We start from the raw sequence: 72,089 nt of genomic DNA on the forward strand, positions 1-72,089 counted from the left end.
CATAGAAAGGTACCGCCCGATTTTTGGTATTTTGATGATTTTGGCCAAATTTACCAACCGATTTGGATGTTATTTTGCATTTTGAGTTCTGAGTGAATAAACTACCTCCTTGCAAAAAATATTCAATATAGGTCTACGTTAAGGTATAGCCCCCATATAAATGTACCCTCAGATTTTCGGTATTTTGACAATTTTAGCTAAATTACTCAACTGATTTGGCTGTAATTCGGCATTTTGAGTTCTGAGTGTACCAAATACCTCCGTGCACAAAATGGTCAATATCGGTCTACGTTTAGGTATAGCCCCCATATAAACGTACCTCCCGATTTTCAAAATTTTGACGATTTTACCCACATTTTCCAACCGATTCGGCTGTATTTTTGCATTTTGAGTTCTGCGTGAGCAATATACCTCCTTGTAAAAAATGTTCAGTATAGGTCCAAGTTTAGGTATAGCTAACATATAAACGTACCTCCCGATTTTCGGAATTTTGACGATTTTACAGGCGAGGTATAAGAGGAATAACTTAGCGGGTGGCAGATGGGGGCAGCTGGACTTTTTTTAATCGTAAACTAGAGACTTTCCTCTGCATTTTAAAAAAAATTTCGAGACTCACAAATGCTCACAACATTAGTAAAACTCAACATAAATTAACAGTAATTATATTAAAAATAGCAGAAAAAGTCATTTATAAAGAATTTATTTTTAATGAAGTTAGAAAACGAATGATGAATTTGTTTTTTCACAAAAACATTGTCAATGCCATCACCTATAAATTTCATTTTGAAAATTACACATTTAACTCTCCAATTTTTTATAATTTTACTCATAACCTACGAATGCTTTGCGGATGTATTTTTCATTTTTAATGCCTCACATACAAATCACAGTTTCTTCGACTTAACTTGGCGTATAACCGATGTAAATTTACAAAAATAATGCTGGATGTTAAAAATTTGATATGTTTAGAGAATATTTATGTCAATCGCAATCAGATTTGTCGCCATCAATTTTTCGATTTTTGTCCAAGGGCGGAACCACTGTGCATTGGTTTAAATATTAAAGAACACAATTCATAAAACTTCAGTGTTGATGCTAAATTCCTTATCAGAAAAAAATACTTTCAAGATGAATGAATCTGTGTCACTGTCTTTATTTTTATTTTTTATTTTCTTTTCTTTTATTTTGTCTTTGTAAATAAATTACTTAATAAATTACAACACAATTAACAGACATTTACAAATAAATACACATATAGAGAAAAAACATTTATACATAAAAACTAAATGAAAATTAAAATACATGTAAAGGGGGAGGGGAACAAACATTTTTCGCTTTAGCTTATAAAATACTTTTCCTTTGAAATAACCAACAATTAGATTTTAAATAAATTGCACTTCTTTCATCTTTTACAATTACAACAATAATTAACCTTTATAAAGTTGTAAACTTTTAAATATAAAAAATACGATTCGGTGGTGGTAGTATTATCATCGGTGTTGGTGGCCGTCGTCTTCTCAAGTTTAATTTGAAATACATTTAAAATTCTAAATTATAATTAAATTTAAAAGAATTGAGAATGAGATGCCAAATTTATTATAAATTTGTACTTCTTAAATTTAGTAGATATATGTGGGAGGGTATAAAAGTCTAATGGAATTCTTAGAACTGCATGCGCCTTTGAGTATTGCGGAAACTGATGGCTAAGAACAGTGCCAGCAGGAAACCAATAATCTGTAAAGACATGGAAATTGAATCATTTGAAACAGTAATCCAACGGGATAACTCTTACCACAAACGCCACCAGAGACCAAGAAATAACAGTAAATATATAAACTTCCTCTTCATAATGTTGTTGTAATTTATCCTTACAACCTTCGTAGAATAGATTTGATGGCTTGGAGGTATCACCGTCAATATAACAACTGGTGGGAATCGCTTTGTGTAGGGTAACATAATCATTTGGACTGACCTTGCCGCAACATTCATGTTCACTTTGTATTACATCCATAGCATCAGATTCCCAGGCTTTGTCAACAGTCTCAACAGCACTACGTACTCCTGTATCGGACATACCCACAGTAGTTAAAGCAATTTGTACGGCTGCCAGCACCAATAGGAAAACTGCGCACTAAAAATAATATAAAATGGCACATATTAAAAAGTAATTCACTAGGAATCTTTTAGGATTTACTTACAGTTGCTGTCAGGCACACAGACTCACGTATGGCTGCAAAACATCCCAAAAACGCAAAGAACACAATGAGCGAACAGGCAATATAGGCACCAATTGCGATATCTTCACGCATAGAATCGGGATTAAATGAAATGACAATTATTGATGCAATGGCAAAGATCTGGAAAAGCGAAAAAAACACATAATTTAGAAAATAAATAATAAATAATACTTAAAACTTTTTTTTTCATAAGAAAATATATTAGTTGTCGATTATATTTTTACATTTCCGCTGATTTATCATATTAATTTTTGACACTTTCAATTTTGGACTTTTAATGGTTAAAAAACTAACACAGCAAAAAAGGAAAAGTGTAGTCCCCTCGTATACAATCATAACCCTCTTTTTAACACAGTCTCCGGGATATACAATTATTTTTCAAAATATTTTCAGCTGAGGCCAAGCAATGTTTAGAATTTCCATATATATTCCAAATTCCAAATAATGTTTTTTAAATACTCAAAGCAAACTTTCCAATTAAAATTGCTGGAAATGTCCCTTTTGCCTCATTAGGGATTACAAATACGGTTGCCGAAGATAAACAAGTGAGCAAAGCTATAGCCGGGACGGGATGCCTGTGTGATACCCTACAGCGCTACCCCTGTACATCAGCTTTTCACTGGTAAACTTTTCTTTTAGGGAGATGCTAAAGTTTTCATCCACTCTGGCATATATAACAGTGCTAACTGAACCAAAGCCATCACCAAAATCAATATCACCCTCTCTGGGACCCCCATCAACCCCCCAACATTTCATTACGATCCTGATGGTATACTAATTCAAATTTCAAAGCTATGTCTCAAATCTTGCGAAACTGGTATGGTCTGAAAACCAAAAACCCTTTTACGTTTTTATCATCGCAATATAGAAATATTTTTCCTATTAAATCGGTAGCTATCTAAAGTTGGTTTATTTATTTAAAAATTTTGCCTATTTGGGCGAATTTAACTTTAATATTAATTTTAATTAATTTCTCGTTGATTTTCAAGTGAAAAAGGAATGCCGAAGAGTCGAACCCACACAACCACCATTATGTGTCCGGTTTCGCTGTTGGTGTTTGGCAGGAAATGGTGATAGTATCATCGAGCAAAACGTCCAGTAGATCGGTCCACGGATTGAGTTTTGTTGTGGCTTTTAGCTCAGCCGGACAAGAAACGTAGCACACAACGCATTGTCGCTTTATATGTTGAGGTACCAATTATATAAAATGTAGCATATTTTTAGGCTATAAATGATATTTTTGAAATTTTTTAACAATAGTTACTGCCTAGGTGCGTAAATCGGAATTCTACATAATTTGCAAGATATAATCCTGGGCCCACGAAAAGTGCATGGCTTTAAGCAGTAGTGTCTGTATGTGGCTATATTTTTTGTGTTCTACTGTGTAATTCGAGGTTTTTGCTTGGATTCCCGAAAAGCACATCATAATACCCTTGTAACTTACAATTAGACCCGTTGGCCAATTTTTGTAGTTTATTAAAGTTTAGTTTTAACGAAGATCTTCGGACTTTTAGACCCCACATACCATAGGTCTTTGCGATAACTCAGAAGTTTGTACAAATTTGTATAAATTTTAACAAAATGATGTTCGATAACAAACTTGTTCTGTTAAAGAGAACAGAGAAGTAGTTGCAAGAACTTGCAAATACTTTTTACTTGCGAAGTTATCGAGCAGGGCTATGGTTTATACCAAATCCCTTTCAGACAATTTGATAACCATTGAGCGCGATAATTCTCGAAAGGAGACTTTCTCAAAATATTGTTTTTGGGTCAACCTAATGAACATCATATAGGTAATTTGATATTTTGAAATCTGTATGAACCAGTCAATGTTTTGGTATATACCGATTTCGCAAATTTTGTAGGTTTTTAGCTACGCTTTCCAAACGAATCAGATGTAATTTGAGAATGTAATTTCGCTGTGGAACAGGAAATAGCTCTATTAAATTATTAGGTTTAGGTCCACATTTATTCAGAACATCTACAATTGCCAAGAAAAATGGCCAAAAATGCCTTTAAGTCTTGTATTTTTTGTTGGCAAGGTGATACATTCCGAAAAAAGTTCACAAAAATTTTTAAACCCCCATCAATAAAAATATAATTTTTGGAAAAAGTTGTGTAGTCGCTATTCGATTGGTCTGTGCCTCATACTAAAACTGTGATGCTATGGTCAAATTTCAACGAAATTTAATGGTGACTAACTCATAAATGTCCGTCCTCGGACAATTTCTATAAAACTCATGGAATGCAAATGTGGAAATCTTTTGAAAAGTAATAATGCAGTGTAAAATGTGGCGTGCTTCATACATAGTAGAATTCCCTTGTTTTAAAATTAATATATCTATTTTATATTTTTATTTTCAGTTAACAAGGTCGAATGATACTTTTATAATTGTTGTTCTTAAAGTTTCCTTGATAGTCTCCATTTGTTTCATTCCATTAATTAAAGGTAATTTCAAAACTTTTGTTTTTATGAACAACACACACAAAATAATACAATTTTTATAGTTCTTAGAAATTGGCCATAAATTATATTCAGAAATTGACCATAAACTATATTCAGCATCCCAAAAACATTTATTTTTTAGCTAAGTTGATGATTAATCCCATCCCATGATAAGTACTTCATTTTTGTGATTTTTGGACAGTCGGATGATTAGTCAAATCAACACAAATACCTCATCTGATTGATAATGGCTATAGGTTAGTCGAGTATTTTTTTGTTTGCTGTCTTAATTTTTATTTGCGATACGCTTAAGTGACATACCTTTGAAGTTCAAAAATACTAATGACTAAATTAGAATGTGGCACTATTTTGTTGCTATTGTTTTGGGGCTCGTGTGTGTTTGAATTATGGGGGATCAAAGTGAATCATCGCCGTGATCCATTGAAGTGAAATGGAATGAACTCAATAAGAACAGAATAGATTAAAAACAACATGAATGGTTCCATTAAAATACAAAAATCAATTACATCATTGGAATTGTTAATAACAGTAACTTAATGACGGGGTTTTTGTTTTGTCCACATAAAAAGAAAAGAAAATCTAATTAGTTTTTTTGTTTATTTGTTTTGTTTTTGTGTCATCGTATTTAAGTTTAGGGAAATATTTCAATTTGTTTGCTAAGCTTGAAATTTGTTTATTTAACCTTTGCTAATCTATAGCTATCCCCAATTCACTTAGATTTAAATTTTTTTTAATAGCAATTTCTATAAAAAGTTTATTTAGAGGCGCCAAAATTTCAGCACATGTGATTTATAGGAATCTAGTTATTAAGTGCAAAATAATAATATAGTACCTAACGAAGAACTTTCCCACGGGAGTTGCCAATCTTCTACTGGGCGCGTCTTCCCGGGTGGCGGATGGGAAGGGGGTTTCTGAGATATGCGGGGCCAGCAACGCCCGAGGGAAACTGAAGGTGTTTCTCTCTCCGCATATCTCAGAGACCCTGGGGGTTTGTTTTTCTTTCAAACCCCCCGTGGACCAAAATTGGATCGGGGTAGTTTCCTTAAATAAATCAACTAAGATGGTTAAAAGGAAAAAAAGGAGTAAAGTTACGGTGCAGGGAGTTAATAACCCAGTACCGGCGGTAAGCGTTGGTGAGATCACAAGCCACGTGCCGTCGAGATCAAGCGATTGTGATCCGGCTGTCTCAGGTGTGGATGCCTTGGCACCTACAGCCGTAACTGCTACAAGTGCAGAAAATACAACCCGAACTATTGTTGACGAACCGGATTTTCAAAAGGATAATGCTTTAGCCAAAACTGGTACTAATCAGTCCACGGCTGACAGGACTGGAGTTTTGGGCGGGGACGACCTACACCTCAAAGTGATTGGAGACAGTCTTGAGAGACAGAGTAGGGAACTACTTGACCAACTGGAGAGACTTGTTCCGACCATACCACCAGAGGACATGCTCAACAATCTCACCCTCACTGACGATGAACTGGCAGGTGCTACGCATTTTGCAGATTAATCTGCATCATTGTAAAGCAGCTGCCGCCGAACTACTCCTGTCCCTCACGAACTCAGAGGTGGACATTGTTCTAGTCCAGGAACCTTATATATACAAAAATAAGGTCTCTAAACTGAACAATGCCAACTTCGAGGTCTTCGCATCGTCCGAAGGGGACAAGGTGAGGACCTGTGTAGTAGGTAGGAAGAACCTCAATCTAATCTTTCTATCTAATTATAGTAATGGAGACATGTGCACGGTGCGACTGGAGAACGGTAAAGAGAAGGCCACTCTCCTGTCCTCAATCTACATGCCATATGAGGACCCTGATCCACCCAATCAGGGGGTACACAGGCTGCTAAAGGAGAACCTGAGCGTTTGTAACGTAATCCTTGGATGTGACGCCAACGCCCACCATTTTCACTGGGGCAGCAAAGATACAAACACTAGAGGTGAGTCGATTTTCAACTTTATATTATCTTACAATCTAAGAATATGTAATAAAGGAAACGACCCTACCTTTAAAATTAGAGACAGGGAGGAGGTCATTGATCTAACCCTGTCAAATTTAGATGATTCTGTCGTCAAGAACTGGAGGGTATCCAACAAATGTTCCTTTTCGGATCATATGAGGATATACTTTGAAATCTCTTTCGACGGAGTCCGCCAAAATCCTTATAGGAACCCGAGAAGGACGGACTGGGGCAGGTTCACTGATCTGACGAACCATCAACTGTCACTCTCCGGAAGGATAGAAACAGTTGCTGAGCTTAACAGTAAGGTGTCCAACCTAACAGAAGTCCTTCTCCGCTGCCATAAGGATGCCTGTCCATTAACTTATCCCGGGAAGAAATCCCAACCGGTGTGGTGGAACAAGGATCTTGGCGAACTGCGAAAAAACACCAAAAAGCTGTACAACAGGGCGCACTCGACGAAACTTGACAGTGACTGGGAATCGTATAAAGCGAGTTTCACCAAATACAAGAGTGAAATCAAGCGCGCCAAAAAGAAGTCATGGGTTTGTTTCTGTGAGTCTGTAGAAGGGGTAAATGACGCTGCCAGATTCCGTAAGATAATCTCGAAGGACCCCAAATCCATTGGTAGTGTCAAAAAACCGGACGGCACGTGGACAGACTCAGGTCTTGAGACTCTAAACCTTCTAGCTGAGACCCACTTCCCTGACTGCACGGACGCCAGTAACCTTCACTATGAATGTGATAACTTCCAAGTCCAAGCGTCAGTGGACGAGAGCCTCATTGATAAGGTTGTAAGCAGAAACAAAATAAAGTGGGCAGTAAGTACATTCAAACCCTATAAGTCACCTGGTCCAGATGGAGTAATTCCTGCGATGCTTCATTTTGCCGCACCGCAGATATACCAAATTCTGGAGGAGATCTTTAGGGCCTGTTTGTTTCTTTCCTGTGTACCTGATCTGTGAAAAGAGGTAAAGGTGACTTATATCCCCAAGGCGGGGAAAGCCAGTCACTCTGCACCGAAAGACTACAGACCTATCAGCCTATCCTCCTTTCTCCTCAAGACACTCGAACGACTGATCGATCTGGAGATTAGGAGCTTTGTCTGCCTCGCTGAGCAACTCGCAGCATGCCTACATGAAAGGTAAATCTGTAAATCTGCTCTTCATGAGGTCGTGGGTTTCATTGAGAGAAACATGGAGAATTCAAACTTTACCTTGGCGGCTTTCCTGGATATAGAAGGAGCCTTCAACAACGTAAAACTTGAATCCATTCATCTCTCGCTTAGAGCGGTCAACACCCCGGAAACCCTGATCTGCTGGATAAAGAGAATGCTGGAGAGCAGGATCATAAATTCCAGCATTGGGGAGTTGACAACAAGGAAGACAGTAACTAGAGGTACTCCCCAGGGAGGTATACTCTCACCGCTGCTGTGGCTACTTGTGATAAACAATATTTTGGCGGAACTCGACAATCAGGGCATTAAGGTTGTCGCATACGCGGATGATGTAGTTATACTAATAACTGGCAAATTCTTGTCCACACTTTCGGAGCTTATGCAAAGAGCCTTATCAAAGCTGTCCCGTTGGGCCACCACAAATGGCCTTGGTGTAAATCCAACGAAAACAGAACTGGTATTGTTCACCAGAAAGCGTAAGCTCGGCGATTTCATACCACCAACATTGGATGGAGTGTAGTTACATCTATCTCCTGAGGCCAAATACCTAGGTACAATCCTGGATTCTCAATTGAGATGGAAAAGGAACGTCGAGGAACGGACGAAGAGAGGTATGATCGCACTCTATTCATGTAAGAATTCGATTGGGAAAAGTTGGGGGTTAAATCCAGCTATTATACACTGGTTGTATAATACTGTTGTGAGACCCATCCTATCCTATGGATGTCTTGTCTGGTGGCATGCGCTTCGACATAAGTCGAATTCTGGCAACATGGACAAGGTGCAAAGGGCAGCCTCGATCCTGATAACTGGAGCTTTTAGAAGTACACCACAAGCAGCTCTGAATGCGATGCTAAACCTCTTGCCCACGAGACTTAGCATCAAAGGTCAAGCAGCACGTAGTGCCCTAAGGCTACATGAATTGAATCGTTGGCGTGACAGCACCTATGGTCATGCATGCATTCTTCGGGAGCTAGGGCCAAACCTTAGCTTGAATCAGCAGGAGAAATTCAGCGACTACTTATCACCAATCCATAGATTTGATGATTTTGAGGTCGTTATCTTTAGTAGAGATGACTGGATCCGTAGTAACCCTCCTCTGGACGGTCTGGCTTTCTATACAGACGGTTCCAAGATGGAAGAAGGTACCGGAGCTGGCGTCTACTGCGAGAAGCTTTGCCTCGAATACTCATATAGGTTGAACAGCGACTGTAGTGTTTTCCAAGCAGAAATCTTCGCGATCAAAATGGCCGCAGAGTTGATAAAAAGTCTGGATGCTGAAATCTTTGAACCGGTGACTATCTTCGTTGATAGTCAGCCGGCTCTTAAAGCCATCAAATCCCCCAATATCAAGTCTGAGGCCGTTCTTGAGTGTAGAACTGCTTTGGCGAACCTCACTAACGCTGTCCGACTCTGCTGGGTACCGGCACACTGTGACATTGTGGGAAACGAGAAGGCAGATGAACTGGCAAGACAAGGATCTCAATCAACAAGTCAAGCTATCACTGATTCTATCAAACCACCCATATGTCACGTTTTTCGGAAGGTGGAGACGTTCTTTGAAGAACAAGCCAAGGAACTATGGCATAATGAACCAAGGTGCAACGTGTCAAGGGCCATTTGGCCGAATCTTTCAACAAAGAGAACAACTTCACTTTTAAGTTTGAGTAAATCAGAAATCAGGGTATTGACGGGAGTCATTACCGGCCATTGCAACATCCGAGCTTTTATCGGCAAATGGGAGGATGATGGCGTGGACTATTGCAGGCTCTGTGAAGATGAGGAGGAAACGGAGACGATCGAGCATATTTTATGTCGTTGCCCGATGTTAACTCGAAAGCGATATAGATTAACAGGAATACGCTTTCCTCCAAGCTTAACCTTCTACTCAAACATGGAACCAACAATCATAAACAACATCATTAAAAATCTGAATTGGCTGGGACGGCGCGACCCATAAGCGTAACTACTTCTCTAAAAGTTTTTTCCACCATCGCCAAATAAACCACCCTCTCTTTATTTATTACTAGCAAAATGCCCGCTACTTTGTATGCGGAAAAGGAATAATATTCAAATAAACAATATTTAATACAGTTTTAGCTCTACTTGTTCACCCAATGCCAATGGTATTACATGTAGAAACCTTTCATACATTTAAAGATGGATTTTAATAAATATTTTGATCCAATCTCAGCAGTGATCCTCACAACAAATTTCATTTATCGATTCACTCAATACCAGCTTCAATATTAAGTATTACTTAATACTTCTAGTACATTTATTGCACGACCACTTCTAAAAATGAACCTGACAAATAAATAATATACCAGAATTCCACTTCTATTCCTTAGCCCAATACCAAATTTATTGCAATTTCGTACTTTGCACACACTAATTATATAATCCCTGCTTCATTGCTACACCAACGTCAAATTTAATACCATTTAGTACATTTCGTATTTCTCAATAAGTCAGCCAGCCGTCAGCCTAATTTCAGGATTTGTATGCATTTCAAAATATCCAAACACCAACACCATCCCTCATACAACAATTCGAAATTCCACCTTTATCCCTTCAAGCAACGCCAAACTGGTACCAAATTCAGTACTTTTATCCAAAATTAAATCTCAACCGCAATTTAGTATTTTTCGTACACATAAGTACGTATACAAAATACCGAATTTCACATTTCCAGCTCTACTATTTTACACAATAAAAATTTGAACCAAATTCTGTGCCATTTTGTAATTTTCGTACACTTATTGTACGTTTATCTACAACCACATTCATATCTCAACCCTACACATCAAGAGGGTCCATAATACCAAATTTCCGAATTGCATCTCTATTCATAATACCATTAATACTTTTCGTATAAAAATACGAATTTCAATAACTATCTCCAACAGTAATTCCAAATTTTTAGGATTCTACCCTATCCGTCCATCCAAAACTAAATTGTACTAAATTTAGTACCATTTAGTACATTACGTACCCATAAGTACGAATTTCCAAAACTACCTCAATCCTACACTCCATAAGTAATCTTAATTATAAATTTCAGGATTCCAGCTCTATCGGTCCACCTAAATTTAAATTGTACCAAATTTAGTACCATTTAGTACTTTCCGTACCCATAAGTACGAATTTCCAAGACTAACTCAATCCTACAGCCCAACAGTAATCTTACTTCCAAATGTCGGGATTCCAGCTATATTCGTTCACTCAAATCTAAATTATACCAACGTTAGTACCATTTAGTATTTTCCGTACCCATAAGTACGAATTTCCAAAACTACTTCAATCTTACACCCCATAAGTAATTTTAATTATAAATTTCAGGATTCCATCTCTATCTGTTCACCCAAATCCAAATTGTACCAAATTTAGTACATTTAATACTTTCCGTACCCATAAGTATGAATTTCCAAAACTACCTCAATCCCTTACACCATCAGTAACCTTAATTGCAGATTTCAGGATTCCAGCTCTTTCCGTGCATCCAAATCCAAATTGAGTACCAATAGAAATCTTAATTCAAAATTTCAGGATTCCAGCTCTGTCCGTTCACCTAAATTTATATTGTACCAAATGTAGTACCAAATTTAGTACTTTTCGTACCAATAGGTACGAATTTCCAAGACTAACTCAATCCTACAGTCCAACAGTAATCTTATTTCCAAATTTCAGAATTCCTGCTCTATCCGTTCACCCAAATCTAAGTTATACCAAAGTTAGTACCATTTAGTACTTTCCGTACCCATAAGTACGAATTTCCAAGACTAACCCAATCCTACAGTCCAACAGTAATCTCAATTTCAAATTTCAGTATTCCAGCTCTATCCGTTCACCCAAATCTAAATTGTACCAAATTTAGTACCATGTAACACTTTCCGTACCCATAAGTATGAATTTCCAAATCTACCTCAGTTCTTCACTCTTAATTCCAAATTTCAGGTTTCCAGGTCTATCCAAATCCAAATTTTACCAAATTTAGTACCATTTAGTACTTTCCGTACCCATCAATACGAATTTCCAAAACAGTAATCTTAATTCCAAATTTCAGCATTCCAGATCTATCCGTTCACCCAAATCCAAATTGTACCAAATTTAGTACCGTATACAACTTTTCGTACACATAAGTACGAATTTCCAAAACTACCTCAATCCTACAATCCAAAAGTAAATAAATTCAAAATTTCAGGATTCCAGCTCTATCCGTTCACCCAAATCCAATTTGCACCAAATTTAGTACCGTTTAGTACTTTTCGTACCCATAAGTACGAATTTCCAAAACTACCTCAGTCTTTCACTCCATCAGTAATCTTAATTCCAAATTTCAGTTTTCCAGGTCTATCCAAATCCAAACTTAGTACCATTAAGAACTTTTCGTACACATAAGTATGACTTTCCAAAATCATTTCCTTATATCAACACCACTTCCCGACCTTGATTCACATACCAAATTTGAAGATTGTAGCTATATCCGTTAAAAATATACAATTGGTACCAAACTTGGTAACATTCAGTACTTTGCGCACACTTATAGGTGGAATTTCCAAAAACCATACCAAATCCAAATTGTACCAAATTTAGTACCATTTAGTACTAAAACTACCCCATATGTCCATCGTACACTTCAACAGTTTTCTTAATTCGAAATTTCAAGTTTCCAGTTCTATTCATTCACCCAAATCAAAGTTGTACAAAATTTAGTACCACTTAGAACTTGTCGTACATTTAAGTACATATTTCGAAAACTACCCCCATATCGCAATCCTATACTCCGTCAGTATCCTTAATTCCAAATTTCAGGTTTTTAGCTCTATCCGTTCATCCAAAACCAAGTTGTACTAAATTTAGTACTTTTCGTACACATAAGTACGAATTTCCAAAACTACCCCTATATCTCAATCCTATACTCCGTCAGTAATCTTAAATCCAAATTTCAGATTTCCAGCTCTATCCTTTCACCCAAATCCAAATTGTACTAAATTTAGTACCATTTAGTACTTTTCGTACACATGAATACGAATTTCACAAACCATTTCCTTTTATAGACACCACTTCCCAACCTTCATTTCCATTCCAAATTCCAAGTTTCCAGCTAAATCCGTTTAAAATATACAATTGGTACTAAATTTAGTACTTTTCGTACACTTACAGGTCGAATTTCCCAAAACCCTCTGGTACATCCTTCTAACTCTCCATCAGTTACCCTCATTCCAAATTTCAGAATTCTAGCTCTTCCCGTTTGCCTAATACAAAGGGTACCATATTTAGTACCTTTTAGTACTTTTCGTACCCTTATAGGTCGAATTTCCAAAAACCCAGCCTTATCTCGCCCCTACACACCGACAACAACCCACAGTCAAAATTTCAGCCTTTTAGCTTCAGCGGTTTCGTCTGGGCGATGATATGTCAGTCACTCACTCAGTCACTCAGTCACTCACTCACTCACTAAGCTCTTTTATATATATAGATATATTGACTACGCCACTCGGAGACCTTTCGGTCCATAAGGAAAAAAGAGGTTCAGAATTACCTGAAAAGACAAGAGAAGAGAAAAGAGAGAAAAATAAAGAAAAAAGGGGTGTGGTTTGGAAAGTAGTAATAAATGAAATAATTATAAAAGAGAATGAAGATATCTATATATATAAAAGAGCTTAGTGAGTGAGTGAGTGACTGAGTGACTGAGTGAGTGACTGACATATCATCGCCCAGACGAAACCGCTGAAGCTAAAAGGCTGAAATTTTGACTGTGGGTTGTTGTCGGTGTGTAGGGGCGAGATAAGGCTGGGTTTTTGGAAATTCGACCTATAAGGGTACGAAAAGTACTAAAAGGTACTAAATATGGTACCCTTTGTATTAGGCAAACGGGAAGAGCTAGAATTCTGAAATTTGGAATGAGGGTAACTGATGGAGAGTTAGAAAGATGTACCAGAGGGTTTTGGGAAATTCGACCTGTAAGTGTACGAAAAGTACTAAATTTAGTACCAATTGTATATTTTAAACGGATTTAGCTGGAAACTTGGAATTTGGAATGGAAATGAAGGTTGGGAAGTGGTGTCTATAAAAGGAAATGGTTTGTGAAATTCGTATTCATGTGTACGAAAAGTACTAAATGGTACTAAATTTAGTACAATTTGGATTTGGGTGAAAGGATAGAGCTGGAAATCTGAAATTTGGATTTAAGATTACTGACGGAGTATAGGATTGAGATATAGGGGTAGTTTTGGAAATTCGTACTTATGTGTACGAAAAGTACTAAATTTAGTACAACTTGGTTTTGGATGAACGGATAGAGCTAAAAACCTGAAATTTGGAATTAAGGATACTGACGGAGTATAGGATTGCGATATGGGGGTAGTTTTCGAAATATGTACTTAAATGTACGACAAGTTCTAAGTGGTACTAAATTTTGTACAACTTTGATTTGGGTGAATGAATAGAACTGGAAACTTGAAATTTCGAATTAAGAAAACTGTTGAAGTGTACGATGGACATATGGGGTAGTTTTAGTACTAAATGGTACTAAATTTGGTACAATTTGGATTTGGTATGGTTTTTGGAAATTCCACCTATAAGTGTGCGCAAAGTACTGAATGTTACCAAGTTTGGTACCAATTGTATATTTTTAACGGATATAGCTACAATCTTCAAATTTGGTATGTGAATCAAGGTCGGGAAGTGGTGTTGATATAAGGAAATGATTTTGGAAAGTCATACTTATGTGTACGAAAAGTTCTTAATGGTACTAAGTTTGGATTTGGATAGACCTGGAAAACTGAAATTTGGAATTAAGATTACTGATGGAGTGAAAGACTGAGGTAGTTTTGGAAATTCGTACTTATGGGTACGAAAAGTACTAAACGGTACTAAATTTGGTGCAAATTGGATTTGGGTGAACGGATAGAGCTGGAATCCTGAAATTTTGAATTTATTTACTTTTGGATTGTAGGATTGAGGTAGTTTTGGAAATTCGTACTTATGTGTACGAAAAGTTGTATACGGTACTAAATTTGGTACAATTTGGATTTGGGTGAACGGATAGATCTGGAATGCTGAAATTTGGAATTAAGATTACTGTTTTGGAAATTCGTATTGATGGGTACGGAAAGTACTAAATGGTACTAAATTTGGTAAAATTTGGATTTGGATAGACCTGGAAACCTGAAATTTGGAATTAAGAGTGAAGAACTGAGGTAGATTTGGAAATTCATACTTATGGGTACGGAAAGTGTTACATGGTACTAAATTTGGTACAATTTAGATTTGGGTGAACGGATAGAGCTGGAATACTGAAATTTGAAATTGAGATTACTGTTGGACTGTAGGATTGGGTTAGTCTTGGAAATTCGTACTTATGGGTACGGAAAGTACTAAATGGTACTAACTTTGGTATAACTTAGATTTGGGTGAACGGATAGAGCAGGAATTCTGAAATTTGGAAATAAGATTACTGTTGGACTGTAGGATTGAGTTAGTCTTGGAAATTCGTACCTATTGGTACGAAAAGTACTAAATTTGGTACTACATTTGGTACAATATAAATTTAGGTGAACGGACAGAGCTGGAATCCTGAAATTTTGAATTAAGATTTCTATTGGTACTCAATTTGGATTTGGATGCACGGAAAGAGCTGGAATCCTGAAATCTGCAATTAAGGTTACTGATGGTGTAAGGGATTGAGGTAGTTTTGGAAATTCATACTTATGGGTACGGAAAGTATTAAATGTACTAAATTTGGTACAATTTGGATTTGGGTGAACAGATAGAGATGGAATCCTGAAATTTATAATTAAAATTACTTATGGGGTGTAAGATTGAAGTAGTTTTGGAAATTCGTACTTATGGGTACGGAAAATACTAAATGGTACTAACGTTGGTATAATTTAGATTTGAGTGAACGAATATAGCTGGAATCCCGACATTTGGAAGTAAGATTACTGTTGGGCTGTAGGATTGAGTTAGTCTTGGAAATTCGTACTTATGGGTACGGAAAGTACTAAATGGTACTAAATTTGGTACAATTTAAATTTAGGTGGACCGATAGAGCTGGAATCCTGAAATTTATAATTAAGATTACTTATGGAGTGTAGGATTGAGGTAGTTTTGGAAATTCGTACTTATGGGTACGTAATGTACTAAATGGTACTAAATTTAGTACAATTTAGTTTTGGATGGACGGATAGGGTAGAATCCTAAAAATTTGGAATTACTGTTGGAGATAGTTATTGAAATTCGTATTTTTATACGAAAAGTATTAATGGTATTATGAATAGAGATGCAATTCGGAAATTTGGTATTATGGACCCTCTTGATGTGTAGGGTTGAGATATGAATGTGGTTGTAGATAAACGTACAATAAGTGTACGAAAATTACAAAATGGCACAGAATTTGGTTCAAATTTTTATTGTGTAAAATAGTAGAGCTGGAAATGTGAAATTCGGTATTTTGTATACGTACTTATGTGTACGAAAAATACTAAATTGCGGTTGAGATTTAATTTTGGATAAAAGTACTGAATTTGGTACCAGTTTGGCGTTGCTTGAAGGGATAAAGGTGGAATTTCGAATTGTTGTATGAGGGATGGTGTTGGTGTTTGGATATTTTGAAATGCATACAAATCCTGAAATTAGGCTGACGGCTGGCTGACTTATTGAGAAATACGAAATGTACTAAATGGTATTAAATTTGACGTTGGTGTAGCAATGAAGCAGGGATTATATAATTAGTGTGTGCAAAGTACGAAATTGCAATAAATTTGGTATTGGGCTAAGGAATAGAAGTGGAATTCTGGTATATTATTTATTTGTCAGGTTCATTTTTAGAAGTGGTCGTGCAATAAATGTACTAGAAGTATTAAGTAATACTTAATATTGAAGCTGGTATTGAGTGAATCGATAAATGAAATTTGTTGTGAGGATCACTGCTGAGATTGGATCAAAATATTTATTAAAATCCATCTTTAAATGAATGAAAGGTTTCTACATGTAATACCATTGGCATTGGGTGAACAAGTAGAGCTAAAACTGTATTAAATATTGTTTATTTGAATATTATTCCTTTTCCGCATACAAAGTAGCGGGCATTTTGCTAGTATATATATACATATATTGACTACACATCCCCAAACCTAACCTAACCTAACCTAACGAAGAACTTTTATTGTTCTGATAATAAAAAAAAAGATTTCTTTGTTCACTCAGTAAAAAAATTGCATCTTCCGCTAACAATTTTCAGTTTTTGAGAAGGTATAAACTTATCGAAAATAAGGTTTTAGCTTAATTATCTCATCGAAATGGCTGAAATTTGGTACTTAGTTTTCGTTGGGGGTAAACAACTTTCCCCCAGAATTTTGTCTGTGTAGGTCCACGCCTTCATATAGCTCCCATAGAACGGTACCTCCCGATTTTCGGTATTTTGAAGGTTTTATCTTCATTATATCACCGAAATGGCTGAAATTTGGTACTTATTCTTCGTTGGGGTTATACAACTTTCCCCCAGAATTTTGTCTGTGTAGGTCCACGCCTTCATATAGCCCCCATAGAACGGTACCTCCCGATTTTCGGCATTTTGAAGGTTTTAGCTTCATTATCTCACCGAAATGACTGAAATTTGGTACTTGGCCTTCGTTGGGGGTATACAACTTTTCCCCAGAATTTAGTTCGTATAGGCCCACGCCTTCATATAGTCCCCGTAGAACAGTACCTCCCGATTTACGGTATTATGAAGGTTGTGGCCTCCATATTCCACCGATATGGCTGAAATTTGGTATTTAATCTTTATTTGGGGTATAAAACTTTCTCCTATAAATTGGTCAGTATGGGTTCACGCCTTCACATAGCCCCCATAGGACGGTACCTCCCGATTTTCGGTATTTTATAGGTTGTGGTCCCAAAATTCCTCAGAAATTACTGAAATTTGGTACTTAGTGTTTGTTATAGTATAAAACTTTCTTCCATAAATGTGTGTATATAGGTCCACGCCTTCAAATAGATCCCATTGAATGGTACGTCCCGATTACCGGTATTTTGTAGGTTTTAGCTTCATTATTCCACCGAAATGGCAAAAAATTCGGTACTTTGTCTATGTAGGTCCACGCCGTCATATAGCCCCCGTAGAACGGTACCTCCATATTTTTGGTTTTTGGAAGTTAGACACATTATTTTACCGAAACCATTTTTACCATTTTACTTCCATTCAACTCGTGGTGAAGGGTATAACAAGTTCGGCCCGGCGTTCTTACTTGTTTCTGGAAAGTTTGACCGTTTTTAGCTTAAACAAACCCAGGACAGTTTGACATACGATCATGTGTTGTGTTCTTTACACTTTATCATAAAATGGAATTTACTCGTCCGATCACGTCACAACTTTCGACGTGGATAATCACGGCAAGAGTGCATCGATCAAATTAAGTCATTGTGTGTCGATAAGGGACCATCCTATAGCTCCATGAAAAACTGGTTTGCCTGAAGTCGCCTGAGAAATTCGAAAAACGAACAAGAGAGAAAAAGTCCTTCAACAATTGGTTTGAGCGCATGAAAATGTTTTTAAATCATGCTGGAGACTTCTTAAAAAAGTAATAAATCTATTTTAATGAGAAATATTCGTGTTTTCATTGTTAGGCCAGAATGTATGTGCTAAGTTTGAACTACATCGGTTATTGCCTTAGACAGTTGTCGTGCGCACCATTTAAAATTAAATTTTGTGATGGAGGAACCCGAAAGAGTGGCGATAACTTACTCCTTCAATGACCTGTTACTACATGTTTGGGCATCTGTAAACACCATAAGATAAGTATTTAATATAAAAGTAAAGGCAAGTTTATTAAATTATGCATTTGAATATTTAAGCATAATAAATAATAATAATTACTTTTAGGAAAATAAGGAGAAAAATACAGATTCTCAACAATTATCGGATTTAAGCCCTTATATATTAAAAACTGCGTGACGTATCTATACCATACTTCGTATTCTGAAGTACTTGATTTTGATAATTTCTGGCCATGGTCGTGACTCTGTGAAGCGTCTGCCACAATACCTATGTGATTAATTAGAGAGGATATCTTGGAGGAACATCTATTACAATCAGAGACCGGATGTCACAAGACGTGGTGGTGTTAGTTTAACCACCAACTAAACCAACCAACTAACCCGAGGAAGTGGACCAACATGTTCCATCTTTGTTATTAATCTATGTTTGCGTTTACGAGGTGTAAAGAATTGATCAGATCGTGTGCACCAGCCATCTAGGCAGACAGACGGACTAAATTGACTACAAATGCTCTGAAACGGATTTCGTCTGAAGAGGCTTGGGGTCTAAAAGCTGAGGTATAACAAGTAAAACAGTATAAGTAGGCTGTGCCGATAAAAATATAAAAACAGTTTGTATGAATTGAAACTTTATCTAGGGACAGATTCAATAACGGCTACTCAACCAAAACTCTTTCCCCCAAAAAATTATGTATTTAGGTGATTTCCAGAATTTTTGTACCTTCTTGGGCGCAAGAACTTGCAGACAAAATATCGAAACTTATCGGGAAATTATCTGGCCTTTCCAAATAAATTCTTAAGTTTTGCTAAAAAAAAATTGATTTGGATTAAAGCGCAAAAGTGTTGCTAACGTGGTACCTAAAGTAATGGACGGACGTAGTCCATTTTGGAAGTGAACTTATTTTGGGAGTCGAATGGAATCGATCCTGCAAACCTAAAAAAAACCATAAAAATGTGACCTTGACCGCGATTTATTTAAAAATCCCTCCGCCGATTTTTTCTCATCTACGAACATTGTACTTTTAGAATTCGAAAATAACTTTTCAGATGTATGCTCCTTTCATTTAAAGTTAGTTCAACGTGTGCGTACACACGGTAAAATCTTCTAAAGAATCCACTTACCGTAAGATGTAGAAAATTTGTGAGGGAGGTTCACAAAAATTTTATTCGATATAGACCCTCTTGTAACTTGATGCACATTTGGAAGCAATTCTAAGATGTGCAATGTTTCGTCAAAATCGGATATTCAATATGAAAATTATTGTGCTCATAAGTCATTTTATTTGGTACCGACGGGGTTTTTGGAGCTTATGGTCCATTATGTCAGGAACTGTGGACTTGCCCCCGAAAAAGAAAAAAATCAAAACGATCCAAGAAATGTCCTTAAACTGTGCTTTTGCGAATATTTTTAAAATTTTATGTGGGATATAACCGAAGGACTAGACGGATATATGTAGTCCATATTCGAACCTTATCTATGCCTGGTGGAAATATTACGATTTTGAACCAAATCGGTTCGTATCTTCGAATGTTGTCCCGGTACCCGAGGGAGTGTACCTATGATCCATTTTCGAACTTGATATAAGTTTGGACAAAATAGTACGAGGGCCATATTTTGGATAAAAGCGGTTGATCCGTTCGAGAGTACCCTTGGTATGGAGAGCACGATAAAACGACGTCTGTATTTTGGCAATTTTGACAAAAGTGCTACTTTCTTTTAGGCTGTTTTGGCCCATTGGCCTAACATTTTCATCCTCCTGAAATCATAATCTCTACTATACCGTTGCAATACAATCTATGTTCACATATTCCAATAAAGTGACTACCATCATCAGTCCATAATTCTATTAAATGTTCATCTCCTGTAGTTAATAGCATTGTGAATTTCAGCGTCCTTGTCGATAGATGGAGATACACAAAATTGAATAATTTCTTTTCATCTTGCACCGGACACCGGCCACAATTTCATTTAGTCGGTCAGTTGACAAAACAAAAGAACACCCATCAAGTGACTCACTTTCTGTGTGATGAGCTACTGTGCACTGGGTGGCCATTGTTCATTCGAACAGCAGCAATTGCTACATCCCACCACTTTTTTAGTCGTGTAGGTGACCCCATTCGGCCTCCATTGTCAAATGGTCAATATTCGTTCGGTTAATTGTCAATTTTTAATAAATGATGTCGACAGATGATGGACTTTGCATTCACTTATTATATAAAATTAATAATAATCACTATTATTTACGTTTCAAAATGACAATGCGACAATGCATAGGTTATTTTTCTAAGAAAAAGAAATGCAAATTTGATCTTAGGAAAATGTAAAAGTCCTCAGATACTTAAAAACTACACACTAAAAACTACATTAAAAGTCCGGAATTTTAATCTGGTCTCATATACTTCTTTGCAGGCATTATTAATATTATGAAAGAGAAAAATTCATATTAATATTTTAGAGGTGTGAACGAATGCCAATTTTGTATACTGGATATTTTTGTTATAACTATATTACCGAAAATTTTAATTTGAGTTTCAACAAAGAAGATATTTTGAATGGATATGAAAAAATCTTATGATGTCAACGAACTTTATCTATATATATAAAAGAGCTTAGTGAGTGAGTGACTGAGTTACTGAGTGACTGACATATCATCGCCCAGACGAAACCGCTGAAGCTAGAAAGCTGAAATTTTGACTGTGGGTTGCTGTCGGTGTGTAGGGGTGAGATAAGGCTGGGTTTTAGGAAATTCGACCTAGAAGGGTACGAAAAGTACTAAAAGGTACTAAATATGGTACCCTTTGTATTATGCTAACGGGAAGAGCTAGAATTCTGAAATTTGGAATGAGGTTAACTGATGGAGATTTAGAAAGATGTACCAAAGGGTTTTTGGAAATTCGACTTATAAGTGTACGAAAAGTTACTAAATTTGGTACCAATTGTATATTTTGAGCGTATATAGCTACAATGTTCATATTTGGTATGGAAATCAAGGTTGGGAAGTGGTGTTGATATCGACGCCTCCAAACAATAGTATGCTAAGTCGACTTAGCATGTTTTCAAGTTCTTTACATTTTTATATTTAACGTCCTTTAACTTAAATTCTGTCAAATTTTGGTAATGATCGGACAATCCGAACAGAAGTTATAAACAAATATTTCCTTAGCATAGTACTGAAGGTCAAAGAAATTTGCAAACTTTTAGAGCTTCTCCTGCAAAACTCGCTTTTCAGAATTAGCAAACTATTATTTGGAGGTGTTAAACGTCCTTTAACTTAAATTCTGTCTAATTTTGGTAATGATCGGTCAATCCGAACAGAAGTTATAAACAAATATTGACTTAGCATAGTACTGAAGTTCAAAAAAAATTCCAAACTTTGAGAGCTTCTCCTGCAAAACTCACTTTTTAGACTTAGCATACTATTATTTGGAGGTGTCGATATAAGGAAATGATTTTGGAAGTTCGTACTTATGTGTACGAGTAGTACTAAATGGTACTAAATTTTGTACAATTTGGATTTGGGTGAACGGATAGAGCTGAAAACCTGAAATTTGGAATTTAGATTACCGTTGAAGCGTACGATTGAGATATGGGTCTAGTTTTGGAAATTCATACTTATGTGTACGAAAAGTACTAAATGGTACCAAATTTGATACAATTTGGATTTAGATAGACATGGAAACCTGAAATTTGGAATTAAGATTACTGATGGAGTGAAGGATTGAGGTAGTTTTGGAAATTCTTACTTATGGGTACGAAAAGTAGTAAACGGTACTAAATTTGGTACAAATTGGATTTGGGTGAACGGATAGAGCTGGAATCCCGAAATTTGGAATTTAATTACGTTTGGAGTGTTGGATTGAGTTAGTCTTGGAAATTCATACTTATAAGTACGGAAAGTACTAAATGGTACTAAATTTGGTACAATTTAAATTTAGATGAACGGATAGAGTTGGAATCCTGAAATTTCGAATTAAGGTTATTGATGGAGTGTAGGATTAAGGTAGTTTTGGAAATTCATTCTTATGGGAACGGAAAGTACTAAATGTACTAAATTTGGTACAATTTATATTTAGGTGAACGGATAGAGTTGATGGAGTGTAGGATTGAGGTAGTTTTGAAAATTCCTACTTATGGGAACGGAAAGTACTAAATGTACTAAATTTGGTACAATTTATATTTGGGTGAACGGATACCGCTGGAATCCTGAAATTTAGAGTTAAGGTTACTGTTGGAGTGTAGGATTGAGGAAGTTTTGGAAATTCGTACTTATGGGTACGATAAGTACTAAATTTGGTACAATTTGGATTTTAGGGAACGAATAGAGCTGGAATCCTGAAATTTGGAATTAAGATTTACTGTAGGACTGTAGGATTGACTTAGTCTTGGAAATTCGTACATATGGCTACGATAAGTACTAAATTTGGTACAATTTGGATTTTAGGGAACGGACAGAGCTGGAATCCTGAAATTTTTAATTAAGATTTCTATTGGGGTGTAGGATTGAGCAAGTTTTGGAAATTCGTACTTAGGGGGTACGAAAATTAATAAATGGTACTCAATTTGGATTTGGGTGCACGGATAGAGCTGTAGTCCTGAAATCTGTAATTAAGGTTACTGATGGAGTGAAGGATTGAAATAGTTTTGGAAATTCATACTTATGGATACGAAAGTACTAAATGGTTCTAAATTTGGTACAATTTATATTTGGGTGAACGGATAGAGCAGGAATCCTGAAATTTCGAGTTAAGATTATTGTTGGAGTGTAGGGTTAAGGAAGTTTAGGAAATTCGAACTTATGGCTACGAAAAGTACTAACTGGTACTAAATTTGGTTCAATTTGGATTTGGGTAAAGGGAGAGAGCTGGAATCCTGAAATTTAGATTACTGTTGGAGTGTAGGGCTGAGATAGTTTTGGAAGATCGTACTTATGGTTACGAAAAGTACTAAATGGTACTAAGTTTGGTACAATTTAGTTTTGGGTGGACGGATAGGGTGGAATCATGAAATTTGGAATTACTGTTGGAGATAGTTATTGAAATTCGTACTTTCATACGAAAAATATTAATGGTATTATGAATAGAGATGTAATTCGGAAGTTTGGTATTATACACCCTCTTGATGTGTAGGGTTGAGATATGGATGTGGTTGTGGATATACGTACAATAAGTGTACGAAAATTACAAAATGGCAAAGAATTTGGTTCGAATTGTTATTGTGTAAATTAGTAGAGCTGAAATTGTGAAATTCGGTATTATGTATATTATGTATACGAAAAATACTAAATTGCGATTGGGATTTAGTTTTGAATAAAAGGAAGTAGTTTTTTAACTTATACATATTATAAGTACTGAATTTGGCACCAGTTTGGCGTTGCTTGAAGGGACAAAGGTGGAATTTCGAATTGTTGTATGAGGGATGGTGTTGGTGTTTAGATAAGGATTTTTTGAAATGCATACAAATTCAGAAATGAGGCTGAGGGCTGGCTGACTTATTGAGAAATACGAAATGTACTAAATGGTATTAAATTTGACGTTGGTGTGGCAATGAAGCTGGGATTATATAATTAGTGTGTGAAAAGTACAAAATTGCAATAAATTTGGTATTGGGCTAAGGATTAGGAGTGGAATTCTGGTATATTATTTATTTGCTAAGTTCATTGTTAGAAGTGGTCGTACAATAAATGTACTAGAAGAATTAAGTAATACTAAATATTGAAGCACTGGTATTGAGTGAATCGATAAATGAAATTTGTTGTGAGGATCACTGTTGAGATTGGATCAGAATGTATATTAAAATCCACCTTTAAATGTATGAAAGGTTTCTACATGTAATACCATTGGCATTGGGTGAACAAGTAGAGCTAAAACTGTAACGTATGAGCTAAGGTTGTGGTTTCTAAAAATTGTACTGAATAATGTACTATTGTTTCTATGTTAACACGAATTCGGTTTCAAAATAATGTAATAATTGTTCCACAAACATCCCAGACGGGACAAGGGAGACTTCTCTCATATCATTGAGTGCACCCCGTTTCATATTAGCTCAATGATATGGGACCTACTGTTTATCGCCGAGTCCGAACGGCGTGCCTTACGACACCACTTGTAGAGAAGTTTTACATGACTGAAATACTCAGGAAATGTCGCTAACATTACTGAGGGGTATTTTGCCACCGTTGAAACTTTGATGTTGCCTGACCGGGGAATCGATCGGGTTTCTACATTTTGATATCACAAATTCCAAAATTCGGTTGGAAAATGTAGATAAAATTTTCAAAATACTCATACCGTTCTAATAAAACATGGACTGAAATTTAAAATGTAGGCCGCTGTTGAAGTGTAGAGGTATTTTTTTTTTTTTTGAGATTCGAACAAAACGTGTACGAACAGTACTTTAAAGAAATAAAGTATCAATTCAAATAGGTATTAGTACATACAAATTTTCAGTGTTCACCATATTAAATATTGTTTATTTGAATATTATTACTTTTCCGCATACGAAGTAGCGGGCATTTTGCTAGTATAAAATAATTCCTCTACGTAAGCTCTCAGGCCTTCCCATAAAAATCTTACTGAGAATGACATAATAAATATAAGCAAATATCATAACTTTATAACTGTTTAATCTTCATGTATGATTTTTCACACCTGTTTTTTATGGTATTTTTATCTTTAAGACAAGTGTATCCCTTGTACGCATCACTGTAAATAAGATTTTAACGGGTTTGACGCCAAGAACATATCTAGTCTGATGACTATATGTTGTATTTATTTTTTTGTTTGTCGATATAGAGTTACAAAAATATAAGATAATGAGAAAGATGCGTGTGCTGTCAGTTTATCAATTCGCACATGTCTGTTTTGTTATCACACTTCACAATTATTTGAGACAAAGGGGAAGAAGAAGTTAAGTATTTTTGAAACAATTTGATGAGCGTAATTAACTTGGACTGTCAACGCCACTTAAAAACTAAATAATGTTGTTTTGATTGCTGTCAATTGAAGAGCAGAGCAGCCTCAATTGTCTACTTACTTCTGAGTAGGTTTGTTTCACACTTCAAACCCCCACACGACAACAGTATTACATTTTCAAATATAAGCTAATTTGGATACTTCAACAAATTTGCAATAAATCACTTATCAAATAATTGAATTTTTCGGCCATTGCCCATGATGTGTGAATGTCAACTGTTTTTAGTTACGTATTTATTTTGTTCTCCATTCATCATCCATCCCACTTTAGTAATTAAAAACAAATTCAAAAATCACTCAAAATTCAATTAGTCACCGCGGGAGGTAAATAAGTAAAGAGCAACATTTATTGTTTTTATTTTCAATTAGCTTTTATGACCTCATATATTTCAACTGTTATTCAATTTTCAATTTCAAAGCGTTCATTAAAAAAAACTGTATTCGCTTATTCCGAATTATTGGTTTTGAAACAATTTTGTTTTCACGTGCTTGTTGTAACAATTTGTCATTATAATGGAGAGAATGCGAATGAAAAATACGAACATATTCCAGTGGTAATGAATTTTGAAGGGATATTTGGAGCATTTCAATCTGTATCTAAATATAAAAGAATATTCTGGGATCAATACTCAAGAAATACTCAATAAAACAAGTAAAAAAGCGTTAAGTACGGCCGGCCCGAACGTTTTATACAATCCAACATGAAATATTCTGATATTAAGAAATAATTAGTTTTCTTTCTGTTTTCAAAGTCCACAATGTCCACAATTTGTGGTGGAGATTTTTTCTAACCACTAGGAATCCTAATTACCAATTACACCACATTTGGGCTAATTACCAATTACACCACATTTTGTAAACATTTTTCTCTGCAAAGAGGAAAGTGATGAAGTTAAGCCAATGGGGCAATACTCCAGACTTAAGCAATTATAAATAAAAACTTAAAAATATCGGGTGACACTATTATACAGGTCCATAATTTTTGGAGGAGACGAGGAGGCGTGTCCACTAGGGTTATGACTTTTTGACATTTTTCCTCAAAAATGATTTCCTGTAGCAGGGATGAATGAACTTCTGCCTATTAATCACTATGCTATCGTTTATTTCATTGAAATATAAAAAAAGTTCACGCACAAATCGATTTTAATAAAAATAATTTTTTGAAAAAATATATGAAATGAAAAACTTTTTTTTTTCAAAAAATTATTTTTTGTTGCACGAATGAATAAATATAAGCCTTCTAATAACTATAATAACGTTTATTTCATTCAAATATTAAAAAAGCCGCGAAAAAAGTCACTTTGGAAAAATTTAAAATTTTTTGTTTTTTGTTAAAACATTATATTTTTGAATAAAATCGTTTACGACATTTTTACGATTCTCAGAATTAAGAAATAAATAAATAAATAAATAAATAAATAAATAAATAAATAGTGAGAAATAAATTTTATGTCATTTTAATTATCTCATGTGGCTCTAAAACTTATTTTCAATTATATATCTGTTTTCAGTGACTTCAAAAAATTGTCCATAATTTTGATAAATTCAAATTTTAAAATCATTTTGTGCGTGAGGTTTTTTCACCTTATAATTAAGATTTTATGTAATCTTATGGCAAAACTCATCACGCTATGATACAGGGATATGAGGTTGTAAAAAAGTCATAACCCTAGTGTCCACAATTTTTAATGCAAACGTTTGTTAGGCACTGGGAACCCTAAATGCCAATTTATGCCAAAAATTTGAATAATAATCTTCCAATATCTGAAATCGGGTGCTACCGCTATAAGCGGGCTTTTCCGAAACATACTCATTTCTAATTTTTTTAGTGGAGAAAATTTCTGACCGCTAACAAGCAAAATTTAAAGCTAACTTGATCTGAAAATGTAGCTAAAAACTTCAAAATATCTAAAATTGTTCGGTACCGTTATATGCACACAATTATTGGTATATTCGTTTTTTGAACGGTATAAGTTTTAAACAAGCGAGAAAAACCTATAGTCGGGATGGGGCTGACTATGTAATGCCCTACACTACTACCCTGTGCACAAGTTTTACTGGTAAATATTTTTTGGGCGATACTAAAGTTATCAGCCACCCTGACTTTTATACTAAATAACATAGGGCTAATTGAACCAAAATAATAACAAGTCAGAGCCGCCCTGGCTACGTCGGAAAATGAGATGTATTGTATCTTTCCTTCTGGCATTGACGGGCTTGGAATACCCCTACTAGAAGCGGAGATATTCGCATATGAATAAAACTTTGAAGTGTAAATTTTATCATACAAGATCAATCTCAATAAAGCAAGCACCACGAACAGAAATGGGTCTTCTTATTTATCCATCGGCAGCAACAAACAATAAATAAAATAATTACAACAATTTGAAATCCCAAAAAATTTAAACTTCGGTTGGATTAGCGACTATTGGCATATCTCCGTTGTTACCTACGCCAACCTACATTACATTGTAAGGGTGATATTTTCTTCTATCATTATCAGGTTCTACTTTTGTATACTTCTTATAGAAGAGGACATATTCGCTTTGGAAAAAAAACGTTGACTTGTTTCCAAATAAGTTTTTTTGCCCATTTCAACCTTAAATATTATCCGTCCCCCATCCCCATCAACCGCTCAAAATTGGACAGACGGACGAACGGACACGCATAGCCAGATGGACTCAGGGGATCAATATAGCTCAACTTGACCTGCCTGCAAACAAAAGTCGCATTTTTCCAAAATTTCAGCGACCTATCTTAATTTTTTTGGACGCTAGAGTGATTACCACAGACGGACGGACATGCATAGATCGAATCAGAATTTTACCCTGATCAGGAATTTATACTTTAAAGCAGTGCTCACCAGCACCCCTGATTATTTCACAGTTTGCCAGACATAACCATCGTGTTACCTGGTCTGACAAATGACGTCACCGGCAACCCGCCATTTTTCTTGGATCAGACCATCTCCTAATAATTCTCTACATCAGCAGACCGCCCGACTTCATGACCTCTGAACGCCGCACTTTAGTCAATTATGGGAAAGCTAATTGGCCGAGTTCACTTATCACCGGTTCAGAGATCTGCCTAACTCTTCAGATGTTCGATTAGCAGAACGGTTGAATACCCGAAGTGAGACCAAACTTCCCAGCAGGGGCGACGGGATTAGCGTATTGAGCTTCGTGAGCTTCGTCGAGCCGAACAAGTGGTTAAATCATATGAACAGGTGCAACATTGGAGTCTGAATAAGTGTATTGTGGGCAACGGTTAAGTCACTCTCGAACCCTGGAAAAAAGAAAGACAGGACCTCAGTCACTTTTGGCTACGTTACGCTGACTGACCCGAAGAGATTCGCAACCTTGATTTTTTCAATGCGTTACAAATGGAAAAATAAACCAATTTCGATGAAATGTGAAATGCGTAAAGGAATATGGTCGAGAAAAATCACTGTGCGTCGTTTGCACAGTAATAACATCTTTGCAGTCCTACTGTCCACCACCATTTTAAAATTATAACTAGAGAGCGGAATCCTATGCAAATGCATATATGGTTAGGATGGTCGTAGAGAAAATCTGATTAGACAGAAACTCGTTTTATTACAAAATAAAACGAATTAGGCCCAGAAATTTTTGCATATTCTGCATATCGTGCATATTTTGACATATTTGTACATATCTGCATAAAAAGAGCATATGCAAAACCATATGCAAAAATATATTCAAGGATTTGTGGTCTAAATATCCTACCAAAATGGCTGAAATTTGGTATTAAATCTTCGTTAGGGATATGCAACTTTACAACTGAAATCTGTCCGCATAGGTCCACGTCTTCATATAGGCCCCATGGAACGGTACCTACCGATATTCGGTATTGTGAAAGTTGTAGCTTCAATATCCCACCGAAATGACTGAAAATTGGTATTTAGTCTTCATTGGGGGTATAAAACAGCCCACCTGAAATTTGTCGGCATAGGTCCACGACTTCATATAGCCCCCATAGAACGGTACCTCCCAATTTCCGAAATTTTGAAGGTTGTGGCCTCAATATCCCACCGAAATGACTGAAATTTGGTATTTAGTGTTCGTTGGGGGGTATAAAACACCCCACCTTAAATTCCTCGGTATAGGTTCACGTCTTCATATAGCCCCTATAGAACGGTACCTCCGGATTTCTGGTATTTTGAAGGTTGTGGCCTCACTATTCCTCCGAAATGGCTGAAATTTGGTATTAAGTCTTCCTTGGAGGTATAAAACGCTCCACCTGAAATTTGTCGGCATAGGTCCACGTCTTCATATAGCCCCCATAGAATGGGACCTCCCGATTTTCGGTATTTTGAAGGTTGTGGCCTCTCCCACCGAAATGACTAAAATTTGGTATTTGGGTTTCGTTGGGGGTATAAAACTTCCCACCAGAAATTCCTGGGTATAGGTCCACGTCTTCATATAGCCCCCATAGAACGGTAGCTACCGATATTCGGTATTTTGAAAATTGTAGCCTTAATATCCCACCGAAATGACTGAAAATTGGTATTTAGTCTTCGTTGTGGGTATAAAACTTTCCACTTGAAATTTGTCGGTATAGGTCCACGCCTTCATATAGCCCCCATAGAACGGTACCTCCCGATTTTCGGAATTTTGAAGGTTGTGGCCTTAATATTACACCGAAATGGCTGAAATTTAGTACTTAGTCTTCATTTGCAGTATTAAACTTTCTCCCAAATTTTTTTCGGTATAGGTCCACGTCTTCATATAGCCCGCATAGAACGGTACCTCAGGATTTCTGGTATTTTGAAGGATGTGCCCTCAATATCCACCCGAAATGGCTGAAATTCGGTATTAAGTCTTCGCTGGGGGTATAAAACTTTCCAACTGAAATTTATCGGTATTGGTCCACGTCTTCATATAGCCCCCATAGAACGGTACCTCCCGATTTCTGGTATTTTGAAGGTTGTGCCCTCAATATCCCTCCAAAATGGCTGAAATTCGGTATTAAGTCTTCGTTGGGGGTATAAAACTTTCCACCTAAAATTTGTCGGCTTAGGTTCAGGCCTTCATATAGCCCCCATAGAACGATACCTCCCGATTTTCGGTATTTTGAAGGTTGTGGCTGTGGTTATACATTTCTCTATTTTATTGACTTGTCTGAAGAGAATTTTAAACAGAAAAATTGTACACATAGACATTTTTGTACCTATTATTGAAATATTTGTTGCATAAGAAAATATGTAAATTGCATAAATTTTGCATATGCAAAAATTTATGCATTTTGCATAATTTTGCATATGTCATATGTTTCGATTGCAATGTAATCAGAAGCCAAAAATATGCCCAGTCCCAAAATTTGACATGAATCGGACCAAAAATAGGGGTTGCATAAAATTCTGCTGTCTAATTATAACAATGCCCATGAAATAATATTCGAAACACCCTTATATATTTTCTCGGTATGCATCTGGTAGAAAGAAGTAAAACACACACATATTATATACAGTCATTATCCATTAAACACATTTATTATTTTGAGAATTTATTAGCTAAAAAATTCTTCTTTCAATCATTTGAGACGTTCGTGTTATGTCTGTTCAGTCTGTTGGTTTCTTCTTCTTCTTTTTCCCGTTCTTTATTTATTGCGTTTTGTTGGTGGCATTAGCTAATAACCATAACATATTATTTTAAACTTGAAATGACATATTTGTGTAGTTTTTGAGTTCTTTTTTCTTTGTTAAATAAAAAGTGGAAAATATTAATGTTTTTTTTTTGTTTTATAGCTTTATATTCTGCTTTTGTTGTCAGTCATTAATTTTTGGTAGCGATGGCATGAAGTCATCAGCTGTTACATAGTACACGACTACCAACAACAGTTGTTGACTAGGCCAGGTCGCCAGGTCAGCCGAATGCGTGCAATGGAACACTCACTTGTTTCTATTTACTCACTTGCCAAATGGCTAAAAAGTGAATCAAAAGTGTGTGTAATTGCCAGTTGTCTAGCTGTCTGAACAACAACTTGTTCAGCTGAAGGTGAGGAGAGGTGATGTCACATCCTTTTGTATAGGCGATTATTTGTTTGTTTTTGTGTTTATTTGGGTCATGAGAAAAGTAGGATAAGTCACAACATGTTTTATGTAAATAAAAACTGCTTTGAAGTCGTCCTCGCTAATACGCCTATTATGGGTAATTGGTAAGATGACAGGTGGTTGACCAGACAGCACGTGCAAATAAGTTCAAAATTACAACCAGTAGTATATAATAACGGGTTGGTTGCCGCTGTCTTGTGAAGTCTTTATTTAAGCAGTTATATTATTTTCCTGTGGTTTTACTTTCAAGTTAAGGGGTTCATATAAATATTCTTGGGCAAAAAAATGAATATTAAAGTATGTATCTAAAATTTCGTATGCGTCATTCAGTGTTCGTAACATACAAGCTTAACTAGTTGATTTTATGCACGTTTTACACATTTAGTAATTTTCAGGTATGGTTAATGGCTAAATATGATGTATAATTATCATGTTCAGACATATGATAAATTAACTAATTCATAAAAAATAAGAAGAATTATTTACCCTCCTGTGTAGTTGGTATTTACAAAAATATTTGCGGAGAGTTGGTGCTCAACCATTGGGTATGGCACTTATTTTTTTTTTTTGATGGTGTGTATCCTACTTTTACAATCCCACTATCGACAACTATGTATATACAAATCGGCGGGTTAACAGCTAAACCAAACCGTGTTCACGAGAGACGAATACAGCTACACTAGAAATCGGTAACTTACTTACTTAGCTGGCCCATTACAGAACATATGTTCCATAAGCCGAACTAAGAAAAGATATCCACTTCTCTCTGTTTGCTGCTTCGCTATCTGGAATACCGCGCCTTTTCAACTCTTCATCCACTTGGTTGCTCCATCTAAGCTCAGGCCTGCCAATTCTGTGTACAGCGCCATGTGGCACGTACATATTTATACGCCTTTTTAGCGGGTTCGTCATCTTTCATTCTTATGATATGACCTAGCCAACGCAATCGTTGCATCTCGATACGTTTATCTATACGGATGACGTTGTATAGCAGATAGAGCGCGTAGTTCATACGACGTCGATATTCACCGTCAACGGAGATTGGTCCATAGATCTCTGCTTGCGCAAGTACCCAGGCTTCGGCCATACATCAGCACGGGTAGTATCAATGTTTTGTAAAGCTTTGTTTTTGTTTGACGAGATGTGGGTTTGTTCTTAAACTGCTTACTTAAGCCAAAGTAGCATCTGTTCGGCAACACAATTCTTCTCTTTATTTCACAACTGATGTACATTGTGTTTATGGCGGTGGAGAGGTAGACGAAGTATTTTACTACCTCAAATGTCGAAATGCTCTACGAAAATAATCCTCATTCAATTTGACTGAAGACATGTCATCTCATAAATAAGCTAAAACAACGGTTACCAAAGATGTAACGCTAATTTCAGATGCCTTACAGGGTCTTCAGCAGTAACTTAATCACGCCATTACTCGGAAGTTCGACTCACGGCGGATGTGTACTTCTGGATTCTTAATATACTCACCAAAGGCGTTCATCCTCAATAAGAATTATCTCTGTCCCAAAATTTCGGTTCACAGTGTAATCAAAGATCTGCCTAACCCTTCAGATGTTCGGTCAGCAGAACGGACGTTCCGAGACATCATCACTGCTGCAGCCGCTTGTCATATACCTGCTGGTCGAATACCCGAAGTTAGACCAAACTTCCTAGCAAGGGCGACGGGATTAGCAAATGAGCGTGATGAGCTTCGTCGTACCAACACCAGAGTCAAGGAGCTGACACTGGAAGTTAACAGGATAGTCGGTGACTGATCCGAAGAGATTCGCAAGTTATTTCAGTCGACAGTTTGTCGAGCACCGAAGGAGGAAGGACTCAACCTCAGTCGAGGATTCAACCTGAAAAGGCCGTGTGACAGAACATTGATGGTGGCGCTTGACTTTACAGCCTTTGATGTTTGAGGACATCGAGCGGACAACCCTTGGGCCAAGTTTGAAACGTTGGACAATCAATTATATGTGTGGACGCCAGTCCTACGTGGAATTCAAAAACAAGAAGTCCAAGCCCCGTAGAGTGAAACAGGGGGTTCCCCGAGGTGGGGTGATATCTACGGAACTGTTTAAGCTCTACCTCTCCTGTATTCCGCCCCCTCCATACGGCATTGAGATCGTAACGTATGCGGACGATTGTACGATCTGGGCGTAGAATACATTCCCTGATGTCATTTGTGAAAGGCTGAACTCCTGTTAGACCGATCTTACCAGCTTTTTCCACGCGAGGAATATGCATATATCCGCCATATGGACGGCACAGGTAAGAACAGAGTTGAAGGTCATGGTCGATGGTAGCAGAATTCCGACCACAAACTACACCATAATTCTAGGGGTCACATTCGACAGCATGTTCACGTCGTCCGCGTATGCCACAGCTATGTTCCCCAAACTGAAATGTAGGAACAAGGCCCTCAAATCCCTAGTCGGCAGCATCTGGAGTAAGATAAAGAAAACTTGATGACCACATATTACGCGATAGGTCAGTCTGTGGTAAGTTATGCGGCTCCAGTTTGGTCAGCGAATGTAAGTGCAACGTGATGAAAAGATATTCAGACTTTTCAGAATGCCGTCCAGAGAACAGCAAACATCGTCATGTCTCCAATGGACCATCTACGTTGCAGTACATGCTCGAGTGTTACCGTGGGAGGCATCCTAATCACCATATTCTGAATAGAACCTCTTCACCCAGGCAGATCAAGAAAAATCTTCATGATCTAGAAAGAGAGGTCAGTCCAGCGTTACAAGAGAGAACACCTAGATCAGCAGGCATATCAAGCAGGTTTGAATAGTATTCATACGGATCCAGCCGAAGCTGCCATAAACAACTATCGGAAAACCGTACGTTTAAGAGAAAAATGTTATTTATTAAAAAAGCTTAGAAAGTCTCAAAACTATCATTTTGGTATAAAATTTGAAGTTTTCTTGCAAAAACAATTCTCGGTGCTAAGTGCATAAAGGCGCACCATTTGGACTCAGGGCAAATATAACGGTAGGATATCGCGTAACCATTATTTTGGTCGCTATCTTACTGATAAATTTCGCTAATTACCGAAAATATATGCATTTTAATTTTACCGACAAATGAGGTAGACAAATCCACAGCTGAGGCATCACCTCCTGTGCAATCTTACTAAATTAACCTTGGTTTTAGCTTTTGTATTACTTTAGGAATATTCAAACTTTTCAAAAGAGAATGTTTTGTATAGAAACCTTTAAAAAAGTACATCTACATGGAACCAATATCTTAAAAATGACATGAATCGACTTATCCTTCTCTCTCAGAAAACCACAGAAATGGCCTGGAATTCCATAAACATAGACTATATATTTTAATAAATATTTTATCTCTTCACAAAATGCATGATGATTTTCTTGTCTTGCCACGAAAACAAAGCCAAAAGGTTAAATGGCTTTATATTTCATGACAATTAGCAAAATATTTCATGCACACATTGCATCATTGCTAAAATTATCTGACCGATAACGACGTTTCGTATTTTGGGATGATATTAATATTTATTAATGTTCTATCGTCGAGTAAACTTAGAAATGTATGCTGCCCAATTAGAACGAAACGTTATAGCATCAACTAGATTTCGCATAATTTGGTGACACACACACAATCAATACAAGTTTTATCATCAATGAAATAGAAAAATCGGCAAAAAACAAAAGAGTTGAGTTGCTAAAATAAATCTACTTCAGCTTTTGTTTTTGGAAATACATATTTTGTTGTGGCAAGAAAATTATGTGAAATATTTCAGGTAAATAGAAATGGGTGATATATACGTAGATATAAGTTGGACACTTTCCAACTGATAGAGAAAGCAGCATACCATTGTTAGAAGATTTTGTTGTACATTAAATAATGTCATGGAGCGGTTATGGAATGCAAAATGGGCCTTATTAACTAGACCTACTAGATAGCATATTATAGATGTATGATATAGTTTACTATGCAGTGTATTATATATGACAAAAAAACTTGGTATAGTTTAATAATCGCTAACAAAGAAATAAAAAAATATCTCCGAAAATTGTTTAACTGTAGCGGGAGGTTTCTCCACAATCTAAAATTAACAATTTGACAATAAATATTCACTTTGTGTTCCATCCATTAAACATTTAAGGAATAAACAATAATCATTTGAGTATCATCTTTAAAAGCGTTTGAACACCCGAACTAAGTATGTGTTTTTTTTTAAGAAATTGCAAAAAATACTAAAGCAATTTTCACAATTTAATGAGCAATCTGTTTACTATTCCATCGAGTAATTCAACTTTGAACAAATGTAAATATGCAGTCATCTTGATGTATGAGTGTGTTACTTTTTTTGGCATATTTTCCTGACTTCATCGTTGGGTAAACACAAACAGAATCTTTAGAGTATAAAAAGAAATCATTGCATTACTCAAAGCAGAAAGTAAGCAAAAATTATAAATCTTTTTATTTGTTCAACCAAACCATGTGTTGTTTGGTCGGACGGTCGATATTAAAAGTTCTTATGTCAGGAATAAAAAATGTGTACAAAAAATTAAAATGACCAGAAAAATACTTTCTGTTTTTTTTTTTTTTGTGTAAAAATAGATATATGTATTTGCTAAACCTTTAAATATTTCAACAGACTTGAATTTAATTAACAATTAAAGACATTGGCATATTTAATGCCTCACTTGATTTCTAAACATAAATGAGAATTTAAGATATCATTTATTTTGGTTAACTAAAATAAGCTACAGTGCAGAGTGAATTTGTTTGGAAATACCAGGAAGTCTTTATGAACTTTTTAATGTTTTTTGATATCATTGTTAAGACAGTTTAAACAATGATAGATAAGAGTTGTAGTGCTTTTTTATACCAGTTTAAGAATGCAAAATTATGTTCAATATTGCATTAAGATTTGCTAAAAGTAATTCATATTAAAGACCGGTTTTATTTTCAAGACCGGATTGTTTTTATATTAATGAAAATTGTTTGTTTGTTTTGTTTATTGTTGAAGATTCAATCTCATTTTCGATTGCTTGAGTGGAGTATTCCCCCATTGGCTCAACTTCATTTATTACCCTCTATTACAGAGAGTAAAGGCCTGCGTACATAAGCTGCTCTGCCTGATTGCCTTGCTTTCCTGCTTCATTTTTGACATAATAAAAATAAAAGAATAAAGAAGGCCGAGGAAATTTCGAACTGGGTTGCCCTTTTCTTTTTTATTCTTTTATCAGAAGTAAGCAAGGTAAGCAGGTGTTTCTTTGGAAAAGCCGAAAAGTGAGTGTGATTCTCATTCATTTGGGAATACTAGACACTTAAAGATTTCGGTTTTTCACTAAAAAGGCATCATTTCAAAAACTGAGAAGCCAATTGATAATTCCCTTCGCCGGGATGAAATCATGATATTGGTAGCGATCAGTAAAATTTTGCAACACTGTCAGTTCGTTTTGAAAAACATTACTCTCTGTAATAGAGGGTAATAAATGAAGTTGAGCCAATGGGGGAATACTCCACTCAAGCAATCGAAAATTAATGAAAATTATTTTAGGGATTTTTGATAATATAAAGTAATCAAAGACTAGTTGAGTTTTGGACTTACGGAGGTAAATTGGAGAAGAATCTTCTTATCCTATTTGGGAAATACATTTCTATGGGCACCTCGGCACGTGTAATACATTCAAAAACAAGTAAAATGACGTTAAGTATAGAAAATAGAAGTAAACAGGAACAATTGACATCCTTTCGTTTATGAAAGTAATAAGATCTCTCCTTATTCCTTGCAGGAGCAGAATATCTTAACTGATAATACTCCCTATAAAAGGGGGCGTCATTGTTGTTCCTTTCAAAATATGGACCAATATTTTCAAATTTCCGAATAGAACTTTTGTATCCTCTGGCAACACACAACATTGAACTAGAGCAAACTCGGTTCGAAAATTGTCAAATCGAAAAAACATCCAAATACATAAAATTCGGCAATACCGGTTAGACCTAAGGGGTTATGGCCACTCACAAATTTTACAAAATCGAAATTGTTTTCATTAGCTCATTTTAAAGTACAGGTACAATAGAATATGTTGCAAAAATCTTTGAGTCAATCGGATAAAAATTAGCTGAGATATGAGTGTTAGAAAGAGAAAATTTATTGTGATTTGTATGTAACATCGAAGTTTGAAACGCGGTTTTCTCAAAATGGCATTTTGGAATACGGTGCCCACTGTAGCTCGAAAATGGATGATCCGATCTTCATATGTCTTTGTGAGATTAATATACATATAAAAAGCTTGTACTTAAGCGAGAGATTTTTTTTAATTTTTTTTGACGGATTTATGGCGAAACAACTATTTATTTTTTAATTAAAATCGAAATATTGACTTTGACAGTTCATAGTTTTTTTTTTAAATGGATATTTTTTAATTTAATTAATTTTAATTTATTTAAGATTATTAGGTTCTTAATGATCCCACAAAAATATAGCTGATCGGTTTATTCGCTTTCGAGCTACAGTAGGCACCTCAAACTGCTTTAGTAAAAACAGTTTTCAAAAAAAAATATCCGAAAGTAGCTGTAGGTGTGATCTATCAGATGAAAACAAAATCTTCTACAAAATTGGTAGATTTTTTGTAAAAAATTCATGAAAAATTTCATTTTTCGTGCTCAATAAGTGGCCATAACCCCTTAAACATGGATATATATGGATAGTTCTTTCGGAGTAAGTTTTCTATATTCTAGAAACACAAAATTCCAATTAACAATTGGTTGTTCATTGGAATTTTGTGTAGAAAAATGTCAATAATATATTCAAAAAATCTTAAATTGGGGCAGTCTTATATTAGGGCTATACCAAAACATGGACCTATACTGTCTGATTTTTGCTAGAGATGTTTTGTACCTGTAAAAGTGTTTTGTACATTTAAGTGGTTAAAACTTTAAAAATACCGTTCTATGGGGGCTATATAAAGACGTGGACAATAACGAAAAATTTTCGATAGAAGCTTCTATAACCACAATGAAGGCCAAATACAAAATTTCAGCCATTTCGGAGGGATATTGTAGCCAAAGTTGGTAAAGACCCTTCTATGGGGGCCATGTGAAGACGTAATCCAATACCGAAAATGTCTGGTGGAAAGTTTTATACCTCCAACGAAGACTATATACCAAATTTCAGTCGTTTCGGTGGGGCTATGTGAAGACGTGGACCTATGACACAAATTTAAGGTAAAAAGTTGTATACCCTCAACGAAGACTAAACACTAAAATTTTAGCCATTTTGGTGGAATATTGAGGCGTCCACCTTCCAAATACCAAAAATCGGGAGGTCCCGTTCTATAGAGGCTACATGAAGACGTGGGTCTATGGCACTTACAAAGAAGCCTAGATACCAAATTTCAGCCATTTTGGTGGGATATTGAAGCCACAACCGTCAAAATACCGTAAATAGGGAGGTACCTTTCTGTCTGGGCTATATGAAGGCGTGGACCTATACCGACAAATTTCAGGTGGAAAATGTTATACCCCAACGAAGATTAAATACCAAAATACAGTTTTATACTACCGACGAAGACTGAATACCAAATTTCAGCCATCTCGGTACAATATTCGGTACCTTCAAAATACCGAAAATCGGAAGGTACAGTTCAATGGGAGCTATATCAAAACGTAGTCCGATATAGCCCATTTTCAATTCTAAACATTCTAGGAATAAAACAAACTTCTATACCAAAAAAAGAAACTCTATCGTAAATATTGCGAGCTGTTACATCGAGCGGACATGGTTATATCGACTAAGAATTTTATGCTCCGACGAATATTTCGATGTGTTGCAAACGGAAATTTAATTATACCCTCCATAATATGGTGTAGGGTATACAAATAGATTCAAACTGGACACATTGATACTATTAATAGATGCCACTCTGCAGAAAGAAGTTAGTACGCATGTTGTTAACCGACTCCGAAGTATGTGTACTTGCGAAAGTTCTCTAAGCAGTAATTGCTTCAAAAAAATCTCCTACAAAGAGTGCTCTAAATACTTCCTTCAGCTGTCCATAAGGACTCGTTTTAGCTCGTGTAGAAAGACACACTTGAGCTCGTCTATATAGACTCCCTTGAGTTCGTCTATATAGACTCCCTTGAGTTCGTCTATATAGACTCCCTTGTGTTCCTCTATATAGACTCCCTTGAGTTCGTCTTCAAAGACTCCCTTGAGTTCGTCAATGAAGACTCACTTCAGCTCATTTATAAATACTCTTTTCAGCTCGTCTATAAAGACTCCTTTCAGCTCGTCTATAAAGACTCCCTTCAGCTCGTCTATAAAAACCGCCTTCAGCTCGTCTATAATATCTCCCTTCAACTCGTCTATAAAGACTACTTCAGCTCGTCTATAAAGATTCCCTTAAGCTCTTCTATAAAGACTCCTTTCAACTCGCCTATACAGACTCCTTTCAACTCGTCTATAAAAACTCCCTTCAGCTCTTTAAATACTTCCCTCAATTCGTCTAGGCCTTCTGCTTTCAGCTCGTCTACGTCTATAAAGACTCCCTTCAGTTCGTCTACATATATAAAGACTCCCTTCTGCTAATATACGTCTATAAAAACTCCCTTCAGCTCGTCTATAAAGATTCAATAAGCTCGTCTATAAAGACTCCCTCGAGCTGGTCTCTATAGTCTCACTTCAGTTCGCGTAAAAGACCGCCTTCAGCTCGTATAAATTTAAAGACTTTCATCAGGCAGTCTTAAGACACTGCCTTCAGTTGCTATTTGTCATTTACTATGGATATTGAATGACAGTTGTTTTAAAGCTGGAATAACGGACTTCCCTTAATTAATTTCCATATTACAACTACAACAAATCATTTATTTTTTCGAATCAAATTTAGTAATCCACTACAAAAAATCGTTATGAAATTAATTAATTAATTTCCTCATCAGTATCAATTTCTAGAGAATAAAGGTAAAATGAAGTTTCTAATTAAAAAAATATTTTTCCATATAATTGTAAATGCCCCTTTATCCATATGCTAATGATGCTCATTTTGGGTGTGTTTGGAAATCCAAAAGTACGTTTTCCTCTTCATTCAATAATTTCGACTGCTACAAGTATTTTTAGTTTCGATTTTATTGGCAACAGTAATGGTAGATGAATGGATAGACATTCAAATTTCAATACAGTAACAATGACGGTAGTACGAGTTTTAGCAATTTATATCGATTGCCAAGATATTGAAAATAGTTTTTCGATTATATTTCATGAGTTTCTGTGCAAAAAAAGCGAAATAAAAAAATCACAACAACATGTAAATGCAAATTTTGTTAAGCGGCTTTCAGCCGGCATAAAACATAATCGAAAGAGTGTGTTTGTATACGTTTAGAAGATTATCAGTCACGAAATATCAATTGAAATTGTATTTGTCCAATTCATAGTTCATAGGGATTCAAGGACATTTTAATTGTTATGTCGTATTTCTTTCTCCTCAAAATGTAATTGAATGATATTTGAATTTAGTCGCTAGCTTTTATTAAATACACTAGTTTTTATTCACAAACACACACTATATCAATCCATGGCTAAATTTGTATCTATTATTTGGACAATATGGATATGGCGCCGCATGTTCGGTGAATGTGTCCAAATAAATTATTTATTAAGTGAAATTCCCCACACACAATATAAAATGCAAAAAAAAAAAAAAAACAGAACAACATAAGGCGCCAAGGAATACAGCATTGTCATCAGCGCACCTGCTGACTGACCCACATTTCAACCTTCAATTCGGGTGAGTCTTCCTTGTCAGTTCCAGTTGGTAGCGAGCGACACTTTTCTGAGTGACTTGTTTTTCTCAAATACGCATTTTTTGTCAATTAAGTTTTAAACGTTTGTTATTGTTGCGGTGCTTTGTTTAAATATGACATCACTCCCAAAGTCATCTAAATCCAAATTATGTTCCATTCAAAAATGACAAATATATTTTATTATGACTAAACACCATTTCCAAAATTATGAATGAACCAAAAGAGATTTAATTTGATGTTAATTGGGAAAATGGAGGGAAATTAGAAGGAATGATTTTAATTGCAGTTGTAGAGGTAGGGAATAAATATGATTATAAAGATATTGTCAGATTCGGTATGTAATATTGTCCTTACAATAAAAGTATTTGTCATAGTCATAGGACATATATCGGCCTTTTTGTAGAAAATTTACTTCTGTTGAAACTGAGGTATGGGGTATTATATCTCGCGAATTGTTGTAATATACCATAACTTTTGAACGCATTTAGGTAAAATAAACTGTTTTAGCACGATTCACCGATGGATTTCTTAAAATTATAATTTGAGCGGAAGCTGTGGTCATATTAATGTAAAAAAATAGAAAAAAAATCGTTGAAGGAAACGAGCTTTTTTAAGTCAATTTTCAATTAGTGGCTTTACAATACAATGTAGAGTATAATGTTCAAAGAAGAAGTTAAAGAATACACTTCAGAGATGAAGTTTCTAATGTATGATTTTTTAATATAACCACTGCATCAATCTCAAACGGATGCTGACATTTTGAAGACTGAAAAATTGGGTTTTTTAAATTTTTGCTCTAATCGGAACGCGCAACTGTACTCGTTTAAAAACTGATTATGAGATTGTAGTACTCGCGATTACGCATTTTTTGATGTATAACTCGGGCGTGTAGCCTTCAAAGGTTCACAACAATCTCAGCTTAAAGTCGAAATTTTTGTGCGTAATTTTTTTTAAAAAACCAGTTTTTTGGATTCAAAACTTTCAAATGCCTTTCGATTTCAGTGGAAACCCGCGTGAATTTAGTTTTTTTACGTTCTGAATCTAACAAGCCTTTGCGCGTCTAAATCCATCCACTAGATCGGCGGATATGATACCCCTCAAATTTCGAAAATATGCAAAAAATATTTTTGAAAATATCGCGTATTTAGACGCGTTTTAGATGTGTTATTCCTACTTAGATGAATAGAGCGAAACGCATATTTAAAATGTGCGAAAACAGATATTGAAAAACGTTCGCGAATCCGGAGATATAATAGATTTTTTCTAAAAACTGAGTGCGATGCTACATCCACGGTTCTTGATGGATCGCATTGAAATGACATAGGATGATGTATTGTTTAATGGTGATCATTGAAATCGGATGCGCATAAAATGCAAATGTACTTCGTGGAAATTATGGGCATTTTACTGTTTTTTGCACCCTAACATGCAACTGATGCTACATCGTGGTCGTCAAATGGAATTTCACAAAGTGTATATCAAATAAGAGAGATTGATTCGCTGTTTTGGAAAATCGGATGCTCATCTTCTGATTTCCACTATTAAGCGGTTTCTATGCGTTTCAAATGTTGTAATATTCAATATAACATTATTTTAATGTTATGCCACAATTGGAATTCCTTGTGATTTAATATAATGTTCTAAAAATATTCGCCAATAGGAAAACTATAAGTGAAAAAGTTGTTGCAACGGAATATCTTCATTATTGCGTGAAATTTGGACGAAAATGACGAAGAACTCAATCATTTTTTCTTCAACATTTCCTATAAAACCATAAAAAAACAAGTAAGAACAGACTATAGTCGGACGGGGCCGACCATGTGATACCCTATACCACTAAACGCGTCTTCTTGGGATAAAGTTATAAGATGTGCATTAGAAATTTTACCAATTTTCACACAAAAGTTTTGATCAATTTAACCCGCTAAATATTATCCGATCATACCGTTGACTTGCACGCTACTTCTTCATCTCAAACCAAAACTACGTTTAAAATTTCGCGCCGATCGGACTATTATTGCGACCTACAGAGCGGCTACAAAATCGAGCAAAAATTTTGTTTTTGGTCCATTTCATCCCTTTAACATTTCACGATCATCGCCAAAAACTAATCAGTTCTATTCTGGTCCAAACCCGACCTCCATACTAAATTTCGTGACAATCGGTCCATAATTGCGGCCTCTAGCTTGATTACAATTTTTAATGGACGGACAGACGGACGGACGGACGGACGGACACACATCGCTAAATCGCTTTATCTCGTCGAGATATGAAGTTTGGTATACCACATGAGGGGTCTACGACGAATATTTCGCGGCGTTACATGAATTTTTGGGAAAACAAACTTATTATACCCTTTTCCACATTGTGGTATAGGGTATAATAAAATTAGAATAACATAATTTTTATTTTTTTCGTCACATTTTCATTGTATTTTTGCAAATAACACGAATACTATAGCTCCAAACTTCACGACTTAGGTTTCATTTTATTCCTCACAATGTCTGGATGCTGCTATAATTTTTTTATATATTTTTTTGTAAGTATAAGCGCTATTGTTTCAAAAATATGTTTGTAAATACGTGAAATTATTTAACAAATTTAATTTATCGCGAATCCATTGAAACTTTTTGAATTTTTTTTTGCATATTCTCAAAGGGTGCGAATTCAGTTAACGATAATTGGATATAACAGCTTACTATATTAAGCCGCGATTTTTTTAGAATTTTTTCTAATTAGCATAATTAAAACGGTCATATCTTTTGCGCGCAACAATCAAAGTTGATAACGAAAACAGATTTGGAATGACGATTTTTTTCTTAATCTATGTACCAAAAATCATAGATGTAGTATCAAATTTTTTTTTGATTTTTTTGAAATGGAAAAGACGATTTTAGACATTTTTGCTGATATAGGTATTATAATTATAATAACGATAATTTAAAGTTTTGTTCCAATTATGTAGTTTATCCATTTAAGAATATTCAAAAATTACTTGCTTAGGATCTAAACATGAATTTCACCTTTTTGGGGTCACACTTTTTTTAAACTTATACGTGATTGATTTACAATAAAAAAATGTCATACCGTCACTTGCATTGGTATCGAACATGTTAATGATTTTTTTTAGAATAAGAACAACGTTAATTTCCATCGGACCAAACTTTTTATTCCCTCCGCCATTGATGGAAATGGAACAATTAGTATCCTTTAGTTTATGAAGATATTCCGCCACGCCTAGGAGAAGTGGAATATGCTAACTGAAGAATATCGCTTTATTTTAAACAAGGTTAAATACAAATGAATCATCAATTCAGCATCATAAATACCATGTCATGACAAGGTTTACCTATTTTATAAATTGCGAATTGTGGTTGTATATTATACAAGGATGTATTAATGCTAAAAAATGGGTAAAAATGGATTGGAGCCAACGTGTCTTTTTTGTTTTCTCTCGATTTGTGATTAAACCACACTTTTCCCGATTTTCCTGTCAAAGTAAAAGTGGAAGCCAACAAAATAGGGATCATCTCACCAATGTATAACTTTTCAATATTTGATCTGCATGTGCCATTAAATGATGCTGACGTTTTGAAGACAGATTTTAAGAGTTTTTTTTTGAAATTTTCTTCTAACTTCATTCCGCAAACAGGCTTTAAAAAAAATCATACATAGGATTGTAGAACTCGCGTTTCTGAGCTATTTGATATATGTGTCGTGAATGTAGTCTACACTAGGGTTATGACTTGTTGACATTTTTCCTCAAAAATGATTTCCTGTAGCAGGGATGCATGAACTTTTGCCTATTAATCACTATGCTATCGTTTATTCCATTGAAATATAAAAAAAGTTCACGCACAAATCGATTTTATAAAAATAATTTTTTGAAAAAATATATGAAATGAAAAAAAAATTTTTTTCAAAAAATTATTTTTTGTTGCGCGAATGAACAAATATAAGCCTACTAATAACTATAATAACGTTTATTTCATTCAAATATTAAAAAAGTCGCGAAAAAAGTCACTTTGAAAAAATTTTAAATTTTTTGTTTTTTGTTAAAAAATTATATTTTTGAATAATAGCGTTTACGACATTTTTACGATTCTCAGAATTGAAGAAAAATAGTGAGAAATAAATTTTATGTAATTTTAATTAAAGTTTATTTTCAATTATATATCTGTTTTCAGTGACTTCAAAAAATTGTCCATAATTTTGATAAATTCAAATTTTAAAATCATTTTGTGCGTGAGGTTTTTTCACCAAATCACCTTATAATTAAGATTTTATGTAATCTTATGGCAAAACTCATCACGCTATGATACAGGGATATGAGGTTGTAAAAAATCATAACCCTAGTCTACACAGCTTCACAAAAATCTGTATCCAAATACGAAATTTTTGTGCGAACGTTTTTCTAAAAATCATAATTTTGGAGCTAATTTTTACAATTGTCAGACGATTTCCTCGAACTTGGATTTAATAATTAGTTACTCGTGAAAATCCATCTACAAAAATACAAATTATGAGAAAATACAAAGTCGGAAAATCACCTAAATTTGTTTTTGAAAATATCGGGTATTTTATCGAGTTTTCTGTGGGTCGTTTCTACTGCAATGAAAAAACTAGTGCGGCATCTTCGTAACTTCGGTCGGAAGGAACCGTTATATGGGGAGTATACCAAAATGTGGACTTTTGCATGTCTACAAGTTTTGCAGATAAGCTTTCCAACCGCTAGAAACTTTAAATTAAAATTAGAGTTATTTTGTCGTAAAATGTAGCTAAGTCCTCAAAGTAGCTAAAATCGTGCGGTACCGTGATATGGGGGTAATACCAAAAAGTGGACATATGACGCCCATTTTTCATAGAGAACTTATCTGACCTCTTGGAAACTTAAATGTGGAATTACTGCTATTTTTTATGGCATAAATAGCATAAATCCTGCAAAAAGAGAAGAAAATCGGATGTACCTCTTATATGGGGGACTATATTAAAACTTGAACAAAATGTTGTACGCCCATAACGAGGACTAAATACCAAATTGCTTCCATAACGTAGAAAATCCTTCAAAATACCAAAAATCAAAACAAAGAAATGTCCGACTATTCTCTAAAGACATGCTTTATAAACCTACTAAATTTCAGCTACATCGTTACGGTAATGTGGCCTTAAAAATACTGAATATAGGGCGGTGCTGCTCTTTGGGGGCTATATTAATACGTAGATCTGTAACGACAATTCTCTGCAAGTTAATATAAAATAATACCACCAATGAAGACTAACTAATTATGTATTCATTACGGTGAAATAATGAGGCTAAAAGTTGTAAAATACAGAAAACAGAAAATAAAGAAAACTAAATACTAAATTGCAGATATTTCTGTACCATAATTCGGCTAAAACCCAGCAAATGCTGAATAGTGGACGGTACCGTTCAAAACTCAGACCTTTACAGACAAATTCCCGGGAAAAAGTTTTGTGGCCCCAAATAAACTATTTCGGTGTCATAATAGGGCTAAGCCCTTGAAAATATCGAAAATCGGGAGTAAGCGTTATATATTAAAACGGGCCATGTACTGACAAGTTTCTTGGAAAAGGTTTTGTAACCCAGAAAAAGTCTTAATACTAAATTCCAAACATTTCCGTGTGAAAATGAGGCTAAAACCGCCCGAAAATCGCGGTGTCATTTCGGTGTAATAATGGAGCTAAAATCTTTAAAATATCGAAAATCGAGAGGAACCGTTCTATAAGTACTATATAGAAACGTGGACCTGTACGGCAAAAAAGCTAAATAATATTTCAGACATTTCGCAGAGATAATGAGGCTAAACCTTCAAAATACCGAAAATCAGGAGGTGCCGTTTTTTTGGGGACTTCGTCAAAACGTGGACCTGTACTGGCAAATATCAGGGAAAAATTTTTGTAGCCCCGAAAAAAATTCAGTCATTCATTAGTTTCAAAAACCTTGAAAACACCGAAAATCGATCGGCGCCGTTCTATACGAACTATATCAAAACGTGGACCGTTTTATATACCAAACATTATAAAGCTCTATCGTAAATATATAATAATATGATTTCTACAGATGGACGAAAAGACGGACATGGTGATATCGACTTAGAACTTTATGCTCATCATGAATATATAGATAGGGTCCCCGAAGAATATTTCAATATATTACCAACGTAGTGACAAAGTAAATTATACCCTCCATATTATTGGGTAGTGTGTAATCAAATGTCAACTTCGACTTTCAATTTTGAACTGGACAATAAAATGTTGAAATATACATATTATTAGATTTAAAGTGATTAAGCTTCTGAATTCTGTGAGTCTGTCCGATGGCAATGCGGTTCATTTCTCTGAGCTGGCTTGGTGTTAATTGGAGACAAGTAAATAACAGTTTTGGATGTTTAAAAATAACCCCTACTCAACACATTTTATTGCAAATTATGTGGCCCAGCTTGGGTTTGGGATTTATTGTAAAGGAAATCAGAACAGCACCAGAGAAATTTTTCTAAAATTTTTCACAGCAACTACTTCCTACGAACGTAAATGACAAAGGGATATGGGATCGCCTTTTTATCGCCATCTTCGAACGGCGTTTCTAACACAGCACATGTAGAGCAGTTCAACATGGCTCAACATTACGCTGAGGCGTATTTAATTTTTATTGTTATTAAATGTGGAAAATAATGTCTATATTTTGTCGCTTAGTGTTTTTCTTCTACTAACCAACTTTTCATTTTTTCAACCAGCAGGTATTTGATTTAATTGCTCCATGTCCTTATAAGAACCAGAGTTGGGTGCTAATAGAGATCTCAGATTTAATATATTTCTTTTAAATGAACATTACTTTATTAACGTGTTACATTCTTATTTTTACCAAAGGACATATTTGTATGCTTTATCAAAATTTGGAGCCACTTCGCTTTATAAAGTACATAAACAGCTCGTTACGCTCTTAGTGACTTTATTACCCCGGTTACACTTAACCGGATTAACCCAGTGGGTTTGGTTTTCAAATGTAAATTCCATAGCGCAAACGTCAAATAAATCCTCCCGAACTGGGTTAACCCGGCAAAAACTCTTGTGTAACCTTACTATATAGCTTGGTTAACATCCACTGTGGTTTAAGATCCTTAAAAGATGTTTATGGCGAAAACCCATAGGTGTGAAGGATGGAATAGTAAAACCACGCTAAAAGTCGACAAATAAGTTGCAAATAAACATAGTTTTTTTCTGGAACTGTCGAGGAGAACTCCATTTCCATTTTGCATTATTTATTTGCAATGAGTTATTCAGCACATGCTAGCTACTTACAATTTGCGTAAATTTTTTTTAGTTTTGCCAAAGGATATTTCCAAATTCTGATATCATACAATTAATTATACATTGCTCGATTTTAACACTAATCTATAAATAACGACTACTTTATTTTCAATTCTGTCTTCGCCTGCTAAACAACACATTTTTAAATAACATTTTTAGAGGATCAAACACTGCAATATTTAGTTTTATTTGTTTATAAATACAATTTTCACATGAAATGGTGTAGTTTTGCCGTGTGACAATTCTATGAGAAATGCGGATGTTCTTGAATTTTTTCACTAAAAATGTTGATTTGTGTTTGTCCGTTTGTATTTCTTCCGTTTCGCCAGATGCTGAGAACTTACCGCCAGAATTATATTGAAGGCGATCGATGAAATTTTTACTGTCGTTGTAGCACAACCCATTTTATTGCTTTTTTATTGACTTTCTTTCGGAATATTTAAATATAGGAGATTCGTCAGTTATTTGATTATTATTTTATTTATTTATTAATTTATTTTTTTATTTATTTATTTTTTTTTGTAATATATGTTTTCGTTTATTTTGTAATTATTTATATGGCAAAAATATTCGTAACTTCGTTTGAACGAGATGAAAGAAAAACCGGTTAATCGCCCGACAGCCGCTTCAAAGACTTTATATTAATCTTTCACGTTTGCTGTTCATCTACAAACTAAAGTGAGTGTGGCGGCAGTCAACCAACAGTTTGCTAGACTTCGTATGTTCTGCTCTGCCTCAGTTCCTTGTCACTGCTACAATGAGCTCAGAATTATCACAAAACGAAATAGGTATGTACCGTGAATATACAACGCAACCGAGACGTTAACGACAACGTCACTGGCATCGACGACTATGGCTGGCTATGACAACGGCGGCAATGAAAATGGTCTAGTCTGTTTGTCTGTGTTGTGACGGCGAATAAACCTGATACAGACAGAGCACAAGTCGAATTGATGAGCAAAACAATGACGTCACGCATTCGACTAAAAGCGAATTGAAAAGCGCCAGACTAAATAGCTAAAAGTCCCATTACATAGAACATGGTTTGTGCGAGCAAACAGACAGTCAAACAAAAATAAAATAAACAAGAAAGGAGAATCAAAACCACAAATGACAAAATAATGTACCGAATATGCCACGCATCGTAGAACATCAGTCCATATTTAATGTTCAAATGAGGTTAACACAGTAAAGAAACCAGTAAGGAAAGGATCATAGTCGGGCGGGGCCGACTATATGATACCCTACACCACTGTGAATATGAAAAATATAGGAGATATATGTATATCAATTTGAACTGATTTGTATATAATATGGTACAATTATTACTATACAAAATTCCGTCACACATTCCAAATTTCATCAAAATTGGACAGATCGGGCGAAAATATATATAGGAGCTATATCCAAATCTGAAGCGATTTGGATATAATTTGGCACACTTATTTCTAGACTGAATTCAGACACACATTCCAAATTTCATCAAAATCGGACGTATGTAGCGTGTTTGGTGCAGCAAATACGTCAAATCGGCCGAAAATATATATGGGAGCTATATCCAAATCTGAAATGATTTTCAAAAGCAATAGGGTCCTTCCTATGGCTAAAAAAATTATATTTCCCAATTTTCAGCTGAATCGGACAACAAATGCGACTTGTACGTTGCGAACAAAAATACATGGACGGACGGACGGACGGAAGAACATACATAAATCGACTCAGAAAGTGATTATATGTATATCCCCAAAAGGAACAATGGGTCTATTTCGTTTCCTTTTGTATGTTACATACAAATACAGAAAGACATAATACCCCTTACCACAGTGTGGTGTAGATATATTGACCAAAGTCGGGTGGGGCATATATGTATGTAATAGAAGAATGTATGTGGGTATAAAAAGTTTCTTGTTGAAGAAGTTATTGAAAAATAACTTCGGTGGAGAATATCCACAAACAAGAAACAAGGGAACTGAAGAGATCCAGTGGAGTGGATCGAAACTAGTCTTCCCTGCCTTACCCCTTGGCGAACAACGCCAAACTTTTTCCACTAATAAAATATTTGTTTTAAAATAATAATACAACAACAATGGGATTAAGTCAGACTATTTTGAAAAAAACAAAATTGTATTAGCTATCCCAACAAAAAACGGCGCCACCAATGTTCGATTTGAGAAACACTGGCACCGTCGGAGTTGTGTTAAGTTGCCAAAGACAAACTTCTCATTGAAGTTTTTTCTTTGTTCACCTTTATACTTCGAGCTGACGATGATGTTTGGGTATAAAAAGTTTCTTGTTGAAGAAGTTACTGAAAAATAACTTCGGTGGAGAATATCCACAAACAAGAAACAAGGGAACTGATGAGATCCAGTGGCGTGAATCGAAACTAGCCTTCCCTGCCTTACCCCTTGGCGAACAATGCCAAACTTTTTCCACTAATAAATTAGTTGTTTTAAAATAATAATGCAACAACAATGGGATTAAGCCAGACTATTTTCAATTTTGTATTATTAGCTATCCCAACAAAAACGACGCCACCAATGTTCGATTTGAGAAACACTGGCACCGTCGGAGTTGTGTTAGGTTGCCAAAGAAAAACTTCTCATTGAAGTTTTTTCTTCGTTCACCTTTATACTTCGAGCTGACGATTGATGTTTGGGTATAAAAAGTTTCTTATTGAAGAAGTTATTGAAAAATAACTTCGGTGGAGAATATCCACAAACAAGAAACAAGGGAAATGTCAAAAATGACAATGAAAACGCGAAAAAATCGATTAGTTGTCAAAGAGAACCGTACCTAAAATCTTCTGAGCAACATTTTTGTACCATATTTGGATGCTGAAAAATCTCATCTTGTGGTACTTTCACTACGGTTCAAGAAATAAAGGACGAAAAGGACATGAAAAGCATTGAGTTAGAAGAATGACATGTTCTACAAAAAGATTCGCCAATCTATTTGACTGAAGACATGTCACCTCAAAATGAAGCTACAACAACGCCAAACAGAGATATGGAGCAATTTTCCCAAGTATTAAAGGGAAAAAATCAAAAACTTCATCGCGCGATATCTCAAAAACTTGACCTACGGCGAAAATTTCCTTTTGGGTTCTTAGTATACTCATCAACGGCTTTCATCTCCAAAAGAAATTTTCCACCCCCCAGACTTTGAGTTCCATTTGTGTCACAGTGTAATAGGTACAAAAATGTTTGTGTGTACAATTTTTCTGTTTAAAATTCTCTTCAGGCAAGTCAATAAAATAGCCACAAGCTTCAAAACACCGAAAATCGGGAGGTATCGTTCCATGGGGGCTTTATGAAAGCCTGAACCTAAACCGACAAATTTTAGGTGGAAAGTTTTTTACCCCCAAGGAAGACTTAATACCATTTCGGAGGGATATTGAGGGCACAACCTTCAAAATACCAGAAATCCGGAGATACCGTTCTATGGGGGCTATATGAAGACGTGGGCCTATACCGACAAATTTGAGGTGGAAAGTTGTATACCCCCAACGAAGACTTAATACCAAATTTCAGCCATTTCGGAGGCACAACCTTCAAAATACCAGAAATGCGGAGGTACCGTTCTATGGGGGCTACATGAAGACGTGGACCTATACTGACAAATTTCAGATGGAAAGTTTCATACCCCCAACGAAGACTTAATACCAAATTTAAGCCATTTCGGAGGGATATTGGGGGCACAACCTTCAAAATACCGAAAATCGGGAGGTACCATACTATGGGGGCTATATGAAGACATGGAACTATGCCGACAAATTTCAGGTGGAATGTTTTATACCCCCAACGAAGAATAAATACCAATTTTCAGTTATTTCGGTGGGATATTGAGGCTACAACTTTCAAAACACCGAATATCTGTAGGTACCGTTTTATGGGGGCTAAATGAAGACGTGGACCTATGCGGACAGATTTCAGTTGTAAAGTTGCATACCCCCAACGAAGACTTAATACCAAATTTCAACCATTTCGGTGGGATATTTAGACCACAAATCCTTGAATATATTTTTGCATATGGTTTTGCATATGGTTTTACAGATATGTAAAAATATGTCAAAATATGAACGATATGCAAAATATTAAAAAATTTCTGGGCCTAATTTGTTTTTTTTGTAATAAAACTAGTTTCTGCTTAATCAGATTTTCTCTACGACCATCCTAACCATATATGCATTTGCATATGATTCCGCAGTCTATGCATTATGTAACCGAGTACAAAGTAATGTAAACAAAAATAACTACTTAAATTACTCATTATTATGTTATGAGTACGGTGGCACAGAGCTAGTGTGTCCGACTACAAATCAGAGTGTTGTGTGTTCAACGCTTACCGCCGGCTGGGTACTTTTTGTTAAAAAAAACCAATGAACACTTGGTGGTGCACATGTAAACATTGAAGAAACCCTTAATGTTCGTGTACGTGGCCTAGTATGTAGTGTGTTCGGCTACAAAGCAGAAGTTCGTGTGTTCAAATCCAGTAAGGGGCGAAATAAAATAAAAATATGAAGTGTGTTGAAATTGAAAACAAATTCCACCTAAACTATTCTAAAAATAAAAAATATTTTTTTATCATATAGCTTATTTTTCAACTTCCAGTGGCCGTAGAATAACTAGTTATTCTGGTGGTCACAGAATAACTAGTAAATCAGTGCGACATGCCCTTGTTAAAATAATGGGTTAGTAGGGGGATTTGTAAGTAGTTACGGCTGCCAAAAATCCCTTACAAAACCCATTCTTTTGGGAGGTTTTTTTTGCTGGGCGCGCTCATGGTGCAATTATAATTCTATTGTCATAGGACTTAGCATGATTTCAAAATGTCATATTTTTATATGATTTAAGATTTCAAGTTTTCGTCATGTGGTGGAGGGTATAAAATATTCGACACAAATAAAAAATGTGTTTGTTATTTTTAGATACATATTTATATTTTAACAAATAAAATAAAATTTTTTCAAAGAAAAATTCATCACAAAATCAAAATTAACAAATTAAAACAAGATGAATTTGTTTGATTTTTACGGGGGTGAAACGATAAGTGTGGCTAAAATGATTCAACAATAAATTGTAGGCGTATACTTTTTGGGGACATGTGGCCATAAACTTTATTTGAATTCATAACATTTGACAGGTTAATGTTATTGTGAATCATTTGAAATGCACTTTCATAAAACAAGGTGAAATGACATCTTTTATTCACATTTCAACTTGTGATGAAATAAAGTATGGTAACATGGGGCGCCTTCGCCACTGGGGCGGCTACGCCAGTGCCGATTTTCTCGCAAACTACAAGTGCTAGAAAAAATCCGTTAAAGGCAAAATTGTGAGTTTAATGAAGATCTATCATCTCCCAAAAGTTGGCAGTTGAGTCATAAGTATGATAGAGGACGCACGATGTTTTGTGTTTTCAGGGTATTGGAAAAATTAATTATGGTAGGTATGTTTTGCGATATCTTCTTTACCTTTTGTGAAATCAAAAACATATTTTGTACCGTTAGAAGACAACTACTGAGGAATATAAATCCCAAAAATTCGCATGGAAAAGGCAAATTACAAATGTCAATATGTTAATATTATGAAATATGTAAGGGGTGGGGCGCCTACGCCATGATAGGGGTGTGGTGGGTTAATGTTAGAAATTTGACATGTATAACTTAAATTATTTATGCCATAAATATAGCACAATATAATGTGAAGTTGAAATCAAATATTATCCTAAACGTATCTTGTTTTAGTAATATTATGATTTTTGTACCTAAATTCAAGGTACCTATTTCAATTTAGTACTAGAATCTGGTTGTTTTTGTGAATTTTAGATTTTCTTAATAATTCAATAGAAAACATGTTCCTTTTTCGCATAATGTTGATATTAAAGCGAGAAGTATCGTAAATTACAGTTTTAGAGTCCGTTGGAGAATATCGATGGCGAAGCTGCCCCATGGGTGGGGAGGCTTCGCCACTTTTTAGACATTTTGTAAATTCTCAAAAATAATATTTGAAAAACAAAATTGTAACCATTTACATATCAAAACTTATAGTCAAGATATGCTTATATTTTTACCAAAAATAATATTTGAAAAAACTTTAACGGTGTCGATATGAGAACAGTTTGAACAAAAACGTGGCGAAGGCGCCCCATGTTACCATATATCTTACCAGAAAAATTTTGATAACAAATCATCTTTTTGTTGACTCAAAATTTTTTGGAGTTTTACTATAAAACGCATTGGTCGTTGTAAACGAATTTACTTGACTAATTTAGAATACTATAGGAGTACTAACAGTTTTTAATTGATATATAAATTAGGAATAAATCAAAAATGTAAGCTGGTTTTTGGTCCATTTCCTTGCTATATATTATAATATCTTCATCCGAAAATGTCCTTTACTCTACCCTTTACAAAATTCCGTGCCCATTGGACTATATTTATGAGATGAAAAGCGGCTGCAACACCAGCAACCAAAGGGTTACTAACTGAAATTCTATAAATTCTATACTTTTTTTTGTGATGCTAAACATTTTTACAATAGTATTCAATTTTAAGTGGATGGAGCTAGAAATCCAGCATTTAGCACGAATTCTACCAAGATCGAGAAGGAAATAGCATTTTTATAGCCGAGCCCAGCAAATTTGAAATGCAGGTGCACAGAAAGCACATATTTTTAAGAACTTAAAACGGTACGAATAATATTAAAAGAAAACATATGAAAAAATGTTGTCGCGGCGTGTTAGCGTTCAAAGCCAAACTCAACTTCAAAGGCAGCGCTAAAATGAAAAAACCAAAATTTCGGGGACAGAGAAGCCATTCCGCCGTCGATATGTCTGAAGAGCTGCCCAACTAACAGCGAAACTAGTCACATAATTTGGTGGCTGTGTGGGTTCGAGTCCTTGGCTTTCCTTTTTCACTTGCAAAAAAATTCGATCATCAAGCTCAAGGCGAATTTAACAAGGTGATCCAAAAGGCGAATTCAGACCGTAGCACAGTGGATCCACTTGTATGGAGAAAGTGTAAAAATCAAGCCAATGCGCCGGTTACAGATTTGTGCTGCTGCGAAGAGTGTTTTAAGAAAACATGAGCGTAACATTTCCCCCCTTTCCCCTCTGCAAAAATAGGCTTAGGGAAACAAAACAATCTCCAAAACAACATAAAATCCAACCAATTTAGCGGATTAAAAAATCAAAATTGTTGTCTGAAAATTGGTACAATTTTTAATAAAGATCTTATAGCGTTCTTCCTGGAAGGCACGTACCGCCAACGTAAGACAAATTTGGAAGAAGATTTCTTCATCTTACCACTGATACCAATTATGTTAATGTACGTGGTCAGATAACAGAGTTATACGCTAATATATCCATAGAAAGCCTATTCTAGGGCAGCTTTAGTCAGCGACCCACCATTTATAGTCTGGCACTAGATGGCAGCTGATTTTAATAATGAATAATCTTAAAACCATGACCTACTTTGGAAAATTATTCCCGAGGTGGGCACTGGTGGGCATCATGACTAAAACCTTAGGTCAAATTTAAGTATATGATCGAATTGGCATTACAAAATACACTAAGAAAATATGCAGCTAATTATAATTCCACAACACGCTAAAACACTATTTTTTAATAAAAATTATGCTACTACCTCCACCTTTAAAATCCACTATAATATTTTGCTATACGTATTAGTTTCGCGTTATTGTGAATATATTTACTTGCACTTAAAATATAGGTTGTACTCATAACAAAAAATAGTAGTCAAAAGTTCCGACTTTTGAAGCTATTCTTAAGAAGATCGCGTTCAAATGAAACAAATACTAATATATTTTTAAAAGTGTCCATGTCTAGCTATCAGTATTGCCAGATGTTGTACCAATATTTTGACACTTATTTTGTTATTTTTGGCCAATGGGTGGATCCACTGTGCGTAGTCTTCATTTGCTGTCAAATTTTTTGCGCGAAATATGCACAAAAAATAAAAGAAAACGATAAAATATTCTTCGCGAAGCTTAAATAAATATGTTGATATATTATATAGATATTCTTTATGTAAGCGAAATATTTGTTATTTATTTTTAATTAAAATTTTGTTCTGACAGCAAATGAAGACATCAGTTGGTATTATTGTATCACCTTCTTTCTTGCACCATGATCAAGCTTAACTCTAAACGAGAAAATTAATAAAAAAATCATTAAAAATGATCTTCGCCCTAACAGGCAAAATTTCCAAAAAAAAAAACAACAGGCTGAGCCCGGCTGGGATTTGAACCCACGTCCTTGAAAACATATGAATAAATTTTGTCACGGCGTGTTAGCGTTCAAAGCCAAAACTCATAACTTCAAAGGCAGCTCAAAAAAGCGTTTGTCGTGAAGAAAATACATTTCAGCGGCCAAATATCCGTTATTGTATAAAAACACATTTGCATTTGAAAAACCAAAAGTTCGAGGACAAAAGCCATTCCACAGTCGATATGTCTGAAGAGCTACCCAACTTACAGTGAAACTAGTCAGATAATTTGGTGGCTGTGTGGGTTCGAGTACTTGGCTTTCCTTTTTCACTTGCAAAAAAAACTCGATCATCAAACTTAACTCTGAGCGAGAAAATTAATAAAAAAAATATTAAAAGAGATTTGGAAAAAAGGATTTGAGATCCGTACTAAGTAGGAGAACATGTGCTAAACAGTAAGAAATACAATGTGCTACACTAAAAATATAGAGGGGTTCTGATGTATTAAATCGGTTTTGTTGCAGCCCATAGAAGACGCAAATACCTTTGGTTTCTTTGGGTCACTTCAATTATTGATTTAGTAATTACATTTTAACAGCGGATTTCTATTTTCTTTTTCTTTAAACTGGACAAATAATAAGCCACATTTTTAAATCAGTTAACAAATGGCTATGTTATAGTAGTTAAAATTTGAAAAAAAGGCATAAAAACGGCCCAACTGGAAAAAATGTTTTTTCCTCGGGCTTAAAGCTGCTTAGAAGATACCACACAATGTAGACACTTACTACTGCAAAAAAGGAGGGAGCTTTCGAAAATAAAAATAATAAAATCGGCTAAAAATTGATGTGTAATGTATGTAATTGTATGTAATTGTTTTCTTTGAACTTTTTTTGTAATATTTGGTATTTTTAACGTTGAACTTTTCGCACATAGCAGCGGCTTGCGCGAAGACTAAAATAAGTTGGGAGTAACCCTATCATTACGTTCAACTACTTTATTTAATGGTAAAGCTAGCAAAAGGGTAAACTATCTAAAGGTTGATTTCCCATGCAAAATTGTTCAAAAAGTACGTGAACGAAATAATTACAAAAATTGAAAAAACTGAAGCTGAAATGTCGATATCAATGCGTCAGCCAATCCGATGCCAGCAAACATGCTTCTAGTTTCTACTCAGAAAAATAGAAGTAGAAGTAGTAGAAAATAGTAGAAGAACGCGTTTTTTTTAAAGAGATGTGCAAGTTTAGCTATTAGTACGGGAACGATTTTCTAGCACTAAGTTGGAAAAATAGTACTAGATAATACTATTTCGCAGGTTCCGGAACACAACTAAAAACTTGGAGTAGTAAGTGTTAGAAAGCGAGCAACTGCGACCAATATGTTCAATGGAGTTTCATTTGCACGACAACTTTCTGGCCAAACAATGAAAACGCGAATATTTACCATCAAAAATAGTTTTATTTTTACTTAGTCTCTAGCATGATTTATATACATACTTTTCATACGCTCAAACCAATTGCTGCACAGCACTTTTTCCACTCCGATTGAGACACCTCCAAAACATGGCTTTTGAACGCTTCAGCAGTATCTTCTGCCGATGAAAGTCGTTGACCACGCCTTTGCTTTTTGATGTGCGGGTATCAAATGAAGTCATTGGGTGCCAAGTCAGGGCTGTACTGCGGATGACCCAACAATTCCACTTTGTGTCCGTTTTAAAAAGGCGATCATTTAAAACGATGTGTGAGAACTCGCACTATCATTATGCAGAATGATTCGTCTTCTCCTGTTCTTTTTTTCGAATTTCTCAGGAGACTTCAGGCAAACAAATTGAAGTGTAACACTCAGAATTAACTACGTTCCTCAAGCCGTATAGCAGTCACATGGTCAGTTTAGCCGACAACTTTCGTTGGAGTTGGCTCATCCCTGAAAGCCCTCACGGTGGATTGCAATTTTGTTTCGGGCTCATATGCTTAGATCCAAAATTCGACGTCTGTGACAATCTTATAAGCGTTTTTTGAAGCACCGCCATCGTATTTTTTTGGACATTTTTTCACCCATCGACATAGGATACAAGAAAAGCCCATTTTTGGGGTCAGATGTTCATGCAATATCAAATGTTATTGGTGGAAAAAAATGCCAAAAGATGCCTCTCACGGTATATAACATGGCGGTCTTGCATTATCCGTTCACGCACGGCTTAATTGTTTTCTGGCACAACGGCCGTTTTTGGACGACCGTCACTACGTTCGTTTTTTAGCGTGGGTCGGCAACGTTTAAATTCATTAATTCAGCATTTCATAGTGCTATAGGATATACAAACGTCGAAAGTTGTGAAAAATGAACGAACGAAAATCTTGTGAAAATTTTTATACCCTCCACCATAATATTGAGGGTATAATTAAATTTGTCATTTATATAAAGCATATATATATATTCTTGATCAGGGTAAAATTCTAAGTCGATATTTTTAAGATAGACCTTTGAAATTTGTTATAGAAGTTTCTATTGCTCCTAGGATATTTGGTATTGAAAATGGACTATATCGGCCCAAAAAACGGTACCACCCGATTTTCGGTATTTTGAAGGTTTTAGCTTCATTATGACACCGAAATAGCTAAAATTTTGTACTTAGTCTTCGTTGGGGGTATAAAACTTTTCCCCAGAATTTTGTCGGTATAGGTCCACGCCTTCATAGAGCCCCCATAGAACGCTACTTCCCGATGTCCAATATTTTGAAAATTGTGGCCTCAATATTCCACCGCAATGGCTGAAATTTTGTATTAAGTCTTTATTTAGGGTATAATATATCATATAGCTCCCATAGAACGGTAAATTCCGATTTTTGGTATTTTGAAGGTTTTAGCTTCATTATCACACCGAAACGTTAATAAATTAAAAAAACCGTTATATGTGGGCTACGGCCGACTCACTATTACAGATTTTGTGTACAATTTCAGCAAGATATCTCTATCGTGTTTTTCAAAATAGTCAGGCTAAATCCCATAGTCGTTGTTTTAATATTATATTAAAACAACTTTAAAACAACGACTATGGGATTAAGCCTGACTATTTTGAAAAACAAAATAGAAGTCGCCATCATCAAAAAACACCAACCCTCCTGATATCTCTATCGTATAACGATACCGCTCGGTTTATCATATTTCGTATATTTTAATATAAAACAAGTAAAAAAGTGTTAAGTTCGGCCGGGCCGAACTTTTCATACCCTCCACCATAAAATATTCTTAACTAAAATGGAATAATTAGTTTTTGTCCTGTCCCCAACTTTAAGTGGGTACCTTAAAATGTCAGATAATGTACATAAAATGCTTCATTCGGGAGGCCTTTTTTATGGTGCCTATATCTAACTATGTATGTTGAAAATTTTTGGTGGGCGAGAAATTGGAAGGTACCGTTATATAGGGGTTATAATAAAACATGGACCTATGTTGACAGTTTTTGATGGGAGCCTTTAATGTCAAATAACTCCTAATTCGGTTAAAAATTGTAGCTAGAATCCTCAAAATACCGAAAATCGGTACATAACGTGGGAACTTCAAATGTCATTGACAGCTAGTTCGGAGGTATGTGGGCTATACGAAAATATGAACTTAATGAACAATTTTTGTTGGCTTTTAAATTTCAAATTACAGAAACTTCGTCCAAAAAATAAAGCTAAGGTACGGAAATTCGGGAGGTTTGTTTTGGGGCTATACCAAAACATGGACCTACGTGGTTAAACATTTTAAGTAAAACCCTCAAAGTACCGAAAATCGGGAAGTATCGTTATATTGGGGCTATGTTGAAAATTGTTGATGCAGATGTGTAATGATCACTACAACCTTCAAATGTCAAATTACAGTTAGTTCGGTTAAAAATTGTAGCTAAAATTGCCAATTACTGAAAATTGGGAGGTACCGTTATATGGGAGCTATATCCGAACATGGATCTATGTTGATTATTTTTTATGGAGAGGTGTTGTGACCAATAAGAACTTCAAATGTCAAATTACTGCTAGTTCGGTTTAATATTGTAGCTAAAATCATCAAATTACTGAAAATCGGGAGGTACTTTTATATGGGAGCTTTATCAATACATCGACCTTTCATGACAATTTTGTTCAAATGTTCAAATTACAGATAATTCGGTTAAAACTTGTAGGTAAAATTCCGAAATCCGTTATACCGAGGTACCGTTATATGGGGCTACACCAAAACGTGGACCGATATAGCCCATCATCGAACTTGACCTGCCTGCAAACAAAAGACGCATTTTCCCAAAATTTCAGACAATTTTGGTGGAGAGGTGTGGTGACCTCTAAGAACTTCAAATGTCAAATGTTCAAATTACAGCTAATTCTGTTAAAACTTGTAGGTAAAAATCTCCAAATACCGAAAATCAGGAGGTACCGTTATATGGGGCTATACCAAAACATGTACCTGTATCGGTCTAGAAATGCGACTTAAATCGTCAAAATACCTGAAATCGGGCGGTAACGTTATATGGGGGCTATTCCAAAACATTGATCTACGTCCACTAGTTTTGTTATATAAGTTTATTGACACTTAAGAACCCTAAATGTCAATTTATAGCTAAATCGGTCTGAAAATGTAGCAAAAAACGTGAAAATATCATAAATCTTGGGGAACCGTTATATGGGGGCCATACCAAAACGTGGACCTTTGTCCACAAGTTTTGTTATATAAGTTTAGTGACGCTTAAGAGCCCTAAATGTCAAATTATAGCTAAATCGGTCTGAAAATGTAGCTAAAAACGTCAAAATACCGTAAATCGGGGGGTACCGTTATATGGGGGCTATTCCAAAAGGTGGACCTATGTCCACAACTTTTGTTATATAAGTTTATTGACACTTAAGAACCCTAAATATCAAATTATAGCTAAATCGGTCTGAAAATGTAGCTAAAAACCGCAAAATACCGTAAATCGGGGGGTACCGTTATATGGGGGCTATACCAAAACTTTTGTTATATAAGTTTATTGACACTTAAGAACCCTAAATGTCAAATTATAGCTACATCGGTCTGAAAATGTAGCTAAAAACGCCAAAATACCGTAAATCGGGGGTACCGTTATATGGGGGCTATACCAAAACGTGGACCTATGTCCACACCTTTTGTTATATAAGTTTATTGACACTTAAGAACCCTATATGTCAAATTATAGCTAAATCGGTCTGAAAATGTAGCTAAAAACGGCAAAATACCGTAAATCGGGGGTACCGTTATATGGGGGCTATACCAAAACGTGGACCTATGTCCACAACTTTTGTTATATAAGCTTATTGACACTTAAGAACCCTAAATGTCAAATTATAGCTACATCGGTCTGAAAATGTATCTAAAAACGTCAAAATACCGTAAATCGGGGGGTACCGTTATATGGGGGCTATACCAAAACGTGGACCTATGACCACAACTTTTGTTATATAAGTTTATTGACACTTAAGAACCCTAAATGTCAAATTATAGCTAAATCGGTCTGAAAATGTAGCTAAAAAAGTCAAAATACCGTAAATCGGGGGGTACCGTTATATGGGGGCTATACCAAAACGTGGACCGATATAGCCCATCATCGAACTTGACCTGCCTGCAAACAAAAGACGCATTTTCCCAAAATTTCATCGTTCTATCTCCATTTTTGTGGATGCTAGAGTGATTACCACAGACGGACGGACGGACGTGCTCAGATCGACTCAGAATTTTACTCTGATCAAGAATATATATACTTTATAGGGTCGCAAATGAGTATTTCAATGCGTTACAAACGGAAAAACAAACTTATGTACCCTCCATACTATGGTGGAGGGTATAACAAGTAAAAAAGTATCAGTCGGCTTTGCCTCAGCCTGTGTGAATTGAAACTTACATCTATGGGCAGATCATTTTCAATTGTCATTTTCAATAATTATGTATTTGGGGGGTTTTCAGATTTTGTGGCCCGCTTGGACGTACGAACTTGCCGACAAAAGTACATATTAAGATTAGAAGGAATGTATTGGCATAGTTAATTTTGGAAGTGGAATTCATTTTGGGAGTGTATTCGAACAGACCGTAAACTGAATTAATCAAAAATGTTAAACTTTTGTGGGATATGCACAATTTTCGTAGTTAAACTATATTTCGACATAATATTAGGGGATTAAATGTTTGGTCCAATCGTTCGCTTCGTTTATGAGAATATTTTTAATTTGTGTGAAGCAACACAGTACCCCGTTCGAAAATTGTCGTGCGCCCCAGCCACTACCCATGGTGGCAGTAGGTTTTTTTAAAGCTTTCGTGCCATTTGCTTCGGAAGTATGGACTTGCCCTATAAAACTAGTACATTCGTAGTAGGCGCACAGCGAACAAACTGCCTGCAGTAAAACACTTGAAACAATTCAGAGAATTGCTTACACTGCACTTTTCCGCACTCTTTTGTAAGAGGTACCCGAAGGAGTGGACCGATATAGTCCATGTTTTAACCTGATCTGTGTCTGGTAGAATTACGAGTATTACGATGTTGCAAAGTATGGGCCAAATCGATCGCTGCCTTCGAGAGTTATTGTGCACACCATTTTAGCGAAAAGTTTTGAACTGTGCAGGGAGGTACCCGAAGGAGTAAACTGATATGGCCCATCTTAGAACTTTACTTAGTTGGACAAAATATTACGAAGACCAAATTTTGGTTGATCCGTTCGACTGTTATCGTGCGCTCCAGCCAGAGAGACGGACGGACGGACATGGCTAAATCCCCTCAAATTTGATGAAACGAATTTCTTCCAAACATATTTGGGGTCTAAAACCATTATTTCCTTGAGGCATATTTTTGAAAGTGTATAAACCCTCTTTAGCCTAAAAGCTGAAACTATAAACATAGTCAATGCATGGGTTCATTTTTTCTCCTTTGCCAACCCCAAATTATAAAGGAACTAGCACTACAACCAAACAGTGGCAATAATTCCAAATTTCAGAAGTGTGGCCTTATCTTTAATTAGAATACATTTAGTAATGTACATACACTTGTAGTACGAATTTATTTCAACCTTATCCACCAACATCAACCTAAATATTAAATGTTCGAAATTCCACTTGTATCCCTACACCGAATACCAAATTTAGTACCATTTAGAATTATTCGCACATTTATAGTTATCATTTTCGAATTTACAAAACCACCTACTTTTCTCAACCCTAGAGACGATGATGAAAATTACAAATTTCATTTTTCCAGCTCTTTCCGTCTACTCAATGCCAAATACATATTACCAAATTTAGTACTTTTCGTACACCGAAGTACATATTTGCTAACTCACATCGATACATCAATCACACATCCCAACCCTTGTTCTCATACTAAATTCAGGTTTCCAGGTCCCACTGTTCAGTCAATGCCAAATTGTACAAAATTAAGTATTTTTGGTACCGATTTGTACACATTTCCAAAACTCCTTCTTACATCAACAACACATTCCAACCGTGATTAGCATAACAAGATTTAGATTTGCTTTATTCGTTCACATAATACATATAGGACCAAATTATAGTACTTTAAGTGAACTCATTGTGCGAATTTCCAAAAACCTCTTGGTACTACTTTCCAGCATTCCTCCATTGCACTATGGGCCCAATGACAGGTTTTTGAGGCAACAAGTAGCTGGAAGCAGCTGGACCTTTCAGATTTCGTTCCGATGTTTATAATGAGAATAAAAATACATCTGCAAAATTTGGTAGGAATCGGTTCAGATACAGATATAGCTTTTTAATATATGTTTCAGTCGATTTTATCCTCTAAAATGGCAGGACCGAATTTGATAAAATTTTGTTTGTAGATTCGTTAGGTCTGAGAATAGATCGTAAAGTAGTTTTTATTCCGAAAAATTGTGGGGACGGGGGAGCTACCCCACAACGGGTTTTAGCCAAACGCGATATTTTAAAGATTATTAGACGTGTTGGAATACAGTACAAGAGTAATAGTGTCCTCTTTCATTAATGGGTGTTTTGGAAGTAGAAAACAGCGATCGCGTCGGATTTTTAAAAATTTTATAATTACAGGTTAAGATCTCTAAATTTAGTAAGGGTTTGTAGTCTCAGTTACTAAATTTAAAGATATTGAACATACAGGATTTCAATGTTTGGTATAAATGGATTAAGATTACTATCAAATTTGGCGACTTGTGTTATATTGACAAGTCCCACTCCAAGCCCAGCCAAATACTTAAAAATATCCAAATTTTTAAGTGGCACGTTATCTATTAGTAGATTTTTATAAGTCTACGGGGCCATACGGGGATACATTTTTCTACACATGTAGTACTCACTATTAACTTCTACCTCATATATATAGTTTCACGGATAAGTCGCGATACCGAGAGTTCTACTCCAAAGAACATATAAACTACAATAAAAACTGCACAAAAAACTCATCACTAGGGCTATAACCAAAAAATACCACCACATAGCCGTGTAGAGCATGGAAAACTACTATGAAATACGGCGTCAATTTTTCTCTAACGCGAAAAAAGTTTCCGCACCAAATGCATTGAAGTTCAGTAATGCATTTTTTAATTTTAGCTGTTATGACAACATATTTGCTTTTAATTAAAATTTTTATTTTTTTTGCAATCTAATTTAAAATCATTATCAAAGCGTTCTGGACCAATTTGTTCTCAAATCGCGCCATTTCGGGCATATTAGGAACTTTTGATACTATTGCAATTTTTGCTTTTTCTTTATAAACTCGTGAATTTTATGTTCATATTTTTTGTACCTACCGGATAAAAGAATATGGGGTCATTTGCAACGAAGTCGCGAAAGTTACAGGCTGTTTTTGTTGACTTTGCCTGTGAGAATCGGATATGTTTTTTACAAAAATACAACACCAGTACCACTTGGGGAATTTTGTCCTAATAATGAAAACGCGTTTCTAAGATCGATTCGGTGAAAAAAGTTTCCGCGCCGACTGTAAATACTAAAACCCTTTTGATATTTTTTCTAATTATAATTTTAAATTTGCTTTGTTTGAATAAATATTTATAGACAAAAATACATTTCTCACAGGCCAAGTCATTAAAAACGGTCTGTAACTTTCGCGAATTTGTTGCAAATGACACCATATTCTCTTGTCCGATAGGTACAAAAAATATAAACATAAAATTCACGAGTTTATAAAGAAAACCCTAAAATTGCAATAGTGTCAAAAATTCCTTAAATGCTCCGAAATGGCGCGAATTGAGAACAAATTGGTCCAGAACGCTTTGATAATGATTTTAAATTAGATTACAAAAACAATAAAAAATTTAATTAAAAGCAAATATGTTGTCATAACAGCTAAAATTAATAAATGCATTACTGAACTTCAATGTATTTGGTGCGGAAACTTTTTTCGCGATAGAGAAAAAATTACACCTTTTTCATAATAGTTTTTCATGCTCTACACGACTATGTGGTGGTATTTTTGATATTTGCAAAAAAGTGCAAAAAGTTATATCCCTACTCATCACATGTATACACCAACAATTCTTTAACTAACTTTTTTTAATACTTCATCATTTTCATCATCATTTTCCATTTTAAACAAGTGAGTCAAGGCTATAGTCGGGTAGGGGCCGACTATGTGATACCCTACACCACTACACCTGTGCCTAAGCTTTTGACTGGTAAAATTCAAAGTATTAAAATTGGGATAGCTTAACGCCTTTGCTCTGAATGTCTTCATTATTACAGGTCAATTTTGTTGAAACGCATTTAAGTACATCGCCAGTAAAACTTAAATAAAAAATGGAAAAGTGGGATGTACGCTAACCACCAATAGGCTTCTTTCTCTGTGAGGCCCCCATCAACCCCCAAAATTTCGTGAGGATCCGATCGAACCTCCGACCTGTAGTGTGATTACACAAAAAATGGAAAAAAGGGATGCATTTCCGACTATTGCGATATCTCTGTTGTTTGACCACCTATGACAACTTACTTCACATCGTTGTAAAGGTGATATTTTCTACATTGCTTGCCAGGTTTTGCTTTCGATATACCTCTTACAGAAGAGAGATAATCGATTTGAAATAAAACGTTGGCCTTTTCTCCAAATAAGTTTTTTTTTTCAAATTCCGACCCCTGAATAATATCCGACCATTACCAAAATTAATAGGTTTTTTCCCTGTGGGATCCCCATTAACACCCAAATATCCGATCAAAATTGCGAAGTATAGCGTGATTACGAAAAATAAAAATGGGATGTATTACCGACTATTGCGATATCTCCGTTATTTGGCCTCCTACGCCAACCTGCTTTACTTCATTGTAAAGATGGGATTTTCTACTTTCATAGTCAGACTTTGCTTTTGGAAGGTCGTCAACCAAAGCTGTGATATTCGTCATTATTATTAAAATCGCAAAAAATTAAAAGTTGGGTTATATTAGCGGCTATTGCGATATCTGCGTTGTTTGACCACCTACGAAAACCTCCTTCGCATCGTTAGAAAAGTGATATTTTCTAATTTCATTAGCAGGGTTTCCTTTTGGTATACCCCTTACGGAAGCTGAGATATTTGAATTGAAAAAAACGTTGACTTTTTCTCCAAATAAGTTTTTTGCTCATTCCGACCCGATCACCAAAATCAATAGGCTTCAACCTCTGTAGGACCCCCAGTTACCCCAAAATTTCGTGACGATCCGATCAAAATTGCGACCTGTAGCGTGATTACAAAAAATTTGAAAAATGGGATGTATAACCGACTATTGCGATATCTCCGTTATTTGGCCACCTATGCCAACCTACTTTGCATCATTGTAAAGATGGCATTTTTTACTTTCATAGCCAGGCTTTGCTTTTGGAAAGTCGCCAACCAAAGCTGTGATATTCGTCATTATAACTAAAATCGCAAAAATGAAAAGTTGGGTTCTATTAGCGGCTATTGCGATATCTTTGTTGTTTGACCACCTACGACAACCTCCTTTATACTGTTAGAAAGGTGATATTTTTTACTTTCATTAACAGGTTTTGCTTTTGGTATAGCCCTTATGGAAGCTGACATATTTGCTTTGGAAAAACGTTGACTTTTTTCGCCAAATAAGTTTTTTGCCCATTTCGAAACCTAAATATTATCCGACCATTACCAAAATCAATAGGCTTCTTCCCCTCCGGGACCGTCATCAATACCCAAAATTTGTAGCGTGATTACAAGGTTTAGATGGACAGACGGACGGACGGACACACATAGCCACATCGACTCAGCTCGTCGAGACAATCATTTTGGTGTATATACATATGTCTGGGTCTACGACCATTATTTCGATGCGTTACAAACTTTTTGGTCAAAACCAACTTATAATACCCTCCCCACATAGTGGTGAAGGGTATAAAAAGCGCCAATGTTAACGGTGTTTAATTGTCGAGCGAAACAATTTTGTTCTTCTTTTGATTGAATATTATAAAATTTTACAAAGTATTATTTTTGAGCCCGGTATGCCATCATGAAGCGTTGCCAAGTTAAAACGTTTTTCTTTTTATGTGGTCCAAAGTGTGAAAAATCTAATCCCGTTACTATTTTATTCAAATTCATGACTTGAAAAATTTACTTTTTGCCTCAGATAAAATTTGAAGTACATTTTAGTACTTTTCGAAACCTTCTGGCCCGAATTTCCAAAATCCCAGCTATATCAAACTCCTACAAGCCAAGACCAACTCCACCCAAAACTTTAAGATTCTATATTCAGCCGATTCGTATGGGCGTTGATGACCTGTGACAGATCATCTATCAGTCATTATCACTCAACACTTTTATATACGTATGTATGTATGTATATAGATTTCAGAGCCCTTCTGCAATGTTGCCTTCATTCCTCTTTAAAATTTTGATAAAGCAAGAAGATTAATTGGTTTTGGCCTCTGGATTTTCTTCGAAGTTGAAGCGGTTTGTTTGAAATGTGCGACATGGTAGTACATATGAATATGTATAATTTGTATACATAGATCAAGATTACTTAACATAGAACTTGGTTGAGCTTCATTTTCAATTCACGCCACGTCATTAAATGTTTCCCAAACATTGCGCGTAATTTTGTAATTAATAGTAAATTGTTTCCGAATGGTTTGCGGTATATGAATGTAAGTATGATAACATTAATCCAGCTCCTCGGTTGGAAAAATAGAAAATAAAGATTAATATGAGAAAAGTCATGGTCTAATATACGAGTATAAGTATCTAGTCATACATAATTTCACAATCGTATGGGCTAAAACTAATGAAAATAGACAAAGATCCAACATCGAATTAATGTTTAAAATCTCACATTTACATTAAAAAAAATCTTTTTACATTTCCCTCTGCTATTTTAAACTGTTTATACTTTGAGGCCACCTAATGCCCTCCAACACATTCTTTACTCTTTTTACTTAATGATGGCTTAGGCGTTATGGAACGTGTCGAATGAATTCACTCAAATTATTATGTATGTATTCCAGACATTAAGACATTACACATTGACTCGATGTCCATTATGGTAATCGAATTACTCTGGATTAACAACACGAAAAAAGAAGAATTTTATCGTTTACATTAGCTAGGCATTCCCTATAACGACATAACTTTGATATGAAGGTTTGGACGTGAACTTTAACAAATACACAGTGGGCGATATAAAGCAAAGTAGGCAATTAACATCAAGTAAATTCAAATATGGAAGCTATATCGGCATGCCTTTGAAGGGTATAAATATTTGCATATGTAAAATATTGTGAACCAATTGTTCTTTTCACAGTCGATTCCCAAATCGAGTTCGATTTTTGTGCTATATACTTTGTTACAACTAATGAAAAATCAAAAATACGTATTAAAAATCATCCAATATGCTATAACATCACTGAAAAATAGGAAAGCAACGGGACCAGACGAAATTCCCGCTGAATTGCTAAAAATGATTGACGAAAATAACATTGATCTCTTGACAAGTTTGATGAACCACATATACAATACAGGCTTTTACCCACAAGACTGGCTAAAATCAACGTTTATAGCGATTCCTAAAAAAAGTCACGCCAAACAGTGTAGCGACTACCGCCTAATCAGTTTAATGAGCCACTCCCTAAAAATATTTCTACGAATTATTCACAAAAGAATATATCAAAAATGCGAACAAGCTATGGGATCAAATCAATTTGGCTTTAAGGAAGGGATGGGGACGAGAGAAGCTCTACTTTGTGTCCAGGTCCTAATACAAAAATGCCGAGATGTTCACAAGGACATTTTCTTGTGCTTCATAGATTATGAGAAAGCGTTTGACACAGTGCAACACGATAAGTTAATGGAAATACTTGTGTCTATCGGAATTGATGATAAAGAAATCCGGTGCATTAGAAACTTATACTGGCAGCAAACTGCACAGATAAATGTCAATGGAAGTCTGACAGATGAGATATCAATATCGAGAGGAGTCAGACAAGGATGTATTTTATCTCCACTCCTTTTTAATATATACTCAGAGAGAATTTTCCAAGAATCCACTACAAATATCCGGGAAGGAATACAAATAAACGGCACCTTTATAAACAACATTAGATATGCAGATGATACTACTATAATCGCTGATAGTATATCAGGACTCCAAAAAGTAGTAACCCAACTCACCTTATGTAGCGAATCATATGGACTAAAAATTAATACTAACAAAACAAAGCTAATGATTGTTAGTAAGAAAAATCAACATAATGAAGCTAAATTAAAAATAAATAATGCATATGTCGAGAGAGTACATACCTTCAAATACCTGGGTGTACTTATTAATGACCAATGGGATTGCTCGAAGGAAATACGATGTCGGATAGAGATGGCAAGAGATGCATTTTTTAAATATAAGAAAATCCTTGTCAATCATGATATAAACATCGAAACAAAAGCAAGGTTTATAAAATGCTACATCTGGTCAGTTCTACTGTATGCCGTGGAGACGTGGACTATTAAAGCTGCTGATATACGACGATTGGAAGCCTTCGAAATGTGGGTCTACCGCAGAGTTTTAAAAATACCATGGACTGCGCACGTGACAAATGCCGAAGTATTGACAAGAATGAATCAAAGAAGAGAACTCATAGCTACAATCAAAAAACGAAAAACCTCATATCTGGGACACATCATGAGAAATGTAAAATATAGATTATTACAAAAAATTCTGAAAGCAACAGTTGAAGGTCGGCGTACCAGAGGCCGAAAAGAGATGACTTGGCTAAAGAACATAGAAGAATGGACAAAATATAATAATTCGGCAAACCTTCTAAATGCGGCAAGAAATAGAAACACTTTTGAGATAATTGTTAATAATTTATAAATATATAGTACTAAATAATATCAAATTTAATATGTATATAAATAAGTAAATGAAATGTACCTCGATATGTATTGTATTGTATGGTCGCTTACATTCGAAAATCGAATTAGCAAATAAAGAAGAAGAATATGTGTAATTTGTCTCTTTTCCATAGGAAATGAAATGTCTTAATTTCGAAATGTTAAATCAATTTTTTAGCATAGAAGAGTACAAACATTTGATTTGTCGCCCAATGTGTGTGTGTTTGTTGTGTCTTATAAACCGCCCATTTTATCGTGATACCTCATCGCTCGTATCTTTTAACAATCACCTACGCTTTGTTGTTGTATGAGCCATTTAATAGCGCCTTCTTTCTGATGTTCATTTGTTTACGGCAGCTATGGGCAACGCAACAACATATGTGTGTATAGCTGGGACCCCCTAGAAAAAGAAATAATAAAAAATCTGTTGACAAACATTAAGTTTAGAATTTCACTGTTAGTGATGTACCGCCTCCACATACATATTTCAATGTCGTCGATGATTTGTATCCAACGGGAGAAGAAAAATAAACAATGCACGGGCATGACTTGTTTCTGTGGCCTATTAAATATCATAACCAGTCTAATTGAAGGGTTGCCATCACTTTCGAATTTTGTACCTTTTGCATGGATAGATACATTGTTTGACTGTTAACATCTTAACAGTCGGCGAATTCTGTTATTTAATTTTTATTATTTATTAAAGGTTATTTTTACAAAAAATTTGCAATTTTTTTTTTGA

General features: G+C 35.4%; 1 protein-coding gene across 1 annotated transcript; it reads right to left on the reverse strand.

Moving 5' to 3' along the window:
* Window positions 1–1,151: 1,151 nt before the first annotated feature.
* On the reverse strand, window positions 1,152–49,698 carry lbm (late bloomer). The gene is made up of 4 exons (XM_073988169.1): window positions 49,130–49,698; window positions 2,199–2,357; window positions 1,793–2,131; window positions 1,152–1,734 (listed from the first exon to the last, which is right to left on the reverse strand). Exons 1-4 carry the CDS (start codon window positions 49,187–49,189, stop codon window positions 1,663–1,665), a joined length of 630 nt encoding a protein of 209 aa, XP_073844270.1. The 5' UTR covers window positions 49,190–49,698; the 3' UTR covers window positions 1,152–1,662.
* Between the last annotated feature and the right edge of the window lie 22,391 nt (window positions 49,699–72,089).

This window comes from Musca autumnalis, unplaced genomic scaffold (genome assembly GCF_047663935.1).
Source record: "Musca autumnalis isolate F117 unplaced genomic scaffold, ASM4766393v1 scaffold_5, whole genome shotgun sequence".
NCBI lineage: Eukaryota > Metazoa > Arthropoda > Insecta > Diptera > Muscidae > Musca > Musca autumnalis.

Excerpts from the sequence above, each read along its gene's own strand:
- lbm (XM_073988169.1), bottom strand. The coding sequence starts at position 49,189 with ATGGGTTGTGCTACAACGACAGTAAAAATTTCATCGATCGCCTTCAAT. Across the intron at positions 2,358-49,129 it reads CCTTCAATATAATTCTGGCG|ATCTTTGCCATTGCATCAAT; the intron begins GTAAGTTCTCAG and ends TCGCTTTTCCAG. Across the intron at positions 2,132-2,198 it reads CTGTGTGCCTGACAGCAACT|TGCGCAGTTTTCCTATTGGT; the intron begins GTAAGTAAATCC and ends TATTATTTTTAG.